Raw genomic sequence first — 60,948 nt, forward strand, 5'->3', positions numbered from 1 at the left:
AATGCCTCCTCTTGAAAGGTGGATCTAAGTCCCCCCCCCCGCCCCCAGAGCTTCTGGGCTTCTAATGAATAGCCTTTTGAGGACAGGCTTTCGGCTGGCTCTCTTCTTACTTGCTCTTGGAACCCAGCCACCATATTGTAAAGAAGGTTGGGCCACATGCAGAAGGGATGTGTGGCTGCTTCACCAGCCACCTCAGCCCACAGCCAGCATCAAACACCAGACATGTGAGTGAAGGAGCTTTCAGATGATTCCAGCCCCAAATCTTTGAGTCTGATACACTATCCCCTTTGTGCCCTGTCTGAATTCCTGTCCTCTAGGAACAGTAAGAAATGATTACTATTGCTGTAAGCCACCACGGTTTTGTGTCATTGGTTATGCAGAAATAGATAACAGGTATAGCCAGTTTGTTGTGACAAGTCAGAGCATCTTCCACAATCAGACCTTCTCACTAACACTTAGACACTGACTGCAGATGACTGTTAGCCATTTATTTGGGTTGTCTAGACCCATTATTGAAGGGTCTAGACAAGAAAAGCATTTTTCAGTCTGATGAGAGGTAAAACAGTGATTCTTAGCAGGGCACCAGTCCCAGAGAGCATATTGGAAATATCTGGGGAAGGGTGGCTGGGGGTGAAGCAATGCTCAAGGCAGTCCTGAAAAAGAAAGAATTAGCTAATATCCCACACAGCTTTCAATTGTTCTTTGCTCAATGGCTCCTGTTGGATCCGGCCAATGTGAGGTCCTGAGAAGAGAATGGAGGGTAGAAGGAGAGAGGTCAGGTACTTACCATTCTGGTTTCCTCCCCGCTCAGCACCCAGTGGCCCGTTTTGTGTGGCCACATTCCTCTGCCCAAAGCTACAACACTGGTGTAGCCAGCTCCATGACTCACTGAGTTCCATCCATTGCTGCTTCCCTTTGAACCTGCAGGAACTTTCCGTAGCCCCTAGGGAGTCTCAGCCCTCCCTGATGCTTTCCCATAAGCCTGCCTGTACCTTCATGAAACATCCTTCACTTCCTCCTTCGCGCATGCTATTTCCTGTTGGGATGCTAATTGATACTTTTATGTCCACCATGTCCCTCTTCAGAGGTGTATTGGTCCTAACATGTTATCCCTGCTTACATTAAGATTAGTGTCCCATTTCTCTTTTCAAATGCAAATAAGTCTGGTCCATCTTACCTGAACATTAGTTTTCATTCTATCCTCTACCTTAAATGCTGTCTTTTATTTTTCTGTACTTCTCATATGGAATGTATTTGGAACTTCTCACTTACTTTTAAGTCCAAACTCATTAATTACAAGTAGGTATAACTTTGACTTCTACATACAGGTACAGGCATTTGTTCTTTTATTATGTTTTCTAGTGTAGTCATGATAGAACAACTGCATATTGAAATACATGTTATGTAGTATTTCTTTATAAATTACTTTTCTTCTACTTTTATTATGGTTTGGAATATATACATATATATTTACATATATATAGTCTGGAATATATACATGCACATGACATATATGATGTATATATGATGTGTATGTGTGTGTATGTATGTATACATGTATTTAATTATATGCATTTATTATCTGTGAATTTCATTTCCAGACAGTGAAGGGAATTTACCCAATTATACTAGGAAGGTTGTTAGGTCTCATGGTGTAGAGGACCTGCAAATAAGAGTTCCACGGCGTTGGAAAAGGGTTGAAAACAGTGTCCTCTGTGACAATGACATTGACTACCCCGCAGACCCCCTGAGCAACATGTAAGATTTTGTGGCCTTCCAAAGAATGGCTATCCATCAATCCATGAAAAAGCCTCCCGTGTGCAGGAAGCTTCCATTTGACTGCCTTCCCTCTCAAATCTTCCAGAAGTCCAGTGCGCATTCTGAACCCCACTCAACCAACTGGAAGCTTCAGAATTGCTCAAGTTGTTGATCAAAGTCACAGTCCCCTAGGGGGGAAATGCACAATGTGGCTTCCTTGGCCTGAATTTACCACTCCCGTCCTCTACTTCCCAAGACGATGGGAATATGCACCAACTAGACAGAGCAGCACAGATGAGGTCATGAGAACCTTCTGAAGTAGATCACTGAATCCAGGAGTGATCGCCTGGGGCCATGCCAGTGCCTTGTGGAGAAGACCAGTTGTTACAAATAGTTGTGCGGAAAGCACATGATTATAACACATCATCCTACATATTGCCTGGTAGTCTTAATTCTCTTACCCTTCTATGTTCCCCTGAAATGCCCCCTTCCTTTAGAAGGCTGCTGGTTATAATGAAACCAGATGCAAGACACAATGGAGCAGAACTCACTAAAATCAGTTAGACTCTCTACTGCTATAATCCTCATGGCTTCGTAACATCATCTTCTTCCAAGGAACTGAGAGTCATTTGCAGACATGACCTTATTTGTCTATATGACAAACCTATCCACAGGTGGAGTATTATCATCCCCATTATGCCTCATGCAGTTGGGGCATCAGATTTCTCAAGATCACCTGGAAAATTGGCCATAAAGATGAAACTGGAAACAGTCTTGTAATTTTCACTTTCATTCTGGACCTGTTAGAGCTTGTGGCCACTGGCTGCAAGGCATGTGAGACATCTGGGAAAATGCATATGCATGTTGCCATCCAAATGTGAAAACAGCAATATCAAAGCCTAGGTGTTTGAAATGCTCTCCAAAAGAGGAAACAAAAAAGATTGTAACATATTGCTGAAAGAAACTGTAGAATATCTCTGGCTAACACTCCTGCCAAAAGCACTTGGGTCTTCTCAGTGTCACATCATGAAAATAATAGGAAAAAAAAAATAAAGAAAAGAAATACGAATAAAAAATAAAGAGATAAAATCAAAAGATAAAATCAAGAGACATTCCTTTTAACCAAACAGTGCAGGTAACGGAGAGATAGATTCCTTTTGGAGCCCTTGGCTACTAGAGGCGTTACAATACTCACGCATGAGAGAGAATCCAAGAAAAGGAGAGAAATAATTTGCCTTTTTAAGACATCCAATTTTCATCTCCAATTCACTGCAGTCTTCTTCCTGTTTTGGCATATCCTTCAGTGACAACCAAGAATCTGAAGCAACTCAGGGTATTATTCTCAGTTAACACATATTCTCTCAACACACATGCTGTACTCATGACCCTGTGTGGTTGACATAAATGTCAACTCTGGGACTGAAAATATCCTAGCTTATTGTTAATCTGAAGCTTATTTCCTAAATCAGAAAACTTAACTAAAACTATAGTAGAATATAGTATAAAAATAAAATTTGAAAACATCTCTCTAATGCTTTGAGTTTAGAATTTGGTTTCCACCTGGCCTGGTAACACAAAGCTTTCCCAGCATGGCCGTCAAGACTTTAGAGCATCTCGTGAAGTAGGATGAGGCACTAGACCTGGGTGACCTTGTGCACACCACAGTTCCTGTACCTGGATACTTACTTCATCGTAAAGGAATAGGGCCAAAGCAGAAGACAGCTCCCACCTGCTTATACATGAATTTGCTTGATTATGCTGCATGCTTTTTTGGCCACACTTGGAGCTAGCTTGTGTCCCCCTTTGTGATGTGTACCCCAGCATCACCATTTCATCAACCGATTATCTGATTGAACTTTCTATGCCAACAGAATGTTACAGACCTTTCTACATCACTACACTGATGTGAATATTTCTTTACTTCATCAACTCCCCACTGAGACTGAATGTCTTTTTATTTTAATATTTAAAAAAAAATTTTTTTTGACATTTATTTACTATTGAGAGACAGAGAGAGAAAGAGTGTGAGCAGGGGAGGGCAGAGAGAGGAGGAGACACAGAATCTGAAGCAGACTCCAGGCTCTGAGCTGTTAGCACAGCTTGAACTCACAAACCACGAGATCATGACCTGAGCCAAAGTCGGACACTTAACTGAGTCACCCAGGCGCCCCTATTTTATTTTAATATTAACTAATTTTTTTAACGTTTATTTATTTTTGAGAGAGAGAGAGAGAGCATAAGTGGGAGAGGGTGAGAGAGAGGGGACAGAGGATCTGAAGTGGATTCTGCGCTGACAGCAGAGAATCTGATGCGTGGCTCAAACTCATGAACCGTGAGATCATGACCTGAGCCAAAGTCGGACGCTTAACCAACTGAGCCACCCAGGCTGTCCCCCTTTTTTTTTAAAGTTAATTCAGTGACTTCTTTTGTTTAAGTTTATTCATTTATTTTGAGAAAGAGAGAGAACTGGCCAGAGAGGGGGCAGAGAGAGAGAGAAAGAGAGAACCCCAAGCAGGCTCCACACCGTCAGCATGGGGCCCAATGCGGGGCTCAAACCCAAGAAGGGTGAGATCATGACCTGAGCCTAAATCAACAGTCTAACACTTAACCAACTGAGCCACCCAGGTGCCCCGAGATTGAGTGTCTTGAGTGCAGAAACAGGATTCTTCCTTTGAATCCTAGCAGCCCAGCTGAGCAGGGCCCAGTAAGTACTCAATACACAGCTGTTAGTTGTCTATATGTTAGAGCATTTATCAAACCAACATAAATAGATAAGTAATATATCAAATTAATATAAATAAAATTATATCATATGGATATATTTGTGGAGGATGCATTTTTTAAAAAATTAATTTACTTCAATAATAATCTGACATTTTTGTTTCTTAAAAAAAAAAAGTGGGGGGGGCACCTGGGTGGCTCAGTCGGTTGAACGTCTGACTTTGGCTCAGGTCATGATCTCATAGTCTGTGGGTTCGAGCCCCGTGTCAGGCTCTGTGCTGACAGCTCAGAGCCTGGAGCCTGTTTCCAATCCTGTGTCTCCCTCTCTCTCTGCCCCTCCCCCAGTCTCACTTTGTCTCACTCTGTCTCTCAAAAATAAATAAATATTTTAAAAAAATTAAAAAAAAGTTTCCAAAAAACTGTTTCCAGGCAAAAGGAAAGTGAATGTGGCATTTCATCAAGGAAATTTAAGCACGGTAATGAGTCCCAATCATATTTTATTTTCAGTCAAATCTTGAACTCCAAGGAATTCAAAATGTATCATATAAACAAGACTGATTTAGCTTTTGTAACATATTTGAACAATGAACTGGAAGAAGAGACGAAAATAACCATTCAATATCTGCCCCCTTGCTGGAGTCCATAAACCAATTCCAGAACTCTGAAATTTCAATTCACTGAATTAGTGATTTTTTTCCTTAGTGTCTGTCTTTCTAAAGACGATCAGTTTATAGTTAACAGCACAGATTCTCTTATTTCATTTTGTAAAGCCCTAGGCCAACTGGACCCCAGAATGTCAAGTGGCACAAAACAGGAAAACATCCTGGGGAAAGTTCTGATTCTTAGCACTCCAAGTTTTCTAGTTGTCTGGACAACGAGGGGTCTGGCAGGTAACAGCAGTGCCCTCCCTTCTATCTCTGCAGCTCATCGGACATTGCTCAACAGTCCCCTGAGTCACCTGCCTATCTCATTGTTCTTATCTTTCCACGTCAGGGTTCCAGCCAACTCCTGAGGACTTGTTGAGTGTCAGCTCCGAGGGCGTTAGGTATAAAATGAGACCTGGCACCTCTCCTGGGGGAGCTAGTTCCTGATGAGAGAAAAAGCCAGGAGAAACATGCCGCACGGCCCCGTGATAAGAAGCATCGAGGCAGAGGCTTGTCACACATGCCAGGAAAGCCACATGAAGTGGGGAGTGGGTGGGGAGGCTTAAGAGAAGAGGCGACACTTGAGTGGGACCTTGAAGAATGGATAAGAGTTTGCTGGGGGAGGAAGGTGATATTCAACCCATGGGGTACTGGAAGGTGAGGGGCTTGAAGCACGACATTTGGAGGAGATTCTAAGTAGTTTGAAGTGGCAGAGAGGAACCATGAGATGAGCAGGGGGAGCAGAGAAGAGGGCAGTGAATAGCAGCTAAAACTAGGGGCGAGTAGGGTAGGCTGGAACAAAGTTCAGTTTTTATCCTGAAGGCAGCAGGAGCGTCTGGAGGTTTATGAGTAGTCTGGGTAAATGGACAGAGCTCTATTTGGACAACAGGAGGGCAGAAAATTGAAAGGAGGGGAGGGGCCTCCCGAATGCTGGAGCCCTGGCTCCGAAGCTGCTGCATTCCTCCCGGGAGGCAGCACCACAGAGAGAACCTGACAGACTGAAGAATCTAGAACAGGCAGTGGGTGCTAGGTGATGGATTTGCTGTTGGGGTGAAGGGAAAGGGAGATGTGGAGAAAGACTCTAAGAAGATGGTTAATTACTGGAGAAGCTGAGAGGAGAGCAATGAACATGATGGAGACTGAGGACAGAGGAGACAGACGGCTGGGAAGGAGGGCCCTGGGGTGAGTCGGAGACATGCTAAGCTAGGTGCCTCATGGCCACACAGAGACGTGCACCTGGCACCGGAGACTAGGTCTGGAGCTCCAGAACACTGAGAAGGGCTGGATCTTATATGCTACAGGCAGAGTTTTGTGTGTGTGTGTGTATATATATATATATATATATATATGTTTATTTATTTTGAGAGAGAGAGAGAATGAGAATCCTAAGCAGACTCCACACTGTCAGCATGGGGCCTGATGAGGGGCTCAAACCCACAAACCATGAGATCATGACCTGAGCCAAAATCAGGAGTCTGGTGCCAACCAAGCCACTATATATTTGTTTACTTTAGAGAGAGAGAGCATGTATACAAGCAGGAGAGGGGCAGAGGGAGAAAGAGAATCTTAAGCAGACTCAGCATTCAGTGTAGAGTCCGACATTGGACCCGATCCTACAACCCTGGGATCATGATGAGCCGAAATCAAGAGTCAGATGCTCAACCAACTGAGCCACCCAGGCACCTCAGAGTTTGGTTTTGATTCGGGAGATTGCAGGGCTCTCATAATCCTGAAATGATGGAGCAGTACTCATTCAAAAGATGGGATGAGAGCATGAAAGCTAATGTGGCAGCTAAAAACGATGGCCTGATGCTAGACCAGACAGGGATGTCTCCCAGGTTTTAAAATTTTGTTTAGTTTTGTTTTGTTGAGGGTGTGTGTGTGTGCCATTTTATTTGCTTGCTTGTTTGTTGTGGTCATCTAGATGTGAGCTGATGGTCTTCTCCCAAGAATGTACTTAATTGCTAGGATCTGGCAGAGACTTATTAACCACTGGCATAAAAATTTATGTTTGCCTGCAGGTGAGAAGAGCTAGTGATGAGAGGAAGGGGTAGAAAGAAGGCAATTACAAAATAAGGTTATGAAATAAGTTGCTCTCCTGCTTCTTTCTTCACAGGACTTGATGAGACCCATCAGGAGAGCCGTTTGATATCACTGCACAGGGTGGGCACTGAACAAAACTAGGGAGTGCAATTCACATCTCAGACCTTATAGAAATGGACATTGAACGTGAAAAATTTCAAGAAGATGGAAGTAATGTGCCTTAAGGAAGGGGACATCTTTTTCTAATTTGCCCAAAGATACTGTCTTGGCTTAGTAGAAACTCTTTTTTCCAGTTGAGGATGTTTCACTGGTGACAAATGTAAGAGCAGTCCCATATACCCATTTCACCCAGATTATTTGAAGGCTGAGGAAACACGATCCACTCATTCTCTAGTTGCCGGAATCATACTGCAGGTATCAGCCTGAAATCCAGTCTTCAGCCAGAACAAACACAATTCAAGATTTAATCAGGTCTAAAACCTTGTTACAGTCGAATGCAATGTTCTGTTACCAAGAGAAGGTCTAGGATCTCCACCTCCTGCTTACATGTTGTGAAAGTGGAGAAGGAAGCCACGGGATATCTTGACTTAAGTTCTTCGCTAGGATTCATGTATCGATACCTTAAGTGGAAGATGTTTTCTTACACAAACACGTGTCTTAGTCCATTCCTGCTGCTGTAACAAAAATACCACAGGCTGGGTGGCTTAAACAACGAACATTTATTTCTCACCGTTCTGGATGCTGGAAGTCCAAGATCAAGTCACCGACACATTCCATGGCTGGTGAGAGCCCACTTCCTGGCTCATAGACAACAGTCTTCTCCATATGTCCTTGCATGGTGGAAAGGGTGAGGGAATGGTCCAGGATCTCTTTTATAAGGGCACTAATCCCTTTTATGAAGGCTCTGCCTGTATCACCTAATCACCTCCCAAAGGCCCCACCTCCAAACTCCAAACACTGGAAATTAGGTTTCAACATGCGGATTTTGAGGGGACATAAACATTCAATCTATAGCAGCACATCATCAAGAATACCATAAATGTGAACATTATGAGAGTTGTTGTAAGCCAATTTGACAATTAATTATGTAAATAAATAAATAAATGTTTTAATTATAACTAAAAAAAAAGAATACCATAAATAATACTTCAATGTTGTTAAAATTAATTCCAAAGAAAGAAACACAACTTCCATCTATTATACCCTCACTTGTTTATTTATTAACAAAAAAAAAACACAAACAATTCATTGCCTGGCATTGCCCCCAGAAATTGTAAGCTCATGAGAAGGTAGACATTGTCTTGTGTATGCCAAATCCTTAGTGCCTAGAACAGTGCCAGACACATAGTAGGTGGTAGACTATCAATAAATATGAATGAATGAATGAATGAATGAATGAATGAATTCATGTTTTGAGAACCTGGGACATTATGCCCACTCCCCACCCACCCTCCAAAAAGAATAGCCCTATTACTTATCTGTGTTTAATTCTAAAGCAGTAAATTACCATAGAACTATAAGAATATGGGTCCTTATTTTAATCTTCTTCAATAATATTCATACTTAGAATACAATGAAATGTTTCAGTCTCACAAATATTTGGAAAGATACAAAAACCAACAGAGTCCTCTGAGGCTTTAGCTACCCGTGTTGTTCAGGGAGGAAGCTGGCCACTGGACAACTGAACTCTGAATTTCAAGAACTTGTCCGGCTCCCACTCTCTCCCTGAATCCCCAGGAATGCCTGGAGGGAAGGGAATGGATCGCTGTGCTTAGGGCGCCCCCTGCTGTTCAGCGGTGCCGCTGGGAGAATGGGGCGGGGCTTTCGGAGGATGAGGCGTTGGGGTGAAAGGTCGGGGAACCACCTGTTTCATTTCTGAAAAGGACATCAGAGGTGACTAATTCAAACCCACGTATTACAGATGGGGGAACTGAGGCCCAAAGAGGTCAAATGTCTCATCCACGGGCACATAGCTGGTTAAGTCTTTTAAAGGGGGAAGAAGGTGGATTCCCTGACCTGTGCCTCCCAAACGAGGGAAATTGAACTTGGAACTCGTCTCCTTAAAAATTTAGATCGTCATAAAAATGGCTTGCTGAAATCCAGCCAACCAAAATGTGACATTAATGCAGAACTCACATTCAGAGGAGCTGCAGGAAATGGGCTATTACGGAGCATAGAATTTGGTTTAATACAGACCCAGGATGGAGCCGTGGGGGGAATTACAGGGTAATGGATAGAATGTAAACTATCTCAATTTTGACAGAATAAAAATAGCTCACAAAAATTGAATTTATATATACATACGCTGATTTCCACATTTCTCACAGAACATCAATAGGTACTGCCTAAAACTGAAATATGTGGTTTAAAAAAATACTCTAGTCACTTTATGACTTTCATGATTTTCTTTTCCTTATCTTCAGAAGAGTCACTTAGAGGAGAAGGGTCATATTATAATAAATGTTGAGCTGATGTTCAGAATTTATTTAGATTATTTTAATTTCCCCTTTTTTCTCTAAATTCAAGTAAATCTAATTTACTATATTTAATTTAAATAAATGATTTAAATAGCATAACTAATATAATCCCAGTTTTGTAAAACAATAGCCAAGTGGTTAACAGTCTGAATTCTTGACTCAGATTGCTAATGGGACCTGCAAAGATTACTCACTGCTCTGTGTCTGAGTTCATCTGTAAAATGAGATTAATAGTCCCTACTTTATGGCATACAGGTAATCCATGTAAAGCACTTAGCACAGGGTTCAAATGTTAGCTATAACTATCTCTCCTTCCATCTCTGTTATTCATAAAGATGTTATTCATGTCTGTAATGGTATTCACCAAATGTTAATGATAGTTGTTTCTGGATGATGGCATTTGGGCTGATTCCTTTATTTTTCATGCAGTTCTGTATTGCTTGGTGTTTGGGTGTTTTTTCATCTTTTATAATGAATTACACAAAGCTGTCCCTTAAAAAATAATTTATATGTAATATATGTTATATAAATATATAATAAATATACATATATGTTTTAAAAATTAAGAATTATTAATTATAAATTCAGTGCCCATTTCTTATGATTTATACCTTCCACTTGCTATAATGTGAACTGTTGACATTTCAATACATGATTTTAAAAATAAAATCATCCATCATTTTTGTATCTCAAGGGCTCCCCGTGAATGGCTCTCCTTAAGCACTAATGAGTCCCCTGTGCCTCTTTTTAGCCTAGGCATTTCCTTCATTATTTTTTCTCCATAGGCCTCATATTTTGAAGGCTTTTTAATCTACCAAATGACACACACATTTAGAAGAAAAATGTGTTTTCTGGCTTCTAAAAGCATAGATACAACTGCCATGTATGAAATGCTATGCTACTGACTGATATTATCAAATGAAATTAGATGTGTAAAACACTTAAAACAGTGGCTGAGACAGAGTAAACATTCTGGAAACATTAGCTATTATGATTACGTGATGCCAGCCAAAAACTAAGGGGGCTGAAAGCTATTTTTGTCAGTCTGTGCTGCCTCGTGGAAAGTTAATGTATCATTTCTCTTTTTTTTATTAATTTTTTTAATGTTTATTTCTTTAAGAGAGAGAGACAGATCATGAGCAGGGGAGGGGTAGAGAGAGAGGAAGACACAGAATCTGAAGCAGGCTCCAGGCTCTGAGCTGTCAGCACAGAGCCCAACGTGGGGCTCAAACTCATGAACCGTGAGATCATGACCTGAGCCGAAGTCGGACGCTTAACCGACTGAGCCACGCAGGTGCTCCTAATGTATCATTTCTACTTGACATTTTGAAATATTAAAAATAATAAGTGTTCAAAGGTGACTCTGAGAATACCTGGAGACCTAGGAGCAACAGGCTGGGGCTGACTGCCATCAGCCATTGACTCTCCTACTTTGGGGGAGAGAGGGGTGCTCTGCTCTCACACGGGATTATGATGCTCCTTGACTGAGACTGTTGATGTATGTATGTAACTTGGTGTGAAGGCCCATCCAACCCTCCAACCTTTCTTACCACTCAACTAAAACAAATGTTTCCTATGAACTAATTTCTAAAGATGTGTATCTGGAGTCTACTCAATGTGCAACTGTTTGCTAAGACCCCAGGCTTCTCAATAATAAATTTTAAAAAAGGACTCATTCCATTTATGTGATCTAGGACAGCAATCACTAATCTAGCAATTGCCTCTGAGACCATGGGGATGAAAATTGACTAGGAAGGGACAGTGGGAAGTGATGGAGTGATGGGAACATTCTACCTCTGGAGAAGGGCTTGGGTTCCATGGGCATCTGTGTTTGTTAAAATTTGTCAAAACACACCTAAGGTTTGTGCGTTTCATTGTAAGTAAATTTCACTTAAAGAAAAGGACTGTAAACAAATACTGAACTCTAGTTAATGATATGCATGCAGGCTTTTTTAGAGGTAAGGTACCTGATATTTGGAACTCTGTAATGCATTAAAACATTAGAGCGAACGGGACATTTGGGTGGCTCAGTCTGTTGAGCGTCTGACTCTTGATTTCAGCTCAGCTCATGATCTCGCAGTTCATGAGATTGAGCCCTGAGTCAGGCTCTGCACTGACAGCATGGTGTTTCCTTGGGATTCTCCCTCAATCTCTCTCTCTCTCTCTCTCTCTCTCTCCCCGCCCCTCTCCCCCACCTGAGCTCTCTCTTTCTCTTAAAAAAAAATTGAGGGACTGATGGATGACAGAGAGGTGTGTGACAAAAGTACACAATAAAATGCTAACTGCGGTGGGCATCTGGAAATTCATCGCACAATTGTCCCAACTTTTATGTTGGAAAAATCTTCACAGTAAAATGTTAGGAGGGAAAGAGTTAAGGTAGGCTGAATCATTTATTATCTTTAAATATGTTACTCCAGCATATTTAATTCTCAAGATTCTATTTTAAAAGGGCGTGTATTACCATTCCAGCCAAAGAGGTCTGCATAGCAGAAACCTAATGCCGTGGTGGTACTTTTCTTTACTCGCAAGGCTGGATGCGAACTGCTTGCAATACATGCTTCTTCCTCTTAGTCTGTGCTGCTGGAGGGCAGGGAATGCCACATCATTTAATGAACCCCATGAATGGTGTGTGGTGGGCACTTCACTAATGCATGGTAAGAGCGGGATTTTGGAGCCAGAAGGTTCAGATTTGGGTTCTGCAGTTACATGCTGCCACCAGCTCTGAGATTCTGTGTCCCCATCCTTAAAAAGGGAGTAATCCCTGTTTGGCTGTTCTGAGGCTTCAGTGAGATGATGTAGGTAAAGCACAGTATCTGGACCCTGCGAATAGCTTTCAAAAGTACCTAAGACCTGAGATTGAGCCACACCTGCATCATCGAGCCCTCAAGGAACTACTGGGGACCACAGTCCCAATGGGCTGGGTGGTGGTGGTGGTGACTGTTCATTCTCATCAAGACTGAGGTATCTTGTCATTCAACTGCTCCTTCTGTAGCTTGCCTTATCCACACCCTCCCTGTCATTTACGACAGGCCTCCTGGGGACCAACAGCTCAGAGGGTGGGCGCCGACCAAGAGCATCTCAGTGTGGAGATCAGGTCCCTGAGTCAGGATCTACATCTTATAAGAACCCCCAGCATATTCATCTTTGAGAAGCTCCAGTCGACATTAGATGGGATTTCTGACAACTCGCAGTTGCCCATCGACTATAAACCTCATTTGTCTTTAGCAGAGGTCCACGGCCCTTTACTCTCTTCATCTTACTTCTTATGGCTCCTAATCTCTTCATTCCTCAGAAACTGCTCTTCACTGTTGCTGTTATTGTCATTGTTTATAAAAATCTGATCATGATGCTCGGGCTTGTTTAACTCTGAATATGATAAAAAATTAAATGAAGGGACAATTGGCTTTTCTGCAAATATTAAATATATGGGTACAGGGGAGCATTATTTAAATTAAAAATTACATTGATATGGGGCCCCAGGATGGCTCAGTCGGTTAAGTGCCCAACTCTTGGTTTTGGCTCAGGTCATGATCTCATGATTCATGAGTTCAAGCCCCACGTCAGACTCTGTGCTGATGGTGCAGAGCCTGCTTGGGATTCTCTCTCTCTCCCTCCCTTTCTGCCCCTCCCTTGCTTGCTCTCTCACTGTCTCAAAATAAATAAACTTTTTAAAAAACATTAAAAAATTATATTGATAAAGCTCTTTTCTCCAATATTAGGTTTTATATTGTTATAATTTTATAAGCTCACCAATGTTCAGAATTGAGTCTGGACACCTGAGCCAGGCATACAAAGAAGTGCACGGAGCCCCCGGCCTCCCTTGCCTCCTGCCACCCCACCCCTGCTGCACTCCCCAGCTCCTCACAGCTCTCTACACCTCCAAAGAGCCTTGGTGACCCTGGGATGAGGGCTTTGCACATCTATCTCTCACTGCTACCTGGAAACACTGCTCTTTTAAATTTTTTAATGTTTATTTATTTTTGAGAGACAGAGAGAGAGAGAGAGCATGAGCAGGGGAGGGGCAGAGGGAGAGGGAGACACAGAATCCAAAGCAGGCTCCAGGCTCTGAGCTGTCAGCAGCACAGAGGCCAAGGCAGGGCTCGAACTCACAAACTGTGAGATTATGACCTGAGCTGAAGTCGGATATCCAACCTACTGAGCCACCCAGGAGCCCCAACACTGCTTTTTTTTTCTAGATTTTTTTTTCAATATATGCAATTTATTGTCAAATTGGTTTCCATACAACACCCAGTGCTCATCCCAAAAGGTGCCCTCCTCAATACCCATCACCCACCCTCCCCTCCCTCCCACCCCCCATCAACCCTCAGTTTGTTCTCAGTTTTTAAGAGTCTCTTATGCTTTGGCTCTCTCCCACTCTAACCTCTTTTTTTTTTCCTTCCCCTTCCCCATGGGTGTCTGTTAAGTTTCTCAGGATCCACATAAGAGTGAAAACATATGGTATCTGTCTTTCTCTGTATGGCTTATTTCACTTAGCGTAACACTCTCCAGTTCCGTCCACGTTGCTACAAAGGGCCATAATTTCATTCTTTCTCATTGCCACGTAGTACTCCATTGTATATATAAACCACAATTTCTTTATCCATTCATCAATTGATGGACATTTAGGCTCTTTCCATAATTTGGCTCTTGTTGACAGCCAACACTGCTTTTTAAAATAACATTCCATTCCAATGCCTAGTGTCGACTGGACAATATGGAAGGAGTACCTGCATTGGAAAATTGTAACTTTGTAACCGTCACAGTGAAGACTGGCTTAGGCAAGAATCATTAATGGGTATACAGTCTTAAGGTATCTCCCCAGGAATGATCTTAGGTAGAGGTAGGAGGAAAGAGTAGTAACTGTACGAGGCAGAATCGGGCACCACCTAATGGGAAAGACACAACCCAGGCGTGTCAGTGCTCTGACTAGGATTGTACATTTGAGTGTACATCTTGAGTGGGAACCCCCAAGCAAGAAACGTTCACCTGCCAAAAAGAAGGCCCTTGTTCTGCAAGATGTTATTGTCATAAAGGACAAAAACAAAAGCAAAACTGAGAACTATTCCGGATTAAAGGAAAGGAGGGACATGACCACTAAAGTCCTCGGTTAGATTCTGTACTAGAGTGGGGGAAACGTATAAAACACATTACCAGGTTAATTGTCAAATTGGGATAGGGATGGCAGGTTATGTAAAAGTATCTCATCAGTGTTAAATTGACTGTACCTGATAACTTCTGTAGTCATGGCCGAGAATGTCCTAATTCCCGGGAAATGCGTGCTGACATATCTGAAGGTCTATGGTGTATGCAACTTACCCACAAATGATTCAGGGGGGAATGTGTGTACGTGTGTGTGTATACAGGCAGAGAGAGAGAGAAAGGGAGACAAGGGAGAGAAAGCTTGCTCACTGGGGCAAATAAGAGCACCTGGGGCAAAATTCGTCTGTTGGTGCATCTTGAGTGTACTCATGTTCTGTGTACTACTTTTGCAATGTTCTATAAGCTTAAAGTGATTTCCAAATAAAAAGCCTAAAATTAAAAAAAAAAAAAAACCTATTTCTTAGGGTGCCTGGGTGGCTGTCGGTTAAGCGTCCGACTTCAGCTCAGGTCATGATCTCACAGTCTGGGTTCAAGCCCTGTGTCAAGCTCTGGCTGATAGCTTGGAACCTGGAGCCTGCTTCTGTGTCTCCCTCTCTTTCTGCCCCTCCCCTGCTCATGCTCTGTTTCTCTCTTTCTCTCAAAAATAAATAAACATTAAAAATTAAAAAAAAACTATTTCTTTCCAAATTAAAAAACAATTTTATTCAATGACATGTTTTTCGAAGCAAAAGTACACCACACCATCAGGAACCAAAGTGCAATCACGTTTGTGAAAAACCACCTGGTGGAAGGTGAGCGGAAGGCAGTTTTGGGGGGATGTGGAAACAGTGGTGGTGAATCCTAGCTAACAGGTATTGAGCTCCCATTCTGTGCCAGGTGCTCTAACCACCTTGCGTGTCTGTTTTCTAATTTATCCATTCATGTCTTTCTGTTTCTTCTTGCTATTTTTTTCTAACTTGGGTTGAAGGCTTTGTTTTCTTACCTTTTTAATTTTTTCTTTTGATAAAATAATCATTTAATAGTGAATTTGCTGTCATCGGAATTCTGGTTTTCATATATAGTATTATTTTGTTTCTAATGTAAAACAAAAATGACTGGGACTTAAGAAAAGGCCTGAGTCTATTATATGCACCACTGACAAAGTTTCCTAGACTGTTCATTAATGGGGAAAGGTCACGTTTTAGAATGTTTGAAAGTAGAAAGTGTGTTTCACTGTGGCTAGGCTCATCAAGGCCTGAAAGCTAGCACTCTGCCCAGATTGGAATGAGTCCACAAAACTGCTACATGATTGGCTAAAAGACGTTCCATTTTTCGGAGGTCAGGAAAAATTCTTGAGTTAAATCCAGAAAGTTTTTGGCCTAATGAGGGTCATTCAAAGTTCATGGTTCTTAATAGATTTAGCTGCAAGGAGACAGCGTCTAATAATCTTCCAAGTAAGTGTCGCTCTGAATAAAATATTTTCCTTTTACTGTCCCTCCTTCTGGTCCTTTCCCTTCCTAAAATGATGGGATGGCCATGCAAATAGATCACAGCCAAATGATCAGGTTTTCAGTTCTACACCTCCACACTGTTTTCAGTGTCATTCTCACAGAGTTTCTTTGCTTTTATCAGACTTGCTTCAATTTCCTTTTGATACAAAATCATCTGTGGCTTGTACTGATAGGTTGGTAGCCAAAGTATTTAATACCTTCTCAACAACACACTTGGCAGAAGCAACAATTGGGAACAAGTATGACAATAGCCTAAGTAACACGTGTAGAGAATCCTCTAACCAACTTCCTATTTGGCCAAACTGAGTCACGTGGGATAACCAACTGGCTTGTTCTTGCACTTTATTATTCAGAAGGATGTATCCAAACACAACCAAAAACGACGGCCCACACACAAATGCCAACTTGTTTGGTACATAAGTATCTCAAAGCAATTCCTTGTCTTTGCAGCAAGTGATTTAAGGCTTTCTCTTGAGTTTGTATAGTAGACATAGGTTACATGGGCTATGGCCATCATCACAAGGGACAGGTTCCACATGTGTCCTACTAAGTTCAAGTGCTCAAGACCAAGGGAGAAAGCAGGACACAAAGCAATAGAAACCAGTAATCTCCTGGGAAGACTGCACTTCCTCCTGGGAAGTCTGAACTTCAACAGGCACATTGATGAGGGAAGATTAAGTCATTTGAGATCTGGGCAAGGAATGTAGACATATTAAACTAAATAACAATATAAAACCATTCCTCCTGGGCAGACTCCTTCCTCTTTCCAAAAGTGACTTTATGTGGTGATCATACCTTGGCATAAATACATCAAGCCTGGAGGGGATACAACGAGAGTAAATTTGATACATTCTGTAACTGTATTTATCAGATGTCAGGAATATAACAAAATATGCATAAGGTTATGATTTAAAGGTGTAATTAATTCAACCAGAACAAGGACATTGATTAACTAGTTGAATGTAGTATTATTAGTTATGTCCTGTAATCTAACGTCAGCACAATTAAACATTACAAAATTTTACAAAAAAAGCTAAACTATCATAGAGCTGAGGATAACAGTAACACCAATCACATACCTTTGAAATGTTCAATCCATTAAACTAACTTATTTTTCCTGAAAACTGGTTCCTCTGAATATCATTAACCTGTGAGATCTTTTTTGTGAGTTGAAGAGAAACATAATTAACTTTGTGGCTGAACTTTATCACAATGGCTGCTGAAATTTTTTTAGGGTGCCCTAATAAAATGTACCTTACAAGTATTCCAGAGAAAGAATGACAAACCTAACAATTAAAATCCCTTGTACAGCCATGGCCTTACTAATTCTTTATTGAGATATAACTGGTATACAGAAAACTGCTCATGATTAACATATACAATTTAGTGAGTTTGGACATGTGTATACACTCATGTTGCTATCACCACAATCAAGGTAATAAAGATATCCATTATCTCTAAGTTTCCTTGTGCCCTTTTGTGTGTGTGTGTGTGAACACTTGACATTAGATCTATTCTCTTAACAAATTTTTAAGTGCACAATATCTTGCTGTTAAGTATAGTCCCTATGTTATTTGCCGGGTCTCTGGAACTTACTTATCTTGTAAAATTATAACTTTATACCCACTGAACAATTCCCCAAGTCCCCTTCCCCAACTATCATTCTATTGTCTATTTCTGTACCTTTTTAACTATTTAACTGCCTCATATAGAAATCATGTAGTATTTCTCCTTCCGTGTCTGACTTATTTCACTCAGCAGAATGTCTTCCAAGTCCATCTGTGTTGTCACAAATGGTAGGGTTTCCTTCTGAAGATGAGCGGTCTTATTGATTCTAACAAATTAGTTGCCTATACAAAGGATTAGTCCTAGAATTAGAATGGTTGGAAAAATAAATATAAATTTTGTTGTTAAAAGTAGTTACCAGGGGTGCCTGGGTGGCACAGTCAGTTAAGCGTCCGACTTCAGCCAGGTCACGATCTCGCAGTCTGTGAGTTCGAGCCCCCCATCGGGCTCTGGGCTGATGGCTCAGAGACTGGAGCCTGTTTCCGATTCTGTGTCTCCCGCTCTCTCCGCCCCTCCCCCGTTCATGCTCTGTCTCTCTCTGTCCCAAAAATAAATAAACGTTGGAAAAAAAAAATTAAAAAAAAAAAAGTAGTTACCAGATGAGGGACGTCCAACTCTTGATTTCGGCTCAGGTCATGGTCCAGGGTCATGAGATCAAGCCCCACATTGGGTGCCACACTGAGCATGAAGCATGCTTAAGATTCTCTCTCCCTTCCTCTGTCCCTCCCCTGTTCATGTGCATGTGTACTCTTAAAAAAAAAAAAAAAAATAGCTACCAGATGAATGTGCTCTGTTGGCCATGACAGAGTAGCTGGTACCAAACCATCATTTCCATGATAAATAATCCTAACAGTGGAGAAAGTATGAGGTAACTGTTTTTAGGCACTGGACCACAGGCAGCACAAGACTGTGATCCCTGAGGGAGAGGAAACTCCTACGGGAGTGTCACATTTCCCTGGTTAACTGGCAAGCTTGGGGATAATTTCTGACCATGATATAGTGGGGTGGGTGTAGAGCATTCTGGTCCCACTAAGGTGAGGAGGCAAAAAGGACTTCAGGTTTGGTAAAGCAGACAAAACATGTCAGGCAGATCTCAAGAGGAGGCAACTGTGCAGAAGGGGCAGCACCCATCCCTGCTGAGGGTGGACCATGCCTGTGTGGTATGAACTACACAAGGATTAACTACACAAGCTACTGTGCAGCTGAGAGGACAGAAATAGTGAAAGTTGAGACTAGCAACTGCAGTTTTGATTCCACCAGAGTGGGGAGGCCTCACTGACACAGTCATTCAAGCTGAGAAACCAGAGAGGCCATGCCATAGGGGTCAAACCACATCTTTTTTTTACAGTATTCACCTAATATCTTACCATCTATAACTGTAACAATCCCAAATTTCCAAATTTTAGGTTAGATGAAAACATCTTTTTTAACACATTATTCTTGAATAATGATTTAGCTGGCATAGGATTAAAAGTTGAGGGGCGCCTGGGTGGCGCAGTCAGTTAAGCATCCGACTTCAGCCAGGTCACGATCTCGCGGTCCGGGAGTTCGAGCCCCGCGTCAGGCTCTGGGCTGATGGCTCAGAGCCTGGAGCCTGTTTCCGATTCTGTGTCTCCCTCTCTCTCTGCCCCTCCCCCGTTCATGCTCTGTCTCTCTCTGTCCCAAAAATAAATAAACGTTGAAAAAAAATCTATTAAAAAAAAAAAGTTGAGAATTACTCTTCTTTAGTATTCTGAAGATATTATTTAGGGTTTTGATCATCACTGTTGCTGTTGAAATATCTGCTGTCAGTCTAATTGCTGTTTCTTTGTAACCAATCATTCCTTCATTTCTTTCTGTTGTTGCGATATAATTTTTGTCTTTAAGTACTGATGTGTGCAGGCATGGCTTTCCTCTTATTTCCTAGGTTTTATTTCTTTCATTAATTTCCTTTATGCTGCTAGGGATTAAAAATTAATTTTGGGGGCGCCTGGGTGGCGCAGTCGGTTAAGCATCCGACTTCAGCCAGGTCACGATCTCGCGGTCCTTGAGTTCGAGCCCCGCGTCAGGCTCTGGGCAGATGGCTCGGAGCCTGGAGCCTGTTTCGGATTCTGTGTCTCCCTCTCTCTCTGCCCCTCCCCCGTTCATGCTCTGTCTCTCTCTGTCCCAAAAATAAATAAACTTAAAAAAAAAATTAAAAAAAATTAATTTTGGAAAAAATTCATCCATTATTCCTTTATCTATTCTCTCTCCTCCACTACCTATATTGTCTCTTTCTTATTTTATCTTCCGTATCTCTTAACTGCTCCTTAAAAATTTTCCCTCTTTGTCTTTCTGTGCTACATTTTGTGTAAGTTTGTGGCCTTTATCTTCCAGTTGACTTATTCTCTCTCAACTATCTAATGTAACATTTAATCTGCCACTGAGAAAAATCACATCTTATAGTAACATCTTCTCTAGACGTGATCTAACAGAAACTAGAATAAAGATGTAATATTTGCATGGGTGAAAGAACTTTAAATTTGAGTGCTGCCAAGTTAGAGAGGCTTGATAAATACCCTGAATGCTCAAAGACCTACCCTAATAAAGCATAAAAGAAGCCTACGCAAGTTCAAAATGACCAGCCAATAACTAAACTATCTATAAGAATAAAAAATACACTCAGAGGAGAGGAACAGAAGAGAATTTAGTCTTGCTAGCAAAAATGCCCAGGATAAAGTTGAAAAATTACTGGACATGCAGAGGAACATAGTCAAGACAAAAAAAAAAAAGCAGTCAACAGAAACAGATCTTGAGATGGCCCAGAGGTTTTAGCAAAGACTTTACAACAGGTAATATAAATATAATGAAGGAACACATGTGCATAATGAGTGAACAGATGGGGGCAACCTCATCTGAAAGATGGAAATTATGAAAAAAGAACCAAGTGGGGATTGTAGGACTAAAGAGCATAATAAATAAAAATTTTTAATTTACCAGAGGGGCTTAGAAGATTGAAGATGACAAAAGATAGTGTCAATTTCTTTTTTTTTTTTTAACATTTATTTATTTTTGAGAGAGAGAGGCAGACTACAAGTGAGGGAGGGGCAGAGAGAGAGAGGGAGAGACAGAATTGGAAGCAGGCTCCAGGCTCTGAGCTGTCAGCACAGAGCCCAACGTGGGGCCTGAGCTCACAAACTGTGAGATCATGGCCCGAGCCGAAGTCTGACGCTCAACCGACTGAGCCACCCAGGTGCCCTGTCAATTTCTTTTGACAACTTCCCTCACTGAGTCCAGGACAATTTACCCAGTGACCAAGCTCCTAAGACCTTGACCTCACTTCCTGCTCTCTTCTCACCAGCCTTTCTCCAACTCCTCATCTCATCTACTCCCTCAGGGGAGCTCAGGCAGTCTCTCATCCTGGAAGTCTCCCTTGGTCTCTCACCTCCAAGGCCCTTGGGATCCCAGCCATCTCTGCCCTTGGCATACAGCAAGCATCCCTGGACAGTTACACATGGATGTGTCTGCATTGTTACTTTGAACCTTCATGGATGTTAACAGGTAATTTCTTGGTGAATAAGTCACGGGTGGGGCAGAGAGGAAGTGTCAAAAGAGGGCTCCAAGTAAGACTGAGCATTTCTCCAGAACCAGGGATGAACTAAATTCACTATGAGCAGGCAGCGGGCCAAAAGAAGGGAATGGATTCATTTTCCAAAAACAAAAACAAACAAAAACCCCTTATTCTCAACCAGACCCCGGAACAAAGACCTAAAGAGCTAAGTCGACAGTGGGCTCTACCCCAAGCTATGGTCCAACAGTGAGGCTCCTGTTCTCCAGAAGACAAATGAGAGTTTGCCCAAAACTCTGGGGACTCCAGCAGAAGAAAAAGGTCTCCGGGCATCCGAAATGGGTTGTTCGGGTTGAGGGTTTATGCTCAGAATCCAGGTCTACCTCTCTCGGGACGGGAGACCTCGGGAAGACTGCTCTGCCTCTCTCAGCTTCCGCCCTCCATGGGCCTCAACCGAGTTAAAAGGGCACGTGAGCTGGACGAGACCACGCCTGCGGGGCGCTCACTGAACGCCCCCGACCGTGGTGTGCAACCCCGCCGCTGGAGAAGGGCGACTTCACCCAACCGCCGCCGACCTCAGCCAATCCCAGAAGGCAAACCGATCTTTCCCCCTTGACGCGTCATTTCCGCCCACCGAGAGGCGGGCCGGCACCGGTTGCGGAAGTCACAGTAGGGTCACTGGGAAGTGTAGTCTTTGAGGCCGAGGCGTTAGAGTGGAGGTCACGGCAGGTCGAGAAGCTTCACCCGGGAAGCATGTTTTGCGGACGCGGATTTAAGAAAAAAGACCGGGGATCCAGGTGCCACAGTGGTCATTCTCCACAGTGACCGGGCACATTACCCAGAAACGGCTCCCTGGGAGGGCAGTGGAAGCCGAGGGATGTCAGCCCTCGTCTGGTTGCGCGGAGCATCTTGGGAAGTGTGGTCCCGGCGCCACACCGAGGATGCTGGGGAGTGTAGTCCCGGCGCCCTACAGAAGTAGGTCCCCAGCTGGTGGCTGGAGTGACCCCTTGTTCTTTGGTGGTGCTGGCGAGTAAGGCTCCCGTGGGACCCTTGCCGCAACTGTGCCCTTCCCGGCGCGGAAAGGTAGGTCCTGAAAGGCTAGTCTTTGGGCTGAGGCTGGGGTCGGTGCAGATGGCGGGGAGAGGAGGTAGTGTGGGGACACGCTGTCGTGGCTCAGGCCGTGCTCTCCCGGATGTCTTATTTTGGGGGTGTGGGCGCGCATCTCCGAGGAACGTGGGGGAAGCTCAGCGGCGAAGTCCAGTGGTGGTGGGTGCTGGGCTTGGGCCTTTCGTCCAGGGATTCTTGTGGGTGGGGACAGGTTCGGCCTTGGCCGAAATCGCGATATTGGGAGAGGGGGTCGCTCGTGTCACAACTCCCCGGGTTTGCGGGGAGTTTAGTAAGTAGGCTTTGGGGGTCTGATAATTTCCCAGGTGGTGGTGTGGGAGCCGTCCCTGGGGCCACGTGTCTGGGGTTTGGGTGGGTGGGTGCTGATCGTCTTTTTTCGGGTGTACCCCTCAGCTTTGCCGCGCCGGGACGATGGGCAGGCTGGCTTGGCCAGACGTGCCCGAGTTGCACTGGGTGTGGAGTGGCCATTTTGGCGCGATGCTAGGCTCTCAATTTGGCTGGTCGCCCTTGGGTTCCGGCCTTGGAGGAAGAGGTCGGGCCAGGGTCCACTGGGCGAGTTTTTCAAAGGTCCCGAGGATCGTCATTGTCCACAGGAATCCCAGATTCCCACGTCTCTGGTGTGAACGGGCTTTGGAATTTTAAGTTCCATTTTAACTTTTTATGGAGAAATTTCAAACAGAAGTAGATAGAACTCTTTAGACCCATTACTCAAATTCAGTGCTTATCACCCAGGGAGCATTCTTGATTCTTATCATGGATACACTGAGAATCCTTGCAACCCACAGAGATTTACCATCACTGCCCTCACTGGTTAAGAATATGGCCTCTGCAGCCAGATTTCATCCAGGCTCAGTCATTTTATAGCTGTGCCACCTCCGGTAAGAGACTGACCTTGCTGTGCCTCAATTCTTTCATCTGTAAAATGAAGATAATAAATTGTACTTCACTGGGTGAGGAGAAAGGTAAAACTCACAGTGCCTGGAACAGCCTCTGGTGTATACTCGTATATACTCAGGGCCCACTAAGTACTATTCTTACTAAGAACAAAGGTGAGAGAGGATCAGCTCCTGCTCAGTGTCAGCAGCGTGTCAGGGCAAGCTGTGTTCCCAGCAAGCTGTGCACAGTCTTTTCTTCTGTGATAGGTCCATTCCTCCTTAAAGGAAGGAAGGTTGGAAGAGGCCCTACCCTACTGGAGCATGAGGGTTTCCTGTAACTCTGAACGTTTTTTTGTTCTTGCTCTGCCCCCTGCAGCCCCTGCCTGCCCAGAGAGGACTGCCTGGTGGGAAAAGAGAGGACTCCCGGGCTCCTGACAATCCAGCTTCAGGTGGGGACCCTTTACCTTTTGCTTGGCGAACCACAGTGGGTTTTCTTTGCTCAGCTTTGCATCTTGTGTCCTACAATATCCCATCCCCAGGAAAGAAGGCCCATTGTCAGGGTGACAGTTTTCACAGGGACTCTTCTTCAGACCTTGTGCCCTCATTCATGACCCCTTTGATTTCTCCATGCCTCTCTGCTTCAGTATAAACCCTGTTGATTGAGCTCAGATGCCATCCCACTGTAGAACATTCCCGGATTTCCCCAGGCAGTACTTCCAGTGTCCTTGTCAGCAGCAGAACAGTCGACACTCTCAGGACTCTTGGGCTCCCAGGCTGCACTGTGACTGTCCAACTGTCCCACTGGATCATGATGTAGTTCTTGGAGGATTGGGCACCCAATTAGACTAAGCAGGTGATGCAGTGTGAGGGCACAGAGTTGTCGTTCTTGCTGGCTGGGAAGGAAGTTCACAGGGGAGATCTGATTGGAAAGGTGTGGGTTGGGTGTTATTGGAATGAGTCCTCAATGACAAGTTAGTGAGTGTGGCCTTGATCTGAGGGCAGCAGGGAGCAGAGCAGTGACGTGATTTCCCCCTCCAGCTGTTGCTCTGTGTTTTTCCTTCCCGTCAGAGCTAAGCTTGAAAGAATTGCCTCTGCTTGCTGTCTCCATGTCTGTCCTTCCTTCATCTCTTAAATGTTCCTATGAGGCCTTTTTGGCCCTCCCCACTGAAACACATTGTCGTCAAGGTGCCCATGCTCTCCCTGTGGCTAAAGCCATAGTCCGTTCTCAGCAACATTTTATATAGTTGCGTACGTCCTCTTCCTTAAAATACCCTTTCACATTGGTTGCTCCTGGTTTCCGGGTTTTCCTCCTATCTCATAGGTCACTCCTCCTCTCTCTTGCCAGCTTCCCTTCTCCCAGATCCCTACTGTGGAAGGCCCTGGTTCGGTTCTTGGACTTTTCATCTTCTCCAGCCATACTGTCTCCCTTGTGACCCCGTCTCCTCTCCAGGCCTTAAATGCCATCTTCGAGGTTCAGCCTAGACCCATGCCTTCCTCTCCAAATTCTAGTCTCCTGCTGTCTACTTCGAATTTCCTCCTGGGTATCTCTTGGGCATCCCAAACTTAATGTGTCCGACAGTAAACTCTGGTCACCTCCCAAACGTGCTCTGCCCAAGTGGAGTATAGACCACTCTTTCAGGGAGTTTAATAAGCTCTAATAAGGGGCAGGGACATGGCATCTCCTTCCTTCAGATTGCTCAGGCTCAAACCCTTGGAGTCACCCTTGACTCTTTCTTGCTCTTACACTCCATCCCCACTAAGCAAATCTGGACTCTAACTATCTCCAGTCTCCACTATTTCCACTGGGGCCCGGACCACCATTTCACCTCACTCACCTGGATGATCAGAGCCCTTGAATGATCCCTTTGCATCTTCCCTTGTCCCCCTAAACTATATTAGTATGGCAACCAGAGGAATCTTTTCAATTTTTTTTTTTTAACGTTTATTTATTTTTGAGACAGAGAGAGACAGAGCATGAACGGGGGAGGGGCAGAGAGAGAGGTAGACACAGAATCGGAAGCAGGCTCCAGGCTCTGAGCCATCAGCCCAGAGTCTGACGCGGGGCTCAAACCCACGGACCGTGAGATCGTGACCTGAGCTGAAGTCGGACGCTTAACCGACTGAGCCACCCAGGCGCCCCCAGAGGAATCTTTTCAAATGTCAGTCAGGGCACCTGGGTGGCTCAGTTGTTTAAGCATCCGACTTTGGCTCAGGTCATGATCTCACAGTTTGTGAGTTCAAGCCCCACATTGGGCTCTCCTGCCAGTGCAGAGCCTGCTTCAGAACCTCTGTCACCCTCTCTCTCTGCCCCTCCCCCACACACAATCTCTCTCTCTCTCTCTCTCTCTCTCTCTCTCTTTCTCTCTCTCTCTCTCTCTCTCTCTCTCTCAGAAATAAACATTTAAATTAAAAAAATAAAATTGTTTTTAAAAAATGTCAATCAAATTGTGTCATGCATTTGCTCAAAACCCTCCAATGGCTTCTTATCCCAAAGTCAAAACCAGTATCCTGCAAAGCTGAGTCTGATCTCCCCGCCCCGTGTTTACACTTGAACTTTATCTCCCCAACGTGGTCTCAAACACAGCACCCCAGCCACAGTGAACTCTGTACCTTAACTGTGCACTGTCTCTGACCTGCGATGCTCAGCACACCAAGCACAGTGAACTGTCGCTTTTCAGAGCTACCCGCTTGGTCACTCCATATCCCTCAGATTTCTACTCTGTTGCCTTGTCAGAGAGGCCATGTCGAACCGTTAGGTACAATTCCAGAACCCCACCCTGCTTCTGTTACTTTGCTCCTTCCCTGCCGTATTGGTCTTCACCTCACTCATCACTTCCTGGCATCCTGTGTGTTTTATTCATTAATTGAGTATGCCCATCTTCCTCCTCTGGACTTTCGTGTCAATGAGGGCAGGTTTTTTTCCTTTGTTCACTTTTGTATCCCCAGTGTCTGAATCGTGCCTATTGTACAGTGGGAGCTTAATAAATATTTTACTGAATGAATGAACGATCCAGCCATATGTATATGGAGCCAATTCTGGTAGGAATGGATGAGGCCAACTGGAATGTTGGGAGAGGGTCTGCAGACCCTATCAGGAGAGACTGTGACCATTGTCTTACCCCAGCTGGTGTGGGAGCGGGGAGGGGTTGAGAGAGTTCTTGGAGATGGAACTGGTTGGCCCAGGTAATGGGCTTGATGTGGCAAGTGGGGAAGTAGTCCTGGTGCCTGAGTAGGCACATGGGCGAGAGGGAAGGTGCTACTGTCATTAAGTAGGTTGAAGAGGAAGACGCCATAGCATGTCTGGAAGGGTTCTGATTATTGATTGCTGCAGAACAAACCCCCCCAAAACTTAGCGGCTTAAAGAATCAGCATGCTATAATGTCTCACAAGTCTTTGTATCCACTGGGATCAGCTTAGTGGTTCTTCTGCTCTGTGTGAGTTATAGATCTGGCTGTGGCCACAGTCTCTCAGGGACTTGTGTGGGTTGGAACCTCAAAGACGGTTCCCTCACATATTTGGCCCTTTATGGGTTGACTAGAAGGCTGGGGTCAGCTGGGACAATTGGGCCTCACTCTCTCCATGTAGTATCAGGGCGTCTGCATGGTCTCTCTGGCAGAGGAGTTGAACTTCTTGCATGGTATCTTGGGCCTCCCTAGAACATAAGCTCTCCAGCCTTCCTAAGACCTAAATCAGTAACTGGCACAGTGTCACTTGTGCCACATTTATTGGTTAAAACAGGAACAAGGCCAACATGCAAGAGCTCCCGATGTTTGAAGCTGGAATAATTTGAGCAAGAAAATAGTGATGATATTCTCTTGTAACTCATAGGATAAGATATGAATCCATACTGATATAAATAATTGAATAAATTTAAAAATGAGGGAGAAGGGACAGCTCTTGCTTACAGAGCAGTTAACGAATTTAGAATCAAAAAGGGAACTAGAACATCGTCATTTGGTAAATACCACAGTAATACGTCTTGCGGACACATCCCACAGATGCATGCTGGCATTAGTGAGTGGAAGTTTGAACAGAAACAGGATATTTGTATGATCTCAAAGTATCTCTCCCAAAATACTTATTAATTATAAAAACCCAACACATCGCCTTAACCAAGTGATCAAGATCAAGGTTAATATCGTCAGTAATGAGACATATGAGTATCATCAACCCCTTGATGCAGTGCACTGAAAAGGACATGACATCACTTCTCAAGTAATCTAGCCAAAAATGAACTAACCTCCTTCTGATCATGAAAAAACATCTGACAAATCCAAAATTGAGAGATATTCTTCAAAAGTGTCAAGTTCATGAAAGACAAGAAAGGACAGGAACTGTCACAAAGTGGAGAAAATTAAACATACATGGCAACTAAATACAATGTGGGAACTTCATTTGAATCCTGGACCAGAAAAAGGACATTAGTGAGAAACTGACAAAATTTGGTTAAGGACTGTGGTCTAGTTAACAGTATTGTGTCAATGCTAATTTCCTGGTTTTGATCATTGTACTATGGTTTTCTAAGATGTTAACACTAGAGGAAGCTGGATGAAGGTTATATGAGAACCGATATTTTTGTACCTTCTCTGTAAGTCTAAAATCAGTTCAAAATAAAAAGTTTTAAAAATCCTTCAATCTTATATTCTTGAGTTTTTTTTTTTTTAAGTAACGAATGGGTGCTGAGTTTTGTTAATAATTTTTCAGCATGCATAAAAACACTTGGTTTTTCTCCTTAGATCTGTTGATTAATAAGGTGTATTATAGCAATGGATTTCCTAATATTGACCCAATCTTGAATTTCTGGGAATCCCACTTTGTCTTGATGAAATATTTTCTTATAGTTGTGTTGGAGTCTTTTAGCCGATATTTCTAGAATTTTGCTCCAAATTCATAAGTGATAATGGTCTTTAATTTTTAATTTTTTTATAAAATTTTTTGATGTTTTGTTTTATTTTTGAGAGAGTGCAAGTGGGGTAGGGGCAGAGAAAGAGGGGGACAGAGGATCTGAAGCAGGCTCTGCACTGACAGCAGCAAGTCCGACGTGGGGCTTGAACTCACAAACCGTGAGATCATGACCTGAGCTGAAGTCAGATAGATGCTCAACCGACTGAGCCACCCAGGTGCCTAATTTTTAATTTTCCGAACTGCCATCAAGTTGAGGTGTCAACATTATAGTTGTTTTATAAAAAGAATAGGGAAGTTCCCTTCATTTTTCAGTGCTCCTGGACAGTATTTAGAGCACTGGGACTCTGGTTTGAAAGTTTGGTTGAATTCCCTCGTGACCATTTAGGGTCAATTATATTTCCTTAGAAGTTATGCACTTCATCTAGGTGTACAATTATTTTATGGAGATCTGAAAAATACTCTTAAATTACTTTTAAAAAATGTGTTTTGGTGATTTGGTACTTATTTCCCCGTTGTTGTTTCTTATTTGGAATATTTATGCTTTCTCTTTTCCTGATTAAGTTAGCTGTGTTTAAAATCTCCAGCTATACATTTCCCTCACCTCGCTGTTTCCCTTTCCAAACTGGAACTTTGTGCCCATTAAACAATAATTCCCTATTTACCCTTACCCTGAGCCCCTCTCAACCACTCTTCAACTTTCCGTCCATGTGAATTTGATTACTCTAGGTACCTCATATAAGTGGAATCATACAATGTTTCTCTTTTTGTTTCTAACAGGTTATTTCACTTAGCCTAATGTCTTCAAGTTTAATCCATGTTGTAGCATGTGTCAAAACTTCCTTTGTAAGAATTTCCTTTTAATATCCATGTGTGTGTCTGTCATATTTTGTTTATCCATTCATCTGTTGATGGACACTTGGGTTGTTTCCATGTTTTTAGCTATTATGAATACTGCTATAAACATAAGTGTACAGGGCACCTAGGTGGCTCAGTCGGTTAAGTGTCTGACTCTTGATTTCAGCTCACATCATGATCTCAAGGTTGTGACATTGAGCCCTGCCTCACACTCCATACTGGGCATGGAGCCTGCTTAAGATTCTGTCTCTTCCCCCTCTCTCTGTCCCTCCCCTACTCGTGCTTGTGCGTGCACATACGCTTTCTCTCGCAACAAAACAAAACATAAGTGTACAAATATCTGTCTGAGTCCCTGCTTCCAATTCTTTTAGGATATTCCCAGAAGTGGAATTGGTAGATTACATGGTAATTCTATTTTTAAGTTTTTGAGCAACCACTATACTGTTCTCTATAGTGGCTGCACCATTGTACATTCTGAGCACTGCCCAACAGTTGAATGATGCTTTTGATCATTATGATGGAAGTCTGGTAAATTTTTTGCTTGGAATCACTTAGGAGTCTTGTTCTTAAAAGCCTGACCATTTTTCCAGTAGATACCTTGAAGTTGGTGATTGTGAGTAAACTTCTCTGGTACTCAGAAGTAGGCCCTTTCATATTTAGATTCGGGTCATCTATTTTTGAAGTTTTCTTGGGCTATAGCTTAAAAAAACTTTTTTTCATGTTTTATTTATTTTTGAGACAGAGAGACTGAGTGTGAGCAGGGGAGAGGCAGACAGAGAAGGAGACAGAATCCCAAGCAGGCTGCAGGCTCTGAGCTGTCAGCACAGAGCCGGCCGCAGGACTCGAACCCACCAACCATGAGATCGTGACTTGACTTGAGCCGAAGTCAGATGCTTAAGTGACTGAGCCACCCAGGTGCCCTTTGGACTATAGTTTTAAGTATACTGTTTCCTTTTTTGTTTGTATGTTTTTGTTTTCTTCTTCAGGAACTACAATTATATGGGTGATAATCCTTTTTTTGTCTGTTTTCCATTTCAACCACTTTCTCTCCGACCCATTATTTATTTCATTTTTATTCTCTTAAGTGGTTTTCCTGCTACACTTAAGTGCCCATCCTGTTTTCATTTCAATCTATTCTTCTTCAGTATCTTGTAACTTAGTTTAATTTCTTTCTGAAGTTCAATCAACTTTCATTTTGTTTGTTTCTTTCTTTTCTTTTTGGCCCATTTTTGTTTTTAGCTTTCAAATTTTGCTTCCAGTTTTGTTGAAGTATAATTGACATATAACATTGCATTAGTTTAAGGTGTACAACATAATGATTTGATACATGTATATATTGGGAAATGTATCACAATAAGTTCAGTTCTATCCATTTTCATAACATAGGTACAAATTTGAATTTTTGATTCAAGATGATTTCTCATATGCCCAAATGTTTGAGGATCTTGAACTCAGCTTAGAGTTTTATTACAGCTATTTCTGTGTCACTTGTTTTTGGTAGAATTTTCTTTAGCTGAACTTTGGATTCTCATTTTCTGTTTTGGTTTTCTATACAGGAGAACTGCTCATCTGCATTTCTGTTGACAGAAATCTAGCAAATAAGATCTAGTGTGTTTCTAATTTTCTAGTTCAGGAAAACTCTTCTGTCAGTGTAGCTAGTATGGTTTCTTTACTGGATTGCAGGAGGAGGAGATATTGTGTCTTCTTCCTCCTCCTCTTCTTCTTTTCCTTCTCCTTCTCCTCCTCCTCCTCCTCCTCCTCCTCCTCCTCCTCCTCCTTCTTCCTCTTCCTCTTTCTCTTCTGTTTTGCAAGGCCCTGTATTTCCGCCCCCCCCTTGCTTATTTTTCCCTTTATCTTGACATTGCCGAGAGGTGCCTTTTCCTTGCTTGTGATCCCCCTTTCCCCTGGAGCTGTACCTTCCCGAGACTTCTGTGCTCTGTCTGCCTACCCTTTTTAAGTCCTTTCCCTTTTATAAGTGCTCTGACCTATCAGTATTTTCTCATATATGGTGGCTTTTCTTTTTGGGCGGTCGTTTCCTCTCAACTAAGTCCACACAGTGCCTCTTTTCTCTCTTTCATGTAGTTTCCCTCTTAGCTCCTCTTCTGCTCCCCGATGGCTCTGTGTAGGGAGTATAAGAGATAGCTCACTGGTTTAGTGTTTTATGTCTTATTTATTTTTATTACAAGTAATTTGAAGTTAGAATATTCTCTGTCTAGGTATGCTGACAGGATGTATGTTTTGTGTAAATTACCTGTGTTTCAGTAGAAGGTTATCTAAGGTATTTAGCAATCTTTTACTTGATTGGCCTCAAGCTCTGAACTCAGTCTCACCTGTGAACAGTAGCAGACACCTGCACAGCTCATTTGACCTTCCATCCATTGTTATCCACGTTAGCTCTTTGTTGTCTTGCCTTATGTATTCAGCCAACTGTGGGAGGGGCTTGTGTAGATTTGAGGCTCCATCCTTTGTTGCTGCCACTTTTCTAGGATTATGCCATATGGTTTCCAGGAAGTCTGGAAGCCACAGACTTTTGATCTGTTCCCCATGTGCCACATGTACTGGGGAGCGCCCTTAAATGAAAAGACAGTTAAATACAGGTCTTACCCCATGTGCGTCCTTCCTTTCAAGGATCATATCCCTTCTGGTTTCTGACTGCTTCTGGTTGTAGTGTCTTCAAATAGTTGTTTTTTATATTTTGAGTAGGGTTTATAGTTGTTAGTAAGAGGGTTAGTTTGATAGAAGCTGTCCTCAGTATCAGAATCTAATGCTACTTGTTCTTTTTATAAAAAAAAAAAAAAAGACATTTTCTTCTGCTTTTCTTAGTTTTTGTTTTTCTCCTACTTTCTGGAGTAGAAGGCAAGTGAAAACAATTAGTTGGTTGTTTTTTTTAAACCCAGTACATTGACACTTCAAAAAACTGGAGTCAAGTATTTCCCCTTTTCTTATTTTGAATATTTATATTTTCTCATTTCCTAAAATAGCTGTGTTCATTTCACTAATTTTTAAGAAGTTAAGATTTCACTTATTATACTTTTTTCTGTTCATTAATTTATGTTCTTGTCTTTATTGAAATATCTAAAGCTATACATTTCCCTCACCTCACTGTTTTAAATAAATCTCACACATCCATAGTGTTTTCATTGTTTTTAGAAATTCTGTGGTTTCATTTGTTTTCCCTTTACCTCCTACCTAATGCAACATTCAGTAAACTTTTTCTACTTCCCTATTGCCTTTTCTCCCATTTTAGTGGCATTTCTACTTTATCTGGACACATAGGCCTTATACCATTAGTATATATTTTTCTTCCCCACTCTTACCCACCATTTAGTGCTAGATCTACAATTATGTATATTAAATGCTCACTATCAGGTCTTTACCTGGTTTTCCCTGTCCTGTCCTATTATGTCTAATGTTCATCTTCCAGTCGATTCCTCACAAAGAGCTCATGACTATAGAATTCCTCAAACTCTTGCATGTGTACAACTGTTTTCCTATAGTCATCTTACTTGAAGAATCCCTTGGATGAATCAAGTGTTACCAAAAGTGTGGAAAGGGGCACACTTATTGTGTAGTCATTGGGATTGTAAATTTGTCGGCCTTTGGAGGGCAATTTGGCAGTGTGAGCATATGTTTGGTATTAAGTCCAGTAATTACACTCCTTTAGCACTCATACAGAAATACTGACATGTTTGCAAAAAGGTTTGCAAAAAGGTATTGCTTTGAACTTTCTAGTGATAAACACTACAGTCTGTCAGTTGACAGAGGAACACTTTGTTAAAGAAAATGTGGTCTGCTGATGGACATAGTATGAGTTATCAATAAGTGGAGTAGGGGTGCATGGGTCGCTTAGTCGGTTGAGTGTTTAACTCTTGTTTTCAGCTCAGGTCAGGATCCCGGGGTCTTTGGATTGAGCCCTACATTGGCCTTTGTGCTGAGTGTGGAGACTGCTTAAGATTCTGTCTTTCTCTCTTCCTCTACCCCTCTCCCCTACTCGTGCTTTCTCTCTCTCTCTCTCTCTCTCTCTCTCTCTCTCTCTCACTCTGTCTCTCTCTCATAAAAAATAGGGGCACCTGAGTGGCTAAGTCTATTGAGCTTCCAACTTCTGCTCAGGTCATGATCTTGCAGTTCACAAGTTTGAGCCCCACATCTCTACTGTCAGCACAGACCCTGCTTTAGATCCTCTGTTCCCCTCTCTCTCTGTGCCTCCCCTGCTTGCACATTCTCTCTCTCTCTCTCTCTCTTTCTCTCAAAAATAAACAAACATTTTAATAAAGTAATAATAATTAAAGAATTGAGTTAGGTCTGTGAGTATTGGTGTACACATAACCCCAAAATATTAAATGCACACAAGTCAAAGAATTATACAGATGGTTTTTATTTATAGGAAAGTAACATTATTTGCATGTGTACCCAAATATGAATGAAAATGAAGAGACAATATTATAAATCAAAGAGTACTCATGAAATAGTTAACAGCAGTTACCTGAATGTGGGCCTGGGGCAGAGTCCAGAAAGAGAACTGAACTTTTTCCTTTATAATCTTCAGACTACTCTGGATTCTTTCTAACACTAACAGATTTTAATTGCCTGTATAATTAAATAGAATGAAGTTAAACCACAAAAATACATTTGTTGAAAAATGTCTTCTGACTTCCCTTATGAGTGATTTGCAGTTTTATTTTACTTCTTTCCTGACCACTTCATCCAAGTCATAATATTTATTAGTTTAATTTGAGTTGTCATACTTTATTCTTTTAGAATTGATACTTCATTCTTACCAGTTTCTGTCCCCAGGTATTGCTTTCGATTTTGCTAATTTTGTTCTCAATACAGTGTTGTTGTGTTTTTTTCTGTCCTGGCTATCCAATGAAAAATTGTATACTTTTTGCCTTTTTAATGAGAAAGCGCAAAAATAGACAGTAGCATAATTACCATCCTTATGTACATCATCTTGATTTAACATTTCTTAATGCTTTACCATATTGCATAAGCTTTTTTGGTGGTGTTTAAGAATTTTAAAATAACTCTTTATTAACAGAAGAATTTCAAACATGTTCAAAAGAAGCAAGAATATTATAATAAAGCCTCAGCTTTAACAGCCATCACCATGTTGCAATCTTTGTTTCTTGTTTTTGTCTCATTTTTTTCTAAAATGTTTTTAATCATTTTCATCCATAAATACTTTAATATGTATTTCTTTGGAAAAACAACAGAATACCATTTTCACAACTCTTCAAATTCATAATACTGCATTTAATATCACCTACTGCCAAATAAATGGCTTCAGAAATTTCCTTTTACGTTTAATTTGTTTTGATCAGGAGAGTTTGGAACTGACCCTGCTGAAGGCTTGGCTCCCTGGACCTTTTTCCAGGGCCCTGATAGGGAATCAGCCTGTTACATTCCCCATCGTGCCACGCTTCCCCCTTCCCCCAAGTGAGGCCCTGCCTCACTGATGGGGAGAGCATTTCCACCTGACACCCTTTCATTTCTGTTTTCCTTACCCAGATCTGCCTTCTGAGATATCATCCTTCTTTAGGGATACCAGGAAAAATGGCCACAGGGTCCCGGAAAGCCAGGGTAATGGTGAGTGTTTTCTGTATTTCCATACTGGCTGTTTCAGGATGGACACATTCTCTTATCCTGACTGCCTTGATGATACCTGGCAGAATCTAGCATTAGTCCTGGACATATGATTTACCTTACCTGAAACCTGTTCGACCCATGACTTAAGTCATTCACCAAGTGGCTAACTCTGAACAACACACAGTTCTATAGGGCAGGATAGAGTCTGTATTCCTTTCTTCAGCTTTAAAACTTTTACAAGCTGAGAGTGACATCAGGGAAAATGATGAGGTAGGAAGCACCCAGAATCTGTCTAATGTAATATTTTGGAACTCTGGAGTCTAGTTGAATGCTTGCAGCTTCCAAAGGAAGGCTTGGAACAGTCAGTTTCAGCTCTTAGTGCAGTAACCATCACCCACCCCCATCCCCATGGCAGAAATCCATGCATGTGTACCTGGAGCAGTTTGACAGCTTGTGGAAGCCAGGGTGGACAGTAAGGACCTTGTCCTCCAAATATCGAGGACCTGTGCTCTGATTGCTGCTTCTGATTACATAAGTGGGAACCATTGTTACAACTCCTTCTGACTGAAGTAGGGGATTTAAAGAACTAGATCCTGGCAGGGTTTTTTTTCCCCTTTATTTTTTCCCTTTTTCCCCTTTTGGGAGCCAGACATTTTAAGACTAGAACATCCAAAAGAACTGCACATACAGGTTATTTAGAAAGTTACCATGCATGCCTATGGAAAAGCACAGGATCAGAAAAGCATAAGAAAGACCTGAGGAAACCCTAAGTTTACACCTTAGGCTGAATCTCAGTGCAGTGGCATACAGCAGTTTTAAAATCCAGAAAATACTGAAGAATCTGAGTTCTAAAGCGGCCATATTAAAAGATTCAGATATCCAGTTTTACACACACACAAAATCTTGAGGCATACAAAGAAACAGGACAGTACAGTCCATTCAAAGGAAAAAAATAAATCAATAGAAACTCCCTGATAAAGGCCAGATGGTGGACTTACTAGACAAAGACTTTAAAAGAGCTGTCTTAAAGATTCTCTGGGCTAAAGGAAGATGTGGAAAGTCAAGAGAATTATGTTAGGACAAAATGGAAATATCAATAAAGAGAAAACTTAAAAAGGAACTAAGAAGCTCAACAAATTCCAGGTAGGATAAGCTATCAAAGAGACCCACACCACAATACAATGTAATAAAACCCTTGAAAGCCAAAGGCAACAGAAAATCTTGAAAGCAGCAAGAGAGAAGCAGTGTGTCACATACAAACTGTCCTCTAAAATCAGCAGATTTCTAATCAGTAACTTTCGAAGCCAGAAGACAATGGGTTGATATATTCAGTTCTGAAAGAAAAAAAAAACAACAAACTGTCAACCAGGAATTCTATATCCAGCAAAACTGTCCTTCAAAAGTAAGGGAGAAGTCATTCCCAGAAAAATAAGAGGTGATACAGTTTTCAGCCACTAGACTTGCCTTGCAAGAAATGCTAATGGGAGTCTTTCAGGTTGCAGTATGAGGATACTAGACAGTTACTTGATGCTATATGAAGAAATAGTTCTACAGTAAAAATAAATAAATCTGCACTTATATAAGCTAGTGTTATTGTCACTTTGGTTTACTACACTTTTTCTTTTCTGCATGATTTAAGAGACTAATGCCTTAGCAAAAAACGCAATTGTGAGTCTGTATTTTTGGACACATGATGCATACAGGTGTAATTTTATGACTTTAATAATGACAGGAGGTGAAGATGGAGCTATATGAGAGAAGAATTGTGTATTGAAGTTAAACTGATATCAATTCAGATTAGGGTCTTAAAACTTTAGGATGTTAAATTTAATCACTGTGATAACTATAATGAAAATAGATATAGAATGTACACTAAAGGAAATAAGAGGGGAATTTAATGTACTAAAATCAACTAAATAACAAGACAGTAATGCAGGAAATGATGTTCAGAAAAGCTACAACTCATGTTGAAAACAAATAGCAAAATGGCAGAAGTCCCTTCTTATCAGAAGTTACATAGTATGTAAACGTATTAAACCCTCCAGTCAAAACACAGGATTTTGCACGATGTATAACAACAACAACAATAAAACTATGATCCAACTATACACTGTCTATAAGAGACTCGCTTTAGATTCAAAGACACAAATACATTGAAAGCAAAAGGATAGCAAATGATACTCCATGCAAATAATGACCAAGAGAGAATAGAGGTGGCTATACCAGTATGAGAAAAATAGATTTTCAGCCAAACAAGATTACAAAGGTAAGACATTATACATTAATAAAAAGTTCAGTGCAGTAAGTGGATATAAAAATTCTGCATACTTACCTACCTAATAACAGACCCTCAAAATACATGAAGCAAAAGTTGATAGAATTAAAAGGTGATATCGACAGTTCTACAGCAATAGTTGGAGGCTTCAATACCCCACCCTCAACAATGGATAGAGCAACCAGACAGAAGTAAGGAAACAGAGGACTTGAAGAACACAATAAACTAACCAGAACTAACAGACCTATACAGAACACCCTGCTTGACAACAAAGTACCCCTGGGACCTGGGACATTCTCCAGGATAGACCATATGTTACACAACAAATTAAGTCTCAATAGATTTATTTAAAAGATCTGTGTATCTTCTCTCGCAGTGGGATGAAGTTAGGAACCAATAACAGAAGGAAAATGGACAGTTCACATATTTGTGGAAATTAAACAACACACTCCTGAACAACCAGTGGACCAAAGAAGAAATCACAGTGGAAATTAGAAAATACTTACAAACACAGGCATCTGGGTGGCTTAGTCGGTTGAGCGTCCGACTCTTTATTTCAGCTGAGCTCATGATCTCATGGCTCATGGGATTGAGGCCTGTGTTGGGCTCTGTGCTGGTAGCATGGATCCTGCTTGGGATTTTCTCTCTCCCTCTCTCAAAAGAAATAAACATTAAAAAATATTTATAAACAAATAAAAACAAAATACAGCATACCAAAACTTATGGGATACAGCAAAAGAAGTGCTACGAGGGAAATTTATAGCTACAATATGTACATTGAAAAGGAAAAAGATTGCCAGGAAACAATGTAGTTTTACAACTTAAGAGTCTAGAAAAAGAACAAACTAAACCCAAGGTAGCAGATGGAAAGAAATAATAAAGATAAGAACAGAGTTAAATATAGAAAATCAATAAAACAAAACAATTGGTTCTTCAAAAAGTTTACCAAAACTGAAAACTTTTAGCTAGCTCGACTGAGAAAACAAATGGGCTCAGATTGCTAAAATCAGAAACAAAAGTGGGGCATTACTGCTGATTCTGTGGAAATGAGGATTATGCGAGACTGTTAAGAACTATAGTGCCCCAACAAACTGGACCGCCTAGCTAAAATGGACAGCTTCTTAGAAACAGAATAACTTCAGGACAGAATCATTAAGAAATAAAATTCCTTAATAGAATAGTAAGGGGATTGAATCAGTAATCAAAAGCTCCCAACAAAGAACAGCCCTGGACATGATACCTTCACAGGTGAATTCTACCATACATTTAAAGAAAAACAATTCTCAAACATTTCCCTCCAAAAAGAAAGAAGGAACACTACCTAGCTATTTCTGTGAGCATCACTGTGGTACCAAAGCCAGAAAAAGACAATAAAGGAAACTACAGGCCAATAATCCCTTATGAATATTGGTGCAAAAATTCTCAACATAATTCTAGCAAACCAAATTCAGCATATTAAAAGAATTATATGCTTTTCTATGTTAGTAAAAGAATTCTATGTTGCTGTATAGAATTAGACACCGTATTAAAAGAATTCCACTGACCAAGTGGGATTTAGTGCTAGGATGCTTCAACATATAAACATCAGCAAATATACCACATTAACAGATGAAAGGCAAAAACCTCAAGATCATCTCAACTGATGCAGAAAGTATTTGACAAAATCCAGCACTCTTTTATGATTAAAATACTCAATAAACTAGGAATAGAAGGAAACTACCTGAACATAATAAAGGTCATATGTGGAAAACTCACAGCTAACATACTCCATGGTGGAAGATTAAAAGCTTTTTCTGTAAGATTAAATATGACAAATAAGCTCACTTCTGCCACTTCTGTTGAACACAGTATTGGAAGTTCTAGCCAGAGTAAGTAGGCAAGAAAAGTTGAAAGAAAGAAAGGAAGGAAGGGAGGGAGGGAGGGAGGGAGGAAGGAAGGAAGAAATCTAAATCAGAAAGGAAGAAGTAAAATTATCTGTTTGCAAATGACACACAAAAACCTGTTAGAACTAATACACAAATTCAACAAAATAGCAGGAAACAAAATTAACACACAAAAATCAGCTGCATTTCTACAACACTAACAATGAACAATCCGAAAAGGGAATTAAGAAAAACTTAATAGCATCAAAAAGAATAAAATACTTAAAAATTAGCTTAAGCAAGGAGGTGAAAGATTTGTACATTGAAAGGTACAAAACCTTGCTGAAATAATTAAAGAAATGGAAAGACACCAAGTTAATGAATGGAAATTTTAATATTGCTAAGATGACAATAGGACCCAAGTTGATTCAGTGCAATCGCTACCAAAATCCCAATGAATTTTTTTTCCCCCAGAAATAGAAACGTTCATCTTAAAATTCATATGAAATTTCAAGGGACTCTGAATAGCCAAAACAGTCTTGAAAAGGAACAAACATGCAGGGCTTACACTTCTTGATTTCAAAGTTTACTACAAAGCTACAGTCATCCAAGCTGTGTGGTACTGGGATAAAAACAGAATTATGGACTAATGGAATAGAACAGAGAGCCCAGAAATAAACCTTATGTATATGGTCAAATGATTTTGGACAAGAGTACCAAGACCATTCAATGTGGAAAGGACAATCTTATTTAATAAATATTGCTGGGGAAACAGTATACCTACATGCAAAAGAATATAGTTGGACCATTACCTCACTCCATATACAAAGATGAACTCAAAATGGAGCAAAGACCTAAAAGATAAGAACTAAAACTATGAAACTCTTTGGAAAAAAACAAGGGAAAACCTTCATGAAACTGGATTTAGTGATGATTTCTTGGACATTACACAAAAAATCCGGGCAACAAAAGAAATAAAACAGATAAGTTGATCATCAAAATTTAAAATTTCTGTGCAAATATATTTGCAAATCACTTATAAGTGATTAATATTCAGAATATATAAAGAACTGTAACCCAACGACAATGAAAATACAAACACCCCAATTCAAGAACGGACCAAGAACTTGAAGATATTTTGCAAAGAAGTTATACAAATGGCAAATAAGCACATGCAAAGATGCTTATCATCACCAGTCATTAGGGAGATGCAAATTAATTCCACAATGAGGTACCACTTTGCACCCATTAGATGGCTGTCATCAAAAAAAAGCAAGTGTTGGTGAGGATGTGGAGAAATTAAAACACGTCTGCATTGCTGGGTAGGGATGTAAAGTGATGTAGTTGCTGTGGAAAACTGGTTCCTGAAAAAAGTGAACATGACATTAGCATTTGTTCTTGTAATTTCACTTCTGGGTATATACCCCGGAAAATTGAAAGCAGGTTATTAGATACCAATTTGCAAGGTAGTATTATTGATAGTGGTTAAAAAGTGAATACAAACCAAATGTCCATCAGTAGATGAACAGTATTTACATAAAATTGAGTATTTTTTTAGTCTTGAAAAGGGAAGAAATTCTGAGTTTGTGCTTCCGCATGAATAAACCTTGAAATTAGCCAGACACAAAAGGACAAATATTGTGTGATTCCACTTATTTGCAGTATGGAGAATAACCACATACATAGAGATAGGAACTAAATGGTGGTTACCAGGGTTTGAGAGGAGGAGGGAGTTATTCTTTCATGGTGACAGTTTCGGCATGGGATGATGAACAAGTTCTAGAGACGGAGAGTGGTGATGGTTGTACACTTAATGCTACTGAAATGTACATTTAACATGGTAGCTATAGTAAAATATTTGTTATGTATATTTTACAGTAAAAATGAAAAATTCTACAGACTGCTACACTCCACCTATTCTGTATTCTACCTTTTATTCCTCCAGGGTTGTCTTCCCTGTCCACGTTGTGGCTTCCTTCCTTCCTTTGCTCACAGTGTCTTCTTCTCTGCTCCCCATATGCTTCATCTGGAATACCTAGCACTTCCCTCTCCTCTTGACTCCTACCCATCCTTTAAGATAAGTTCCTGGGGCTGCCTCAGGATACCTTTCCTGATATCTGTGTCCTCCATTTTTAAATAGTGTTAAGGAGATGAGTAAAACTGGGCAGGGGAATGAGAACAAATGTAGAGATGAATTTGTAGGTCGAGTGGCCGAGAAGGTCCACCCGGAGCATACACAGTGTGGGGCTGTAAATTTAATGTAGTATTGTCTACATTTCACTTGTTGACCTCAGAAGTGAACCCCAAACCCAGGTAGTACATTCAACCCCATGCACTTCACCAGTACCCACTTGTGCCTCTCAGATCCAAGGAAGCCAAGAGACCATGGGATTTAGGGAAAGGACTGAGTTACCGTTTAGCCTGTGCCACTATTGAATTGTATAAACTTTAGTCATTCAGATGCGTCAATACTAACGTGATTGGTAATATTATTTAATCATTTAAATTCTGAAAAAGTCTGTTATGCTTTACTTTCATTTAATTTTTATATGTTATTTCCTCTTCTTTCTGCCTCGATTTAAAGCTCTTAAAAGTTAGGGACCCTTTTTGCACATATTCTCCAAACAGCCCACCCAAGATCTTGAACGTAGTAGACTCTCAAGTGTTGTTGGCTGGATAGCAACAGAGGTTTAACACGTGGCATCAGGGTCACAATCAAAGGCAGAATCTTAATAGCTCACCTGCCTCCCACAGGGCAACCCTCTGCCTTCCCCTCACCCTGAGTCATGGGCAAGTCTGGCTCCTCAGTGAGCAGGACTGTGTTTTCTGTTACAGGCACACATGGCATTCAGAGATGTGGCTGTGGATTTCAGCCAGGAGGAGTGGATGCTGCTGAGCCCTGCTCAGAGATCCCTGTACAGGGAGGTGATGCTGGAAAACTACAGCAACCTGGTCTCACTGGGTAAGCCCTGGAATCTCTGAGGACTCACCTTCTTGCTGCTGGGCATTTTAGGCTATGCTTGAAGTAGCCATCTCGCTTTCTGAGTTGGCCCTTGAACCCATTAACCTACAGCCACCTTGTTTTCTTTTCCTGTGAACAGGAATTCCGGTTACTAAACCAAAACTTATCACGCAGCTGGAGCAAGGGAAGGAAACCTGGAGAGAGGAGAGAAAATGCTCACCAGCCACCTGTCCAGGTGAGTGGGGAAGACTGGGCAAATGGAGCACAGGGCTTCAGGTGGCTCAGGGGGTGGGAGAAAGGAGGCATCACTCAGGTGCTGGAGAGGGCAGCCGTTCTCCTGACTCCTGAACGTTGTTTGCATCGCCAGGCGAGGCCTCCCTTCCAGACCTTCATCCTCGCCCGAGTGCAGGGCTGTGTCTTCCTCCTCTTGTAAGGACACATTGGATCAGGCCTCTACCCTTGTGACCCCCTTTAACCTTAATTACCTCTTTAAAGGCCCCATTTCCAGGGCGCTTGGGTGGCACAGTCGGTTAAGCGTCCAACTCTTGATCTCAGCTCAGGTCATGACCTCACAATTTGTGAGTTTGAGCCCCACATGGGGCTCTGTGCTGATGGTGTGGAGCCTGCTTGGGATTCTGTCTCTCCTCTCTGCCCCTCCCCCACTTGTGCGCTCTCACGCACATACTCTCTTTCTCTCAAAATAAATAAATAAACTTTAAAAAAATTTTTAGAAAAAGCTAAGTAACAAGCCCCATTTCCAAATACAGTAACATTCTGTATAGGATAGAATACTGGAATATAAATGTATATACAGTTGGTTTTTAAAGTTCGGTTCATTGATCAAGGAAAATTGTGTTCAGGTTGGTCTAGTACAATCAATACCTGGTTTCTCAAATTGTTTGGTTATTTGTTGCATTCAGATGACTAGAACCAGCTTTGATGAAACAATTACAGTCAATGTTAACATCTTCTATACGTGAGGTGCTAGAAGAAGAAATCTATATTGATGTCTGGGAAAATTTTAATTTAGATTAATTTTGAAAATTAACAGGGCTTCAACTGGTCAGGTGCACCAGGAGGGAACATCTTTAAGTCAGTGGTGGACTAGACTGTGTTCGTGTTGTCCATTGCTGAAAACCTTATAGAAGTTCTGGCACAAAGTCATCCTCTAATACATTTTTGTTAGTGAGTGGGGGACCTCCAGGCATCTCACACACAATTCTTGAACCGTTTTTATGCTGCTTCCTATACTAGGGGCTCTCCAACCTGAATGACCACTCTCTCCATCTGTCCCTTTGTCCTCATGGGGAAATAGGGAAAGACATGACATTTACATATGGGTCCTCTGGTTAGATCTCTCTCAGAGAAAATACTTGTGGACACAGTTTATGTCGTGTGGGTGGTTGTTAGAAGGTAATTGTAATAGCAGGGAAAGACTGTTATCTATTGGCCCCATTTAAAGAGCTGAGGGGTGCCTGGCTGGCTTGGTCAGAGGAACACATGACTCTTGATCTCAGGGTTGTGAGTTCAAGCCCCATGTCGGGTGTGGAGATTACCAAAAAAAATAAACTTAAAAAGAAAAAATGTTTTATTTATTTATGTTAATTTTTTTTAACCTTTATTCATTTTTTTTTTAATTTTTTTAACGTTTATTTATTTTTGAGACAGAGAGAGACAGCATGAACGGGGGAGGGTCAGAGAAAGAGGGAGACACAGAATCTGAAACAGGCTCCAGGCTCTGAGCTGTCAGCACAGACCCCGACGCGGGGCTTGAACTCGTGGACCGCGAGATCATGACCTGAGCCGAAGTCGGCCGCTTAACCGACTGAGCCACCCAGGCGCCCCAATTCATTTTTGACAGACAGAGACAGAGCATGAGCCGGGAAGGGGCAGAGAGAGAGGGAGACACAGAATCCGAAGCAGGCTCCAGGCTCCGAGCTGTCAGCACAGAGCCCGACGTGGGGCTCGAACTCATGAGCTGCGAGATCACTACCCAAGCCAAAGTCAGACGCTCAACCAACTGAGCCACCCAGGTGCCCCAAAAAGAAAAAAATTTTTAATAAAAAATTAAAGAGCCAAAACCACCTGTGCTATTTTATAGCTGGCCACATAGAAGAGGCTGAGTAGCAGGTTTTCTTTTGTTTTTTGTTTTTTGCTTTTTGAGAGAGAGCACACATGCAAGAGAAGGGGAGGGGCAGAGAGAGAGGGAAACAGAGGATCCAAAGCAGGCTCTGTGCTGACAGCAGAGAGCCCGATGTAGGGCTTGAACTCATGAACCGTGAGATCATGACCAGAGCCGAAGTCAGACACTTAACTGATTGAGCCATCCAGGCACCCCAGGATGTGGGTTTTCTGAGCCTGGAAAAGTAGGTGATTTAAAGGAAGTCTTGACCGGGTAGCACTCAAGTTGTAAGCATTTTGAAGAACAGGGAATCAAGTCTCCCCGTCAGACTAGGCAGAATTGCTCAGGCTGCCTCACTGAGTCTCAATTCTGACTCCAACTTCTCTCTCTACAGCAGAACCAAAGCCGGAACTCCACCTGTGTCCTTTCTGCCCTTCGGATTTTTCCAGTCAGAAGTTCCACATGCAACACATGCTGTGTAACCATCCCCCCTGGGTCTTTACGTGCTTGTGTGCAGAAACTCCTGTCGAGCCAGGGGACCCCTGCCCAGGGGACCAGAAGCAGCAGCAACCAGCCTCTGATCGAGATTCCTGGAGTGATAAAGCAGAAGGCCAAGAGAGAGAAGGCCCCAAGCCTCTGTTTGGCAAGACAAAGAAAAGGACTTCGGGAACGTTCTCCAGGGCACCCCAGAGGCAGCCAGTGAGCTCTAGGAGCGGCATCAAAGGGGTGGAAATCAAGTCCAGCCCTGCTCCAACGGGGAGCCCTGAGGAAGCGGACAGACTGTTGAAGAGGATAGAAGTCTTGGGATTTGGGACGGTCAACTGTAGAGAGTGTGGACTGGGCTTCAGCAAGATGACAAACCTGCTCAGTCACCAGAGGATTCACTCCGGGGAGAAGCCGTACGTGTGTGGGGTGTGTGAGAAGGGCTTCAGTCTGAAGAAGAGCCTTGCCAGACACCAGAAGGCCCACTCGGGGGAGAAACCTATTGTGTGCAGGGAGTGTGGCCGAGGATTTAACCGGAAGTCAACACTTATCATACACGAGAGGACTCACTCGGGCGAAAAGCCTTATATGTGCAGTGAGTGCGGGCGAGGCTTCAGTCAGAAGTCAAACCTCATCATACACCGGAGGACACACTCAGGGGAGAAGCCCTACGTGTGCCGGGAGTGTGGGAAAGGCTTTAGCCAGAAGTCTGCTGTCGTGAGACACCAGAGGACACACTTAGAGGAGAAGACCATTGTGTGCAGTGATTGTGGGCTGGGCTTCAGTGACCGGTCGAACCTCATCTCACACCAGAGAACACACTCGGGGGAGAAACCTTACGCCTGCAAGGAGTGCGGGCGCTGCTTTAGGCAGAGGACGACCCTTGTCAACCACCAGAGGACCCACTCCAAAGAGAAGCCTTACGTGTGTGGAGTGTGTGGACACAGCTTTAGCCAGAATTCAACCCTCATCTCACACAGGCGGACACACACCGGGGAGAAGCCCTATGTGTGCGGGGTGTGTGGGCGCGGCTTTAGTCTGAAGTCACACCTCAACAGACACCAGAACATACACTCAGGGGATAAGCCCATCGTGTGCAAGGATTGTGGGCGAGGCTTCAGCCAGCAGTCAAATCTCATCAGACACCAGAGGACACACTCAGGGGAAAAGCCCATGGTGTGTGAGGAGTGCGGGCGAGGCTTCAGCCAGAAGTCAAACCTCGTTGCACACCAGAGGACACACTCAGGGGAAAAGCCGTACGTGTGCAGGGAGTGTGGGCGAGGCTTCGGTCACCAGGCAGGTCTCATCAGGCACAAGAGGAAACACTCGAGGGAGAAGCCGTACATGTGCAGGCAGTGTGGACTAGGCTTTAGCAACAAGTCAGCTTTAATCACACATAAACGGGTACATTCAGAAGAGAAGCCTTGTGTGTGCAGAGAGTGTGGCCAGGGCTTTATCCAGAAGTCACACCTCGTCTTACATCAGATGACACACCAGGGGGAGAAGCCTTATGTGTGCAAGATGTGCGGCCAAGGCTTCAGCCAGAAGTCCCATCTCAGCAGACACAGGAGGACGAAATCTGTCCACTACAAACCGCCACTCACGCCTGACTCTGAGGCCTGTTCCGGACAGTCTCCCGACCTCTTACACTCTCTTTGAAAGTGCAGATGGTGAGGAGGACTGAGTAATCAAGATTGTTACACTTCCTTGAATTGAAGTAGAGAAATGCGTTCCGTAAGCGGTCAAAGGACATTTGACTCAGTTCACTTTCTCCACACTAAGTCTTCATGTTTTGTGGCCTTTTGTTCTAATAAACATTGCTTCTTTACAAGTCTGTGACCTTGACTGCGCACCTCATTCACTCATCTGTAAAGATAGGGAATAAGGAGTGGTGCAGATACCTTGGACTCCGAAGTCCACTCATTTTTTGTTTTTTGTTTTTTTTTTTTAATTTACATCCAAGTTAGTTAGCATATAGTGCAACAGTGATTTCAGGAGTAGATTCCTTAGGGCCCCTTACCCATTTAGCCCATTCCCCACTCCCTCCAGTAACCCTCTGTTAGTTCTCCGTATTTATGAGTCTTTTATGTTTCATCCCCCTCCCTGGTTTTATATTCTTTTTGCTTCCCTTCCCTTACGTTCATCTGTTTTGTATCTTAAAGTCCTCATATGAGTGAAGCCATATGATATTTGTCTTTCTCTGACTAATTTCACATAGCATAATACCCTCCAGTTCCATCCACATAGTTGCAAATGGCAAGATTTCATTCTCTTTGATTGCCGAGTAATACTCCATTGTATATATATACCACATCTTCTTTATCCATTCATCCATCGATGGACATTTGGGCTCTTTCCATACTTTGGCTATTGTTGATAGTGCTGCTATAAACATTGGGGTGCGTGTGTCCCTACAACACAGCACTCCTGTATCCCTTGGATAAATTAGTAGTGTAATTTCTGGGTTGTAGGGTAGTTCTATTTTTAATTTTTCAGAAACTTCCACACTGTTTTCCAGAGTGGCTGCACCATCTTGCATTCCCATCAGCAATGCAGAAGAGATCCTCTTTCTCCACATCCTCACCAACATCTGTTGTTGCCTGAGTTGTTAATGTTAGCCATTTTGACAGGTGTGAGGTGGTATCTCTTTATGGTTTTGATTTGTAGTTCCCTGATGATGAGAGATGTTGAGCATTTTTCATGTGCCGGTTGGCCATCTGGATGTCTTCATGTCTTCATGAATAGACATGAAGTGTCTATTCATGTCTTTTGCCCATTTCTTCACTGGATTATTTGTTTTTTGGGTGTTGAGTTTGATAAGTTCTTTATAGATTTTGGATACTAACCCATTATCTGATACGTTGTTTGCGAATATCTTTTCCCATTCTGTCGGTTGCCTTTTAGTTTTGCTGATTGTTTCCTTCACTGTGCAGAAGCTTTTTATTTTGATGAGGTCCCAATAGTTCATTTTTGCTTTTGTTTCCCTTGCCTCCAGAGACATGTTGAGTAAGAGGTTGCTGCAGCCCAGGCCAAAGAGGTTTTTGCCTGCTTTCTCCTCAAAGATTTTGATGGCTTCCTGCCTTATGTTTAGGCCTTTCTTCCATTTTGAGTTTATTTTTGTGTCTGGTGTAAGAAAGTGATCCAGGTTTTCTGCATGTTGCTGTCCAGTTTTCCCAGCACCACTTACTGAAGAGACTGTCTTTATTCCATTAGATATTCTTTCCTGCTTTGTCAAAGATTAGTTGGCCATACGTTTGTGGGTTCATTTCTGGGTTCTCTATTCTGTTCCATTGATCCAACTGTCTGTTTTTGTACCAGAACCATACTGTCTTGATGATTACAGCTTTGTAGTATAGCTTGAAGTCTGGGATTGTGATGCCTCCTGCTTTGGTTTTCTTTTTCAAGATTGCTTTGGCTATTCAGGATCTTTTCTGGTTCCATACAAATTTTAGGATTGTTTATTCTAGCTCTGTGACGAATGCTGGTGTTATTTTGACAGGGATTGCTCTGAAGTCCACTCTTCCACAAGATTTCAATTCCCTGGAAGACAATCAGTGGAATATCTACTGGAAAGTCCAGTCCTTTGTATAGGGAGAAAACCTAGGAAGGGTATTCAGGGATTTCAGGTGAGGGGAATCTTCCAGGTTTCTTCCAAAAAAAGTGGACTAGTAGTCCACTTTTATTTGCAACTATCCTCTTCCTTTGGTTTCTGTGATAGCTCCCTTTCCTGCTTCTCTCCTCCTAGCTCTCAAATGTCCATTTTATTGCCGTTGCTAAATCAGCCCCTAACCACCTTAAATGCTTTTTCTCAGGCATTATTTAGTCCCTGGTCCTCCCACCATGGAGTCCCTGCAACAGTACAGTGTCGCCAGCACTCCAGGCCCCAGGCCTGGTCTTTCAGCCATGACCAACCAGTTCTCTCATCTTAGAGCCTGGGATCTCCAGTCACATTGCTATCAGACCACTAAGAACATGGATGATCTCCAGCCACACCACCTCATCAGCTCGCTCCAATAGTGTAATGACCGTTAACCACACACTCTCTTCAGCCCTCCATCCTAGGCCCAGGCCCTATGCCAGCCAGCCAGGAACTGGTCCAAGGTCCCTTAGCCACACACACTCAGTAGCTCTCCCATCACAAGGTTAAAGATACTCAGGCATATTTGAAGATTCTTAACCATACTTTCACTGTGTTCCAGTCCAAAGTGATTTTGTTCAAAACAAATGACATATATATATATATGTAATTTATTGTCAAGTTAGCCAACACATAGTGTGTATACACTGTGCTCTTGGTTTTGGGGGCAGATTCTCATGATTCATCACTAACATACAACACCCAGTGCTCATCCCAACAAGTGCCCTTCTCGATGCCCATCACCATTTCCCCCCTCCTCTGCCCCCCCATCAACCCTCAGTTTGTTCTCTGTTTTTAAGAGTCTCTTATGGTTTGCCTCCCTCTCTGTTTGAAACTATTTTTTCCCCTTCTCTTCCCCCATGGTCTTCTGTTAAGTTTCTCAAGTTCCATATATGAGTGAAAACATATGATATCTTTCTCTGACTGACTTATTTCACTTAACATAATATCCTCCAGTTCCATCCATGTTGTTACAAATGGCAAGATTTCATTCTTTCTCATTGCCAAGTAGTATTGCATTGTATATATAAACCACGTCTTTATTCATTCATCACTTGATGAACATTTGGGCTCTTTCCATAATTTGGCTATTGAAAGTGCTCTATAAACATTGGGGTACATGTGCCCCGATGAATCGGCACTCCTGTAGCCTCTGGATAAATTCCTAGTAGCACTATTGTTGGGTCATAGGGTAGTCCTATTTTTAATTTTTTGAGGAACCTCCACACTATAACCTCCACACAATTTGTTTTAGTGTGGAGGTTCCTCAAAAAATTGAAAATAGAACTACCCTATGACCCAACAATAGTGCTACTAGGACTACCTTTACCTTAAAGGTCATCTGAAGGATGCAGCTATAAACCCTTTTTTTTTAAGACTTAAGAAGGATTAGTGTATAGCTCCTAGATTCTCAACTACACAAAATGGTTCCTATGAATTTTAAAGATATCATCCCACAGTACCCTGGCAACCCAAACCAGAGAGAGCCTTCACTTGAAGAGCTTGTAGATGTGGTTTTGTCTAACGTAGTGAACTTCTGTAAGAAACCTGGAAAACCCATGATTTTGTAATAGAAACACCAGACTAGTCTGGAAAGGACAGAGAAAAATCCCTACTTTTCTATGGGCAGAAAGGCAGGCTAAGAAATAAATCTACACTGCAAATATAGGCCATTTCTTAGAGAAATGGAAGAATAACTCTGTAGACATAAAAGCAATGGAGAATCACTGCCAGGAAGCAGTACTGGACATTAATTAAGGAACTTATGGCATGTGCCCAGCTGGATTTCAAAATTTATATGAACTGGTGCCTGCTGTGTATTTGTTATTGCTCTACTTTTTTTAAAATAGAAGCCTTCATTGTGGTTATTTTATCCCTAAATCAACATTGAGTGTTAGATAACATGTCTTTAGCTCTCAAGTCTTCATATAAAGAATCATCCATACTTTGACATGGTTTAGATAACAAGATTCTGAACCTTGAGCCAATGCATTAATGGGCTCAGAATTTGGGAGTCTTGGGGATGAATGTATGTTTCACATGGGATGGACATGAAGTTTGTTGTCAAGAGGGTGAACTGTGAAAATAGTCTCCCAAGATGGACATCATCAATTCCTTCGTGCGTGTGGTCTATTTACCCTCCACATGGATCTGGATTGGCCTTAGTGATTTGCTTGATCAAGAGAATCTAGGAGAAGTGATATTACAGGACTTCTGATGCTAGTTCAGTTTCAAACTAGTTCAATCCTTACAGTTTCTACTCTTTGAATCCCACTTCCATGCTGCAAAAACCTCAAAGCCACACTGAGGGGCCTCATGGAGGTATTCTGGTCAGTAGCCCTAGCTACACTAACCAGCAGCAAACAACTGCAGTTACATGATTGAACCATCACGGAGCCTTCACACTTCAAGGGAGAACTATTCAGCTGAGTTCAGTCGACCCACACAACTGCGAGGGATGATGATAAAATTGTCTTAAGCCCTAAATTTTAGTGTTGTCCTTACATAGTAATAGATAGTTGTAACACCTTTGTAACATAGGGCTGACTTTTCTAACTAGGACTTAAAACCACGAAGCCATAATGAAAATAGATTGAGTTTGGCTACACAGAGGTAAATTCTACAAGACAACTCACACCTTCAGCCAAAACAAAAGACAAACTGGAGGAAAATGCTGAAGTCCATATCATAAATAGCTACAAAATATCTCTAGAAATGGAGTTTTTATTTTTTTTTAGAGAAATCCCCCCCCCCTTTTTTTTAATATCTATTTATTTTTGAGAGAGAGAGAGAGTGCATGTGCAAGCAGGGCAGGAGCAGAGAGAGAGGGAGACAAAGGATCCAAATCAGGCTCTGCACTGACAGCAGAGAACCCCATGTGGGGCTCAAACTCACGAACTGTGAGATCATGACCTGAACCAAAGTTGGACGCTTAACTGACTGAGCCACCCAGACACCCCAAGAAGTGGAGTTTTTAAAATCAACAATGCAACAAAAAATACTCATACTGACTGATCAGATTCAGATCACAGTTTAGGAAGTCTTATTTTCATTTGAAAATGTCCTTAATGTTGGTGAAGATACAAATGAAAATCACACAGAGAGATTTACAACCTGTCAGACTGGCAAAAATTATAAAATTTGACAACATACTCTTGTAGTCTGTGGAAACAGGTACGGTTACATGTTAGTCTTGGAAATATAAATTGGCACAAGTTTTATGGTGGACAACTTTGTGATATGTACCAAAATTAAAACTTCATATTCCCCTGATGAGTCTATAATCTCAATAGAATTTATCCAATAGCTGTACGTGTTCTTGTGCAAAATCATTTATATAGGTTCTTCAGTGCAGTGGTAACTTCAAATTTTAGTAAAGAAAAAAATGTTCACCAATAGAGGATCTAATTAAAGTCAGCCATGCATAAATAGAACAATATGCTGTATATTGTCAAAGAATGAGAAACATCTCTACGTATTTACATGGGAAGATCTCCAAGATTAATCAGTAGGGGGAGGGTTAAGGAAAACAGTCTAAGAATGCTACAGCCAGTGTTGCTACGTTTTACATTAAAAAGCAATAGAAGAACATATTTTTAGAAAATAAGAACTAAATTGAAAGACTTAAACTTCCCAATTTCAAAGCTTACTAAATCTACAGCAATAATTACTGGAGTTTCTTGAACATAAGCCCTACAGCAAAATTTTCTTCTCAAATAGCCCACGAAATGCAACTTTTCATACAAACTTACTCAAATAGCTTAAGTTTTGCACCTAAACTCACACACTTGGTTTTTCTTCTAAAATGGTCTAGAAAGACATTTTTCATCAAAATTAGAACAATAATTGGTATTTTCTGTCTATAATACACTATGTTCTTGAAAATATAATTTTTCATCCAAATTCATTAAGTCTTATGGGTTTGTGGAAATAATTCTTATCTCAGACTTTTCTAAGATGACCCAAAAGTGACTTTCCATCTAACTGTGCTCAAATTGTTCTATGTTACATTATTTTACAAAATTGCCCAGATACACTTTTTCATCCAAACTCATTCAAAACATTAGTTTTTGGGGGGCATAAATCCTTCATCAAATTTTCCTCCCAAATGGGCAAGAAACATGATTTTTTAAAATCCAATTTCATATAAGTAGTGGAGTTTTGGGAAATAAGTCATATGCTAGGCATTTGTCCCCAGATACCCTAGAAACATGATGTTTTTCATCCAAGTCTGCTCAAATTTGGGGGCTTATTGAAACTAGTACCTACACCAGATATATATATATATATATTTTTTTTAATATGCAGAAAATGTGACTTCTGATCCAAATTCACTCAAATCTTGTTATCTTTTGGACATAAGTCCTATGTAAGACTTTTCTTCTAAAAAGCCTGCAAGTGTGATTTTTCAAATTGGATCAAATATTTTTTTTTGGCATTTTTTGAACATAACTCCTATGCCAGATTTTCTTTCAGAGCGGCCTAAAATGGTGATATTTCATCCAAATGTCCTCAAATTGTAAGATGGTTTTTTGGTAAGCCCTGTGACAGACTGTTCTTTGTAAATGGCCATAAAATATTATTTTTTATTTAAATTTATGAGATTTATTAGATATAAGTCCTGTGGCATATTTTCTTTCAAAGTGGATCCCCAAACATATTTTTTTAAACCCAAATTCACTATTTGGACATGCAATTTCTTGGACATAAGTACTATGCTAGCTTTTTCTTCCAAGAAGTGGGTTCTTTAGATAGAAGTCCCATGCAATTTTTTTCTTCCAACATGGTTCAGAAAGATAGCTTCTCATCTAAATTTTCTCAAAATGTATTTTTGGACATAACTCTATGCCATATTTTTCCTCCAAAATGATGCAAAAACAAAATATTTTATCCAAATCTGCTAAATCTTGGGAGATTTTGGACATGAATTATTCACCATAATTTTTCCAAAGAATGGCACAGAAATGCAAGTTTTTAAATCCATATTCAAATTGTAGAATTTTTTTGGACATAAATCTCAAGGCAATTTTTTTTCAAAGTCATCCAGAAATATGATTTTTTAATTCAGATCATCTCTAACTCTAGATTATTTGCATATAAATCCTATGCCAGATTATTCTTTTAAAATGACCTGGAAGTATGATTTCTTATTTAAAAAAAACTTTTTTAACATTTATTTATTTTTGAGAGACAGAGAGAGAGCCTGAGCAGGGGAGGGGCTGAGAGAGAGGGAGACATAGAATCTAAAGCAGGCTCCAGGCTCCCAGCCGTCAGCACAGAGCCCGACACGGGGCTCGGACTCACAAATCTCGCGATCATGACCTGAGCCAAAGCTGGACATTTAACTGACTGGGGTCCTTTTATCAAAATTTTTATAAATCATAAATTTCTGGGGTTGTTACTCTTTGATAGTTTTCAAGTCCTAGCATAGTGAATTACTGTTTTGACCAGGATAACTACCAGTGGACGAAAAAAGCGTAACACACATGTTTATACCATATATCCCAATTTTAATCATAATCAGTATCTGAAAATGTCTTTACTAAGAGAGTTAATGTCTCTGAATATGTGAGAGGCTGTACATCTTCTATTCCAATGAGAATCCTTTATATGCTACCTACACATACAAGTTCTTTGGAGGCTAGGTGTTTGTTTGTTTTTAATTTTCTAGAGCCTGGCGCTTCTTTTTCTTTTTTTTTATTTATTATTTAAAAAACTATGTTTATTTATTTTTGAGAGAGAGACAGAGCGTGAGTGGGGGAGGGGCAGAGAGAAGGAGACACAGAATCTGAAGCAGGCTCCAGGCTCTGAGCAGTCAGCACAGAGCCACCCCCCCCCCCCCAACCAGGTGGGGCTTGAACTTACACACAGTGACATCATGACCTGAGCTGAAGTCGGATGCTTAACTGAGCCACCCAGGCAGGCGCCCTGGTGTTGTGTCTTGTATTCTCACATTTCTTCAACAGTACTCAACACCTAGTTCATGAAAAGATTCATGTACTAAAAATTTCCCAAGAATGTTTCTGGTTCTGAACATCCTATAATTTTTCTGACCTTTGTTTTTAAGGAAATGATACACTTCTGATTGCTGTTAACAGGATAACACAGTCATACTGGAGTGATGTCACTGAAAATGGCAGAGTAAGGAACTCCAACATTCTTCCTCTCCACAAAAGTAAAGAATAAGTTGGCAGAAACTGTCAGAATCAACTTTTTCAGAACTCTGAAATCTATTTTAAAAAACAACAACAACCTTACAACAACCAAGGGAATGATAAATGAAGACAGGAGAATTTTTCTGAGAGTGTTGTGGCATTATATCTTACTTGCTGAACATCTCCCACCCCCAGCTCAGCAGCAGCCATGAAGACAGTAGCCTACATTTTGGGTGCAGGTTGTTACCAGAGGGAGCAATATGGACCCTATTCCCAAGGAACCATGGTTGTGTGTTTTGAGGAGTCTGGTGACTCCCTGAAGGATTGGCTCGAGGGCTTGCCTTTGCTGCATCTGACTTGGACTTTCCCCAGACAGAAGCAGCTTCTCAGACGGCATTTATTGAAAGCATTTAAAGATTAATATATTAGCCTCAACCACCAGAGGCACAAGATATCAGATAGGGAGAGCAATCGATAGCCAGAAAGTCTGAGAAGGAAGAGGTTAAGTAAGGAGACACTTGGGGGAATGAGTGCTTTAAAAAGCCCACACATATACCAGGAAATCTAGAAGGCCGCATGCACTCACAGCCTGGACATATGATCAGAAAAGACTAGAGAAGACCCTAATTTGTCCCCTCTGGCTAACTTTTCAGCTCCACAGAAGGAGAAAGTAAAGGCTAAGGCAGAGTTTTAGACAGCCTGGCTAAGCATTAAATATTTCACACAGAGCCAACCTGCAAAACTTGGAGAGTATTTTGTATTTTTGGCTCTCGATGTTTAAGGAAATCTCTATCAAATCATTAGCTGACCACTAAGCTAAGAGAACAGAGACTTCAATGGCTATACATGACAAAGAATACAATCTTTACAAAAACAGTTTAGAAAAGTAACTGAATCAACAACAATCCATAACAAGCAGCAACAACAAACCCTGAGATGGGGCAGAACCTAATTTTTAGACCTGCCACATTATATTATTCAAACTCTCTAATTTTCAACCAAAAATTATGAGGCATGCCAGAAAAAAAAAAAACCAAGAAATTATGAACCATTCACAGGGAAATAAGAAAGTAATGATAACTATCTATGAGGAAGACTAGACATTGGGCTTACTAGACCAAGACTTAAAACAAAAATTTTTTTTTTAATGTTTATTTAGTTTTGAGAGATAGAGACACAGAGTGTGAGGGGCGGGGGTAGAGAGAGAGGGAGACACAGAATCTGAAGGAGGCTCCAGGCTGCAAGCTGTCAGCATAGAGCCTGATGTGGGGCTCAAACCCACAACCCACAAGATCATGACGTGAGCTGAAGTTGGTCGCCTGACTGAGCCTCCCAGGTGCCCCACTAGGCCAAGACTTTAAATCGACTGTCTTAAGATAGGTTCAAAGAGTCCAAGGAAACCAGGAAAATGATGTTTCACCAAATAGAGAATATCCATAAAGATTTAGAAATTATAAAACAAAACCTAATAAAAATTCTAGAGGTAAATTTTACATTCAGGGGTAATTGAATAATGCCTGCAGCCATTTAGCCTAAAAGGACAGGCCTTGACTGTCACAGGAAGAGTGACAGCACATTCAACGATGGATAGAACACTTGTTGCAGGTTGGAGGAACCACCCTTATTGGGTCATAGCTAGAAAAACTCCCACCACTGTCTCCAGAAGTAGCCTTCATTTTGAGGTGTTTGTGCTTTTGTGTGCAAGGAACCTGACGCACAGAATGCATAAACCTCATGGAAGGCCATTCTGGAACACCATTAGTAAAGCAGTAAGGAGGCATCTGTGGGTTGCTGTGGCAGCTATGCACCATGGATACAATTCTTAAGAAGAGACAGTCTCACTGACCAATGACCCAGAGTAACTCAAAGTGGGACTGGCACTGTTAAGGATTTGTTTCCACAAATAGTCCTGAGTTTTCAATTTATATCATTGTCGGCATTTTCAATAAGGAGTTTTTACAGAAAATGAAGTTAAAGGGATTGACTAACTTGCCCTGAACAGATCTTTCTGTAAGCATAACATACTCCTCTGGGCACCTGGGCGGCTCAGTTGTTAAGCCTCTGACTTCGGTTCAGGTCATGATCTCACGGTTTGTGAGTTTGAGTCCCACATCGGGTGAGCTCAAGCCAGGCTTCAGGTGTGCACGAGCCCCAGGTGAGCCCTACTTCTCTCTCTCTCTCCCTTTCTGCCCTTTGTGGGATCCTCTCTCTCTCTCTCTCTCTCTCTGCCCCTCACTCACTTGTGCCATCTCTCTAAAAAAAAAAAAAAAAAAAAAAAAAAAAAAAAAAAAAAGCATAACATGCCCCTAACAACAGAGCCTCAAAATAAATAAGGCAAAACTGACAGGATTAAAGGGAGAAATCAGTCATCCAACAATAATTACTGAGACTTCAGTACTCCCTTTTCAATAATGGATAAAACAATTAGCAGATGAGCAAGGAAATTGGAAACTGAACACTGTCATTCAACCAGATTTGACAGACTGGACAGCTCTCTAGAGCACACCACACAGCAAAGCAGAATCCACACTCCTCAAGTCCACGTGAAACGCTCTTCAGACAGAACATATACTAGGTTATAACAAGTCTAGAGAGAGTTCAAAGGTTTGAAACCATACCAAGCAGTTTTTCGAGCCACAGTGGAATACAACTGGCAATCAATAACAGAAGGAAGACTGGAAAATTCACAGATGTGTGGGGCTCAAACAGCACACTCCTGTATAATGAATGGGTCAAAGAAGACGTCAGAAAGGAAATTAGAAAGTACGTTGAGATGAAATGAAAACACGACACACCAAAATGTATGGGATGCAGTGAAGCCAGTACTCAAAGCAAAATTCATAGTTATAAATATCTACATTTAAAAAGATCTCGGGGTGCCTGGGTGGCTCAGTCGGTTGAGGGTCTAACTCTTGATATCAGCTCAGGTTATGATCCCAGCGTTGTGGGCTCCAGCTCTGCATTGGGCTCCACACTGAGCATGGCGCCTACTGGGGATTCTCTCTCTCTCCCTCTCTCCCTCTCCCCACTCCTCTCTCTTTGTAAAATAAATAAATAAAAAGGTCTCATAACAATAATAAACTTCCACCTTCAGAAACTAGAAAAAGGAAAACAAACTAAACCCAAAGCTAGCAGAGGAAGAAATAATAAGGGTTAGAAAGGAAATAAATGAAATAGGGAATAAAAATAGAATCAATGGACCCTAAATTTGGTTCTATCAACAACATTGATAAACCTTTAGCGAAACTAAGAAGAAAAGAGAGGAGAGAAAATAATATTGGAAATGAAAGTGGGGACACTATTACTGACTTTACAGAAATAAAAATGGGTGTAAGGAAATACTATGAACAATTGTATGCTGTTCAACAAATTAGATAACCCAGATGAAATGGACAAATTCTAGAAAAAGGCGACCTACAGAAATTGACTCAAGAAGAAATGCAAAACCTGAACAGATTTATAACAAGAGATAGAATTAATAATTTTTAAAATGTTTAGTATGGATGGAAGAATCTCAGAAGCATAGAGATGGACAGGGTACTTAGGCCACCTCACAGCACACAGCTAGGATAATAGTAAGGAAATCAGATTTGCCAGGCAGGATAAGTTCAATCCCTTTACGAACCCAATAGTCCAGAATGGAGGAGTGATAACTTACCTGCCTGCTCCCCATCCTTGCTGCTAGAAGCAAACCTGTGAAAGAAACTCCCAGCCCTACTCCAGCATCACCAGGGACAGGAGAAAGTGTCCATACCTACCAATCTTGTTGGTCAGCCACATATTAATACTGACCACCCACAAAAACCACTGAAGAAAATCCACCATATTACATGTAACATGTATAAGTGAGCACAACACCACATCTGGCAGCCAGGCATACATATATTTGATTATGTCCATGAGGTTTAAGAGAATAAAAACTTTCTAGTTGTTCCCTTGGGGAAAACATGGAGGATTATGAGAGTTCTGGGGATGAAACGTCTATACATCATACACATTTACATTTTTCAGTAACTGGGTTCCTGCGTTGTGTGAATAACAAAACTGAGAGAACAAATAGCATAATTTACCATGTATTTTTCATTAACACTGGCAAGTTTATATCCACAGGAGATGAGTGTACCAGTTCAAATGCGTGTTTCTTAAATAAATAAGGGATATCTCCATGAAACATTGGTATGAGCTTTCACTGAGAAAGAAAAATGGACAAATCAGGCAATTAGTCTATCATTAAGGTAAATACCAAATACTGGATCTGCAAAGAAATGGTGGGGGAGGGGTAACTGTTAGAAGTGAATGGAGGGACAGGAGGGGTTGGAGAGGTGGGGAAGGGGAAGATGAAGATAAGGGCCAGAACAGAGGGCTGGGGTAAGAGGGGAGGGGAAATTTAGGGGAGGAGGCCGGGAAGCAGAGTCTGCAATATTTAGCAAATTCAATGAAGGCAGCTAGGCCCAATCTGAAACATGTTAGACAGGGGTTGCATCCTAATAAAAAGCTTCCCCTCCACCCACAAAAAAGGATGTTTTAACAAATGTGTACAATTCTAGGCTTCCTTTGTCACTGAATGATCAATGTATTTAAGAGCTTTCCCAGCAGTCTGCCCCACCGAGGGGCAACAACAGTCTGGAGCCCCCAGGGCATCATGGATGCCCACCACCTGCAAATTCCCAGTTCCTAGTTGACTGAGCAAGAGGCCTTCAGTAGCAGAAAAGAAAAAGCCAGATTTCTAGTAAATCAGACACATAAAGGGCTCCCTCCTCCAGCCAACCAAATCCATTTAGTGACACTTGGAGTGTCTGTTATGCTGCAGCTCTACTGGCCCAGTCTCAGACCCCCCCTCCAGGGCTTGGATAAAGAAGCAAGTGTCTCCAAGGACTTCCCAGCTTCTAGACACCAGGGAATAGCTATGAGTTCTAACAGAGTTAAGGAAGGAAGACCTTCATATCTCGTGTATCTGCTTTCTTTTCTTCTGCATGTCACTGGCTCTGCTTGATCAGTGTTGGGGACACCCACATCCTGCACTCTCGCCTTCCGGTTCTACTTGATGTTTTCAGGAAGCTGCACATCTGTCCTTTTGCCTGAGTGTGAGTTGCTGGTGTCAGTTTGGAGCACAGGGCCAAGAGTGGAACCCGTCGTAAGTGGAAGGAAACCAGCGATGGATTCTAAGCGGTCACCATAGGGGTCACCTTCGTGTTGACCACTCTGGCAGCGACGACCGTAAAGTGGTTGAGGAACATAAAGCCAGGGTGGGGATGTGCAGGAGGGCAATTTTATCAAACCTGCAAGAGATGACCTTGGCCAAGCCCATGGCTGCAGGAAGAGGAGAAAAGGGAGCCAGGAGACCCAGTCCGCAGGGCTTGGGTGCCTGGATGCAAATGGGTGGTGGGGGAAAGGGGGGAGCTGGGGCCAACTGCCAAGGAGGACTCTTGGCCACCTCAAGCACTCCCAGATGAGATAGGGAATAAGTGACACAGCAAGACCTTGGGACCTGAGCTCACTGTTAGTGAACCAGGCCCTTAGGCTTCTCTAAGAGATACAAATTGACAAGAGGGGGCACCTCGTGGCTCAGTCAGAAAAGCAAGCCGTTCTTGATTTCTGGGGTGTGAGTTTGGGCTCCATGTTGGGTACAGAGAGTATTTTAAAATAAAATATTTAAGGGGCACCTGGGTGGCTCAGTTCGTTGTCTGAATCTTGATTTTAGCTCAGGTCTGATCCCAGGGTTGTGGGATGAGGCCCTGTCTCTGGCTCTGCACTGTGCATGGAGCCTGCTTGAGATTCTTGCTCTCTCTCTCTTTCTCTCTCCTCCCCCCCACCCGCCCTCTCCTGCTTGCCCTCTCTCTCTCAAATAAAATTAGAATTAAAAAAAATAATAAAATCTTAAAAAAAAAAAAAAAAGAAAAATTGACAAGAGGCCAAATGAGAGTTTTAGGCAAGGCTTTATTGGGGCTTATGGTCCAGCACAAGGGAGACAGCAGAGGAAAGAATCCTCAGGCTGACTCCCCAAGGAGTAAAGAAATTTAGGTGGGAAAAGGGTGAGGTTTAAGTATGTAGAGGTGGGGTTTTTCTTGGCGCTTGTGTACTGAGAGATTATGCTTTCCGTACAATGCATGCCTTATTAGCATGTTAAATCTCCCCCTCTGGGTGTGACTTTTAGCATTTCAATGAGGGAAAGTTAACTTGAGGGTACTCCTGGTGGTCACAGTGCATACTCTGAGGTCAGCATCAGAGGTCCACCCTGGTGCAGACTGGTTTGGGCTGGATATCACTAATTTTTTGCACGCTTGCCTTCAGGTTCTGCTTTGTGTTTGCAGGAAGCTGCCCGTCTGTCCTTTTGCGAGTTTCTTTTAAACTGATGTCCTGTTTTCTGCATTCCTGTAAGATATATTGCCCAAGAATTTTCTTTTAGGGAGTTTTAACCATACGGTATAGTCGGTTAAAGGTTTGGGGCGGGACCCCGAGTCCTGACCCTATTCTCTCTCAACCCTAGGGACACAGCGTAGCAAGGTGAGCCTCACTGTAGGTGATTTCTCTCCAGAATTCACTGAGGGCTCTGAATAGTTTGGTTTAACTTTTTTTTTAACTGCAAAAACCTGGAAATGTAACTTTACAGTTTTCCCCATAATAAGTGCAGCCCATTGATAAAGATTCAGTATGTGCATTTGACCCACAGAGGATGCAGTCAGGCAGCAGGTCCAGAATGGAGCTTGCACAGCAGCGTCCCTGTGCCAATGCCTCTAGGCTTCCCCTCTGGCTGAAAACGTCACACCCTTGCACCTTGCGG

The 60,948-nt window shown here is 41.9% G+C and overlaps 1 protein-coding gene across 5 annotated transcripts; it reads left to right on the forward strand.

Annotated features, from left to right (window-relative positions):
* Window positions 1-21,981: 21,981 nt before the first annotated feature.
* ZNF133 (zinc finger protein 133) lies at window positions 21,982-46,206 on the forward strand. 5 transcript variants are annotated; one of them, XM_015063243.3, is made up of 6 exons: window positions 21,982-22,408; window positions 23,702-23,774; window positions 34,594-34,671; window positions 41,644-41,770; window positions 41,910-42,005; window positions 44,290-46,206. In XM_015063243.3, the coding sequence occupies exons 3-6, from the start codon at window positions 34,639-34,641 to the stop codon at window positions 46,032-46,034; spliced, it is 2,001 nt and encodes a 666-aa protein (XP_014918729.1). In that variant the 5' UTR covers window positions 21,982-22,408; window positions 23,702-23,774; window positions 34,594-34,638; the 3' UTR covers window positions 46,035-46,206. The 5 variants fall into 5 exon arrangements, with proteins under 5 accessions (XP_014918729.1, XP_014918728.1, XP_014918727.1 ...); XM_015063241.3 differs by having other exon boundaries at window positions 21,984-22,408; window positions 44,287-46,206; XM_015063242.3 differs by lacking the exon at window positions 23,702-23,774 and having other exon boundaries at window positions 21,983-22,408; window positions 44,287-46,206.
* Window positions 46,207-60,948: the final 14,742 nt, after the last annotated feature.

The sequence above is a fragment of the Acinonyx jubatus genome, chromosome A3 (genome assembly GCF_027475565.1).
Source record: "Acinonyx jubatus isolate Ajub_Pintada_27869175 chromosome A3, VMU_Ajub_asm_v1.0, whole genome shotgun sequence".
Classification (NCBI taxonomy): Eukaryota; Metazoa; Chordata; class Mammalia; order Carnivora; family Felidae; genus Acinonyx; species Acinonyx jubatus.

Excerpts from the sequence above, each read along its gene's own strand:
- ZNF133 (XM_015063242.3), top strand. The coding sequence starts at position 34,639 with ATGGCCACAGGGTCCCGGAAAGCCAGGGTAATG. Across the intron at positions 34,672-41,643 it reads CCCGGAAAGCCAGGGTAATG|GCACACATGGCATTCAGAGA; the intron begins GTGAGTGTTTTC and ends TTTCTGTTACAG. Across the intron at positions 42,006-44,286 it reads CTCACCAGCCACCTGTCCAG|CAGAACCAAAGCCGGAACTC; the intron begins GTGAGTGGGGAA and ends CTCTCTCTACAG.